At 37.6% G+C, this 71749-nt stretch overlaps 4 protein-coding genes across 9 annotated transcripts in view; 1 reads left to right on the forward strand and 3 right to left on the reverse strand.

Moving 5' to 3' along the window:
* Positions 1–161: 161 nt before the first annotated feature.
* Positions 162–17435, reverse strand: LOC106938661 (paraspeckle component 1-like). Of its 4 annotated transcripts, XM_015020788.1 has the most exons (10): positions 16924–17429; positions 15933–16082; positions 15683–15834; positions 14773–14868; positions 14493–14689; positions 14325–14409; positions 13963–14083; positions 11040–11097; positions 8451–8587; positions 5011–7050 (listed from the first exon to the last, which is right to left on the reverse strand). In XM_015020788.1, the coding sequence occupies exons 1-10, from the start codon at positions 17305–17307 to the stop codon at positions 6877–6879; spliced, it is 1554 nt and encodes a 517-aa protein (XP_014876274.1). In that variant the 5' UTR covers positions 17308–17429; the 3' UTR covers positions 5011–6876. The 4 variants fall into 4 exon arrangements, with proteins under 4 accessions (XP_014876276.1, XP_014876277.1, XP_014876275.1 ...); XM_015020790.1 differs by lacking the exons at positions 5011–7050; positions 8451–8587; positions 11040–11097 and adding exons at positions 162–378; positions 3344–3386 and having other exon boundaries at positions 16924–17435; XM_015020791.1 differs by lacking the exons at positions 5011–7050; positions 8451–8587; positions 11040–11097 and adding exons at positions 1632–2272; positions 3344–3386 and having other exon boundaries at positions 16924–17435.
* A 1932-nt stretch (positions 17436–19367) lies between these two features.
* On the forward strand, positions 19368–26203 carry LOC106938663 (ly6/PLAUR domain-containing protein 6-like). Of its 3 annotated transcripts, none has more exons than XM_015020794.1 (5): positions 19368–19489; positions 23941–24095; positions 24754–24876; positions 25011–25141; positions 25670–26203. In XM_015020794.1, exons 2-5 carry the CDS (start codon positions 23975–23977, stop codon positions 25856–25858), a joined length of 564 nt encoding a protein of 187 aa, XP_014876280.1. In that variant the 5' UTR covers positions 19368–19489; positions 23941–23974; the 3' UTR covers positions 25859–26203. The 3 variants fall into 3 exon arrangements, with proteins under 3 accessions (XP_014876280.1, XP_014876282.1, XP_014876281.1); XM_015020796.1 differs by having other exon boundaries at positions 19374–19489; positions 24778–24876; XM_015020795.1 differs by lacking the exon at positions 19368–19489 and having other exon boundaries at positions 23518–24095.
* Positions 26204–26648: 445 nt separating this feature from the next.
* mmadhca (metabolism of cobalamin associated Da) lies at positions 26649–30310 on the reverse strand. Its single transcript, XM_015020793.1, has 8 exons — positions 30224–30310; positions 29746–29784; positions 29405–29546; positions 29115–29332; positions 28193–28298; positions 27786–27907; positions 27626–27712; positions 26649–27204 (listed from the first exon to the last, which is right to left on the reverse strand). Exons 2-8 carry the CDS (start codon positions 29755–29757, stop codon positions 26986–26988), a joined length of 906 nt encoding a protein of 301 aa, XP_014876279.1. The 5' UTR covers positions 29758–29784; positions 30224–30310; the 3' UTR covers positions 26649–26985.
* A 34646-nt stretch (positions 30311–64956) lies between these two features.
* The window catches only part of LOC106938659 (rho-related GTP-binding protein RhoE), a 12868-nt gene continuing 6075 nt past the window's right edge, over positions 64957–71749 (reverse strand). The window contains exons 3-5 of the mRNA XM_015020787.1: positions 68850–68959; positions 67602–67736; positions 64957–67287 (exon numbers count right to left, since the gene is read on the reverse strand). Of these exons, the coding sequence (XP_014876273.1) occupies positions 67039–67287; positions 67602–67736; positions 68850–68959 (494 nt within the window). The 3' untranslated portion in view covers positions 64957–67038. The remainder of the gene's footprint in view (positions 67288–67601; positions 67737–68849; positions 68960–71749) is intronic.

A 71749-nucleotide genomic window follows, 5' to 3' on the forward strand; every position in this document is an offset into this window, starting at 1 on the left:
CCCCCCCAGGTCGACCCTAACGCAATTCCTAGAAGATGCCGGTATCACTTTAGTGAAAGTCCTGAACTCTAACCTACCTTCTGTCCCAACACACAGATACAACTCATTCATGTGGAAGCCAAGTGGCGCCACAACCAACAATATCAAACACAACATTTCAATTTTAAACTCCCCAGGCTGGAAATCTCACCCGTTTGTTGTCCTGCTGTCCGGCGCAGCTCAGGCCGTCCTGCTGCTGCTGCTGCTGCTGCGGAGACATGTTATCCATTCAGTCCCAACGCCTCAGTGTCCAGCTGTCCATAGGTGACGCAGCGGGGAGAGAAATCCCATTAATAACCTCCGTGTCGTCAACACGCGAGACATTTCAGCAAAAACCAACTGAAACAAAAAAAAAAAAAAAAAAGACAAAAACAAAAACGTGGCGTCAGGAGAGAATCTGATCAACTTTATAAATAAAGTTAAAGGCAAAAGCAACACAGCTGACGTCCTTTCTCCCAGAGCGCCATCAGTGAGAGGCTGAGCTGTAACCACAAGCAACTGCTGTTTGGATTAACAGCCGCTGTGCCAATTCTTAATGCGTCTTTACGCACGGCGCGGAGGCGGCGCCGTGGCGCTGCAAAAAATAGGTCTCCACTATTTTTACCTAAACCGGCCCATTCAAATAGCCGATAATCAGATTGGAGCTACTGGGTCTGGACATCTTTACGAACAACGGTCTAAATCTGCACTGGTACATGAAAAAACTATTAAAGTAATGAGGAAAAGTCGCGAACATGTCATTAAAACGACCCAAGATGTTCCCATTGCGTCACTTTACCACTGTAAACTTCAATGTTTTTATTTTGATTTCATGTGAAACAAACACAAAATATAGACACGGAACAAAGATCAGGCGTTTTTCCAACATTTTTACAAATAAAAACGGAAAAATTAGGGATAACTGTAGGGACTCTGGTGCTCATAGACCGGTCAGGGAAAACGTTGTGGAGAAATTTAAAGCAGGTTAAAACAATTTCTCAAACATTAAACATCTTAAAGCTTAAAGTTTCAATTTCTGTCGTCCGGGGGAAAAAAAGTACAAACCTACAGACAAGGCAGTTCACCTAATCAGAAGTAGCCAAAAGGCCAGAAGAGACCCGGGACAAGAATAAACAAGAATAACACAAATATTTTTTATACCATGGCGCATTATAGAAGATAGAAAAAAAGAGTTAACCTCCATAAAAGTCAAAAATGTTTAGATTAATCTCAGACATTTACAGAAAAAAACTTGGAAATTTCTGAGTTTCATTTCTACTTTTGAAACTCATATTTTTTGGCAATTTTTTCTAAGGTCATACATTTGCAAGTTTTTTAAGAACATTTCTCAAATTTAAAATTTTTTTCTCAACAATCTCCATTTTTTTCCCCCAGAGATTAATCTCAAAGTTTCTGAGTTTCTTCTGGCAAATTTTCAACTTTTAAACCTCAGAAATGTCCTGGTTTTTCTTTTCTGAGATTAATCTAAAAATGTATTTTTTGCCATATACAATGGCTCTACTACGCCGTTATCTTTTCATTTCACTTTACAACCTTTCCTATATTTCATGTTGCTCATTTACACAAAAAGCGTTAAAAAAAACTCAAGAATAATTCTTTAAGTCACTTTAATGTCAATCATATTAATAATCGATTATCTTATGTTGCCGATATATACGAGCAGAGCAGCATTTTAATCTCTGGGATTATATTTATCAATGTCTTGTAGCGCTGGTTTGATACGGGAAATGTACAGACGACAAAAAATCCCCTGGACTGAGAACTGAATGATAAAATATGACAAAATGTGAAATTTCTGGGAACTGTTATGAACAGCACTAATTAGGAAGTAGGCTATAGTCGTTTAATGTAGGCCACTCGATCAAGTCTGTAAAAAGGCAACATCAGAAAAGTTTCCATTTTAAAATGGCTAGAATATTCCGGAAAGCGTTTTAAAATAATACAAACAGCTGCTTTGCACTTTGGTTGAACAACAAAAACAAACCAATCTTCTTTCATAAACAGAAGTGGGCCAGAAAGTGGGCTAAAGAAGAACGAGGCCACAAAGTGAAGAACAGAGAAGTATTCATTCCCCACGTTAAACTGGATCACTTCAATGATTAGCTCCCCTCCTGTTGGTAATGAGCAGCCTTGGGCATGGCGAAGAAAAGTAACACGTCCCCCTTCATGTCTCCAAACATCCCTCCGTCTTCTTCTTCTTCTCCTTTGACGCATCAGTTTGACCCAAGAGGTTCTTTAAAGGTCAGAAGGAAATGTGATGTTTCACATGTAGCTGCTGCTTCGTAACATGAATTAGCCCTTTGTGTAAATAACCCAAAGATCGGCTAGAAATTTTTTTTAGATTTAATACAAAAAATAAGCAGTACAATAAATAATGTTTTAATCGATTTTATTCAGTAGAGAAACAATACAATTAATTTAATAAACTATTAAAGTGACAGCAAAACAGCTCAACATCGATGTCCCAAGTCCTGCTTGGTCCGGACGGCTTTCTGGTGTCAAATGAAACCAGTAAAAAATAAACCTTACCTGCATCTGGAGAAAAAAGCATTTCCCCCAAACTAATTTGTTCGTTTTTATTTGTTTTTATTTGTTTCTGCCACATTTAAATGTTTCAGATTAAATTAATTCTAATATTAAAGATATTATCAGCAGAAAATCACTTCATTTTTTACAGGATAAAAAATAAAAAAAATATCCCATCTTAGCTGCCAGATCTGTAGAAGTATTTTAACCAGAACCTGTCACACGACATGAAGTAGGCTAATAGAAGTTAAAATCAACACAACCATTTTCTTACAATTCTCATTATTATTACTATCCGTAGATTTTCTTGTCTTGTTATGAGTTAGTTTGTAACCATCTTGTCTGTGTAATAGACAGTATATTGAAAAGGCACATAAATATTAGAACATGGTTTTAACTACATATTTTTGATAATTAATGAGTCAGAAAGTGATATATTGAATTAAATCGAGATAAGCGATAGGATTAAATAAGTGTTCACTTCTTCCTACTCCTTTTTTAAACAGAAAAGTAAGCCAATTATTTTGTTCTTGGTTTTTAAAAACCAGTTCGAAATAAATAAAATAAAAAATAAACATTCTTTAACACTTGTATGTTTCCTTTTAGAAAATCTTTGTGGTTTTGATGATTACTGGAGCAACAGAAGTGCAACTAAACTCCTTAACCTTCTAAATTTGATGTTTATAGACTTGGAAGTTACAAACTTCAACATTAATGTTCTGTACTAGTAAAATCCAGTCTAAAAAAAAAATATAAATGTGTGTAAGCAAAAATTTACCAGTTCCATGGCTGGACTACTAGTGGCATCTGGCACACAGGACCTGCAGTAAACAAGGAAAATTATAACTTAATAAAAACCGATCACCAATTTAACAGAGCATTGGTATATGTGTGCAAAAACAAGTGAAAAGAAAACAGTGGGTGAAATCACAATGTTACATTCAAAACATGAAATAAAACAATCTCCTGTCACCAAGAAAAAACATATTTCAGAAAGTTCTGGTTCAGCTGAAATTAATGCTTTACAAAACACCAAATTATTTATTTTCCTTGGTAAGAAACTTTTAATATGTTCAGTAACTGAAACATTTCAGCTGAAATAGTTCAAAAATTTATACTTTAAACCCTAAACAAAGTCAAACAAAAGCTTAAAGTATGAATAAAACTGCTCACATACTCAAAATCCCCAAAATCTTGGTGCAAAACATTAAATAATAAATGTGTTTTAATATATGCAAATATCTGATTAAAAGGAGTCTGACTGGATGATCTTAATAATTTGAAATCCACACAATAATCTCTGGTGGCCAGTTAAACCAGTTCAAACGATAATATTCAATACTTTGATGGCAAAACCTCTTAAAGACGCAGAGCCAGTTTACAAATGAGAGCAACTAGAGAATTTGTATCATCAGGTGATTCAAAGCGATGATACAAAATGACCCAAAACACAGAGAAAGCTTTTTTTTTAAGAGCAGGAAAGAGAGATCCAGTCACCAGATGTTCAGATATATTTAAGCTGGATGGAAAAAATAAAAACGTTCCAGACATTAAAAAGCTAAATCCTCTTCCCGGTCTGGATGTTAATACACTAAAAACCAAAGCGGAGAGTCGGCCAACGTCCCGTTTTCAGTCTAAACAGCTTCATGTCCCGATGAGCAGGTGAGGGAACATCAAGTACTTTAAATTATTGGGTCTTCACTGATTTTCAGGTTTAATATCATGAATGTCAACAGAAAAAATAGAAAATATTTCAATAAGTTTGAAAGATTTATTAGCGATACTTCATATCATTGCAACCAGCATGTTAATGTTAAAATAAAGACTTTAAAAATGCATTTAGGTTCTTATTTTGTTACCTTTTGGAGATAAAACAATCAAATTGTTCAACAACACCTTCATGGCTGCTTCCACCAACTCAGTATTTCAGTTTTTAATACCCAACTTGTCTTTTTATTCACTTTTAAAGCTATCTAGTCGTGTTTAATTGCAATTTATGAAGTTAAGAATCGTTTTATCCTTCAAGTAAAAGTTTTGTCAACCGGTAAAATTAACTTTGACTTTAAGATCAGGGCTCACTCAAGATTTATCCACTAGCTTACCTAACTCGTTTAAATTAGGGGGCATTTCCTTCCTGCAGGCCCAAAACTGACATGTTCTGAACACTTTTGTCTTGAAACTTAGCAGATCTTCAACAAACTATGATTAGTTGAAAGAAGTTGCATTTAGAGGATGTTTGAATCTCACCCTTTGCTCAACTTTTCCAATTTTTCTAAACAAAAAATTTCCTTGACGTCCTCCCTCCCCCCAAAAAATAAATAACGAAACCAGGAAACCAAAGAAAATAGCTTTGCAGGAGTCTCGCTATCCATCCTCGCACTTCACTATAATACTTACACAAAACAAGATGAAAATACTAGAAGTGATGCTTTGTAATCAAACATGTAAAGGATGGATATGATATTTATTGTTCATCAGGTTTGAAAAACAAAAACAGTTTGTTTAAATAAAGACAAAAAAAACATTTTATTTCTCTTGACCATCAAATACAAGATGCACAAAACCTACAGAACATTTTCTGTAGTTCTGAGCAAAAAATGAGAAATAAAATCCCCAAAATGAATAAAAGGAGGATTTCACAGTACTCATTGTCATGGAAAAGTTTCAGAAAGAAAAAAAAACCAAAAAAAAAAAAAAAAAAAAAAAAATCTTTAAAACCTTTTAATTGCAAGATTTCGAACCCACAGCAACTTCTCTGATGAGTTCAAGATGTCGCAATCATTGCACTGGATAAACAAAATCACTGAAGGTAAATAAAGCCTGTGACGACTCAGTGACTGTAGGTGTGGCTTCTTTCATTCATAATGCAAATATGCTCTTGCTTTGTCATTGTACAACTGTACAATCCCCATAACAAAAGCACAATTGATTATTCGCATCTATAGTTAAGAATAATCACTTATTTTAAAAATCTATACAAACAGCAGGAAGTGTAAAGTTGACCGATAAAAGGATCTTGCAGACTCTACATTACACCAACACAAAAAAGCACCAAAATGAAAAACATGTTAATTCAAGTTTAAAAGTGTTGCTGTCCGAAAGCTGATAAGAAATGTTCATAAAATTAACTAAATAGGTTGTAACAGTATATTCTGAACATGGTAATAAATTCTTAAGGTACTGATTCACCTCTTTGCCAGATTGCTCATTCTACTTCCATTTTGCACTGTGGAAGCTGTTAATTTCTTTAAAGTTTTTTTTTTTAATCTGAATGCAAATACCGCTAAAATCCTTTAATTTTACTCATGATTTCATTTTACTTTTTTTTTTTTTTTTTAGATTTTGTAAATTATGCATAAAACTAGAAGGCAAAAAACTAATTTGTAAATCTGACACAGTAAAAGCTTCTTGGATAAAATTTATATTCCAAACATCAAGACAAGGATATGCACACATTTGCAAATTAAAATGGATGCTAAATATAGAAAAGTTCGTCTAAAAAACAAATCCACACTTAAGCCTAGTGCCAACATTCAAGGCAAAGTGTTGACATAGACTTCAAATGAAACCTATGGTCCATATTTTGAAATATAAACCTTTAAACATTGTTTTAATCAGTGCATATCGACTTGAGAGCAAATATATTTTTGCCAGGAAGTGAGACGAGGGCCAGAGACGATGTGGACATGGACAGACTTGCTAACGGGGCTTGGAAACATAATTTAGCTGCTTAATATTAGAAAAAATGGCAAAGGGGTGAAATGACCAGCACCTGGTTCTTCTAACCACTTTTTTCTTGGACCTCGTTTAGTTTCCTTTTTAATCACATGATCAAAGTTTACTAGCAGATGGGTCTGGACAAATATTGGCCAGACTTACAGGAGAAATTAGTAAAACACTCAAAAAGCAATAATGACCGTGAGTTAATCAACCTCCTATGTTTTTGCTTAGCAAACATCTATTTGACAGGTGGAGAACGATGGAGCAGAAAGTCTGAACCTTTAATATAATCCACCTTAGAAAGCAATGGAGGCTATATTCCGACCCAAACCTGTTTGCATATCCACAAAATGAAAAAAATATATTTTTTAATTTCCAATATGTGTGTTTGCAATGACAAGGTCGAAGACTTTAATCCAAATCTTCTAAAAACTGGTAGAACAATCCAAAAGTCAATCCACAAAAGGACAAAAACATGCCGCTCTGTTGTCCAGAAAATTGGAGTCATGATGGTGACGGGTAACCTCGAGGTCTTGTGTAGAAAAAGAAGAAATTGCACTGGCTGCTGATCCACATGAGAACCGTTAGACGTCAGTATCGGCGGCGTTTGCTATTTGGGCCGTCAAAGACTCCCGGACTTGGACTGCCTCTGCTATATCCTGGAGCTGGTCCACCCTGCGGCCCCAATGGCTGCTGCTGTTGCTTTGGGGACTCGACCTCCGATCGACCGCCCATTGATCCGCCCTGAGGGTACCTATCGTTACGCTGAGGGCAACAGGGGTTGGTTAACGAGAATCAAGGAGCAGTGGTAAGGAGTCATGGAGTGGTGAGGGTCGTAGAGGTATTTTATAAATCGAGGTCAAAGTTCAGTCAAGGTTGAGTTTGATCCAATTGTCACCATCCAAGTGAAAAGGGGGAAAAAGAAAGGTGACCCCCAAAGGAGAAAAGAAAAGGAAAAAAAAAACGACCATTAGTGAAAGAAACTTAACATTTCCTTCGAGACTTATTTTTGAAAAACAGCTTCTACTTTTTAATCAACAGTGCTTTGCAGAACTATATTTACCTCAAACATTTCACATTTACCAGCAGAAACTTTAGTGTAAGATGTTTTTTAAAAAAAGTAGCATGTAACTGCAAAGGTGATGGATTTATGTTCATCATATATAATTTATATTCAGTATTCTGACTAGGCCTGTCACAATAATCAATAAATTAATTAATGGCTTGATTAACAAACAAACTCAATAATTTCTCTTTTTTCTCTCTTTCTACCAAAAACTGGATGACAAAAGTCTTCAGTTTGGTGTTTTGGTCTCAACCAGCGCATATTTTGAAGGTCAATTTTGTTTACAAAGACTTCTTAATTTATTTTATTTGCCGTTTTATTTATTTTGGGTATTTAAAATGTCTTCCAGTTCCCATGTTAAATGTTCATGATCTTGGAGAATACGTTCTTGCATTATTTTGTCATTACCATTATATTACTTAAAAATGGTCTTAAAACAACAATATTAAAGGTATAGTTTATCGTGATAACTTCTGGAAAATTTGTAATGGTGTCAGGCCTAACTGACTCAAGTCTTCATCCAATCACAGTTTGCTGTAAGTCTTTTAGGATCTCCAAAAACTTTCCATTTTTACAGATGGAAGTTTTTGCAAAATATCTCAGACTGCGTGAGGTTTTTATATGGACACTTTCTGAATATCAGAAATTCTCCAACTAGATTTAGTTTTGGCTGAGCCATTCTAACAGGAAATGCTCCCGTAGCTCTGCCTGGATGTTTGGGATCATGGTGAGCCTCTGTCCCAGTTTCATGTCCTTTGCAGGTGTTTTTCAAGGTCTGCCCTGTTTTTAGCTCCATCCATCTTCCCACCAACTTTGGCCAGCTGTCACTTTTGGTCTCCTCTGGCCAGATCACCTTCTTCTACATGTTTGCTTTGTCCCCTATGTGGCTTTTTTAGCAATAGACTTCTTCTTGCATCTATTCCACAAAGGTTAGATTTGTGGATTATGAGAGAAAGTGGTAAAGATACTAATATCCGTTTTGGTTCCGATATTTGAGAGCTCCACTAAAGTTTTCTCAACACAATGCAAAGAAACCTCGTGCTGTTTTTGAACCCGATCATATTAATGAACAGACAAGCGGTTTTTTTAGATACGTTACCATGGCTCCATTCTCTGACATCATAGGTGTCCCCATATTTGATGTTCCCTCTGGGGCAATGGCTCCTCCCCTTCCACTCACGCCCATCATTTGCCCCTGGTTACCAGTGGGCCCTCCAGAGGCCTGGTTAAACCCATCTACACGCAAAACAACAGATTATTGGTTCATCAGTCTGTTTCGTCTGGAACTACTTCATGTATACTGCAAATTAAAACTAGTTTCTGTTACAATTTGATCAAACTAAAACGCTTTGTGCAGAGTAAAACTGTAAAAGATTATAGGTATTAAAAACTCTGCATCAAGTCAATCCTATAATTGGAAATAAAACATTTGATAAACTACGCTATATTGTTGACTTCAGCTACATTATTAAACAGAGTGAGAGTGAACTGTTCTTTAAAACAATAAAATGTGACGCCATGCACATGGATGCTGCATTTAACCGCTGGATTGCACATCACAGTAGCCACAGGGAATAGAGAAAAGGAGAGAAGTAACAAGAGGTGGCAAGACGAGTAACATCCGAGGAGGATTCAACGCAAGAGTAACAAAATGGTTTAAAGGTATCAAAGCAAACCAACAGTAAGATAAAGAAGCAAATGTAATATAATTACTCTACTACAGTGGAGCAGTGATGTTATTGATATACTTTCACCAACGGTTTTCAAAAGCTGATTTGGTTCATTTTGGCAGCACCAACCAGAAGGCTTTCTTTCTTCAATGGCAGTTTGTGACAAAATCCAAAAATGCTCCTCAAAAACAACTCACTGAACCCCTTAAAAATGGCCTCCTGTTGTACTACAGTCCAATGAAGATTTCTCTCATCCATGAAGAGCATTAGCAGGTTACGTCAACCCTGTATGGAAGTTCATTTTAGCCACTTTTGGTTTCTAGATTGGACCAAAACAATACAATGTGACGCCATGCACATGGATGCTGCATTTAACCGCTGATGAAGTCCCCATCTGCCAATCCACCTCCTGCTTCATTTTACGTATCAAAACATTGGAAAGAAACTTTTAACAAGCTCATCTTTGGACAAGTACACAGCCCATGCTTTCTTCATACAAGGACCAGACAACTCTTGAAATAATCTCCAAACACAATAAGTAGACTTGACAATTAAGTCCCACGACCAACTCTGGATTCCTTTGATGGTTAATAGTTGGTGTACTGTTTCAAAACAACGCTGCTCCTCCTGAATCAGATTTAAATCTTCTCCCACCCAGAAAAAAATTCTCAGAGGATGAGAGGTGGATCCCTCCTGTGTCGGGAGACACAAACCTGCATTATTTTTTTATATATTAGAACCACTGCCCAGGCCTGACACTCTGCAGTTCATCACACCAAAAACAAAGCTGCGCAGTTCCTCCCTTTTGTTGGCCAAGAAGGGCATTGCACACAAGCGATTTGATTTTCAAAATACCCCATTTGATCAATCATCCATCAGTGGATGAACAAAAGCGGTACTTGTAGACTCCTCAAACATCTTAAGTACCATTTTCAATCGATGATGAGATCAAAGCACTTGGCGGGATGGAAGCTGAGATTTCTATGGTCAAACCTTGAGGTCCAATCTTTTCACCAATTGTGGGAGAAGAGAGCAGACAACGTCAACTGGACAGGGAAATCCACAACTAAACTAGCTGCCCAAGGTTAATGCAAATATCTGGCTCAAGGCCCAGGAACACACAGCCAACAGAGATGTACCCAACTTCCCCAGAATCGAACCGGACAAGAACCACTTGATAGTGGAGAAGAGGTTTTCCAAAACCCAATGAAACGATGATTCTCTTTATGCATAAGTTCGGTAACAAAACAGCACAGATTTAAAACAGGAATGCGATTCATTTTCATTACAAATATGAAAGGAGAAAATGTCAACCAGGCTTATGTCTTTAATGTAGTAATTTAGTAGAGTTAGTATAATTATATCAGTTTCATAGCCAGAGCTGATACTGTAGATGTGAAACCGCAGCTTTTTCAGTCCCAACTCGTCAATTAAAGGAGCTGCTAATCACTCTTAAACATACAAACATCCATTTTCTTGTATTGAAACAATAAGAAACCCTTTTCTATACATGTGAAGGTTTTAGGTGATGTGTAAAAATATGCTGACAGATGAAGATGTGTCAAACAATAAAAGCATAAAAATGTGAAGCACAGAATGACAAGAAAATGACAAACACATTTCAAACAAGATAAACCTCGATGCGCCCGTAGACTTTGATAAAAAAAAAAGTATTTATAAAGGTGATGTGCAATCCTGCGTTTTTATGTCATCTTTTGACTAATTTATTTAAAAAATAAAATAAAAAAAGATTATACTTGGTCTCTGTCCTTCATTCTCCACTTAGCAAGATGTTATTGTGCATCTAATTAATCCAAAACCAATTAAATGCAAAGATGTCTTAAGCTTTTATTTCACTGGAATTATGACTGTCCACATCTTTGCTAATAACTTTGCTTTCTAATCTTTTGCTCCCTCATTTACAAAGTATATCAAATACTGTACATTCATGTTCCTGCTATAACTCTGAAGAAAAATTGAAACACAAAGATATTTTCTCTGCACAGTCATGCCCGTACCTCCCATATTACCGGCTCCACGAGGGCCCAGCTCACCCACTCTCATTTCCTGTTCCCTCTGAAAGAAGTGAAGAAAAGTCTTCAGAATAAAACTGAAGCATTACTGAACAAACTCCTGCAAATTAATCTTGGCTGTAGCATTTCTTTTAATGCATAACTGACAAAAAGCATGAAGTTTTTGAAGAACCAAACTGGTCAAATAAATGTAGAAACTTTATCAAAGAAATTCAGTCACTATGCAGTTAAAACTTCTTTCTCTTCTAGAGGAAATCTTAATTTTCATGTTCAAACTAATTAGGCAGATAATTAAATAATAAGACAAACAGTAGCCGCATTCTGTTCTGATGCAAAAAATAACCAACTAGATGATGGTGAGAAAAACAAAGAGGAGAAAACAGAAAGTGTTGGGCGACTTTTGTTGGTGACAAACTGTTCAGCTGGTCAGCAGGTTTGGAAACATCACAGGAGGGATTTTGTTTTGTTCCTTCGTAGCTCAAATCCTCAGCTGATAATTTTCTTTAAGACTCAGCAGGTCTGATCTTCTGCTCATCTGGCTGATTGAAGAACGCCCAATACGATGATTTGAAGCCGTCACCCACCGAAAGCAGACGAACTGGGGTCCAGCTCTTGCATGCAGTTCCAGATAGAGGGCATCTTATACTCATAGTTCTTCCATTTCTAAATGCAGCATTTTTCGGCTTCTCATCAAATTTCTTACTGATGGTCTTGCAACCAGTCCAGGATGTGCAGATTGTAAAGTCAGAAATATCTGGGAGCCACAACACCGGCTGTTACTTTGAGAAAATAATCTAAAATCTGTTTTTTACCTGGTGTCATGTATTTATCTGGTTTTATTAGTGTAAAGAGACTTATACATTAGTCTCTTTACACTAATGTATAAGAAATATAAAAACTAAGGAGGGTTTACATATCTACAGCTTAGGAGACTTATCCAATCAGCAGGGGATTCAATATTTTTTCCCCAGCTGGAACGCAGAATTGTCAATAATGTCTGATTTTAGAGGAAGCTTCTAAATGCAAAAATAAGAGATTTTATAACTGAAAATAACTTGATAATTAATCTCTTACAACAACTTGAGAATATCTTTAATTCATACCTTACCTAATGCAGTCAACAGTGAAGCAAAATGAAGAAATAAGACAGCAGCAACACTTTCTGATAGCAATGTCAAAGTATTAATATTAGAAAGTTAGGGAGCTATAAGAAAATTCTTAACAAAACCAAGTATTCTCCAGTTCAAATTGTTAAAATTATGAAAAACTACACCTAGTAATTAGAGTAATTTAACTACATAACTTGTATTTCACACATTCAAGTGTAAAGTATCAGTATAGTTAGTTAGATGTGTTTTAAAATTAACTAAAAAAAGCTAGAGTTAAAGATATAAAATGAATTTTATCACTTATATGTGTGAATGAAATGCTCAGAATAACTCATGTACAAAAATCACACAAATAATATCTGAGTCGGAAGAAAAACTTTAATACCAAAACAAAAAAATCTAGTGGAAAATCAAATTAAACCCTGATGAAAAGTTACATAAGGATAAATACACAGAGTATAAATCAAGAATTAGAAACCCAGAGAAACAAAATCTAATGTTAAGAAGCAGGAAATATGAGCAGATTATTATTTATTTTACATAACTCCAATGCTTAAGCATGTTTACCTTGTCAAAGAGTCAGAGGACGAGCAAAAATGGAAAGTTTCTGGTCGCCACTTACGCCCTCTAGTGGTTGTTCTAGACATTACCGCTAATTACTACTGAGATTTACACACTGAATTAAATGGACTTGTTGCTTTACTCTCTTATGGAGAAAGGGTGATGTGCAACAAACAAAAGTGTTTGAAAAGTGCTACAAAGACATAAAAGAACAGCAAAAATCATCAGAGTTTTTACACTGTTCAGAGATGTTCAAGAGTTGTGAATTCATTTCCTCATAGACATTGAGACAAAAAGTAACAACAGAACACAAACACAGACAGGAAGTGGTCAGCGTCTCCACTGGAGTAATAAGTGCTCATTTAGGTGTTTTTATTTGTCCAACCAGAACAGTTTGTTCAAGATCTGCCTTTCAGCAAATGATACCAGACTCATTTCTGTTTAAATTAAAGACAAAGTAGGAAACAAACTCCTCTTTCCTACATTTTATGAAAAATAGATAAATACTCTGAATATGTGTGGGAAAGCTGTGCACCGCCACACAACTGATCCGACAGAAGCTGGGTCACAAACTATTGCCTCTTTCATCAAAGGCAAAAGAGAAAATAAATCTGATAATCTTTGTTCTAAGAATGTGTTCAAGAATGTGCTTCATTACCAGATGAAATTATGCACAGTTCATACAGCAGGAACCCAAACTTTACAAATAACATTATGGGTCAAATAACATTAATAAATTATATTTTATTAAAGACATTTGGTCATGTTAAACATTTTTACTTCCAAATTTTGCAGCACTATTGTGATAACGATGAAGATAAATAAACACTGTTACTTATTTTAAGGTAATAAATAGTTTTGCAGGACAGTGTCTGCATGGCAGAGCATTCATGCGTCACAATCATAAATATTCACTTTAAAAAATGCGACATATTACTAAATTGCACAGAGTATCTGCATTTAGTTATATTTTTGAATTTATTGATACTTATTTATGCTCTGAAGGAACAATAAGTGGAGAAAATAGTAAAAAAATAAAAAAATTCTGATCATATTCGGTCAGTTTTTTTATTTAACATCAATAACTGACTCAACAAAAATAAACAAACCAAATAAAAAGTGTTTTTGTTGTGCAGTATAACCAACTCAGGTCATAATAAAAAAAAAATACGACACTGACTTTGTCTTCGTTTCATCTCTTCTGAATGAGTTGGTGAAGACCAAACGTTTGTACTCACGTTTTCATGGTAGTTTGGAACGAAGCCGCTGCCACCGCCGCCGTCAGGCTGGCGTCTCAGCTCGTCCTGCTCCCTGTGCCTCATCATCTCCTCCTCTCTCCTCCGTCGCTCCTCCTCATGCCTAACGACACACAGCGTTCAGACGGAAGCCAAACTAATCCGATAAAAACAACGCAGCAGCATGAGAATCCCCTCACTAGGTTCGTTTTCCTAATATAGCTTTCTATCACCAGCTGATCTAAAACATCGCTAATAGAAAGACTTTTCTGCAGCATTAGCTTTAACTAAATTTATATTCAATTAAATAATGGGATTATCCAGTAGGATTAGATGCCAATTTCTTCCTCGAGATTCTTCTTCACCTCATTTCTATCTGCTTTCGTCTTTGCAGCTCCTGGTTGCGCAGCTCCTCCAGCCGCCGCAGTTCCTCCTGACGTCTCATTAGATCTAATGAGAAGAAGAAGAAAAGGGGGGACGTTTTAAAACGTTACACCCTACAGAGAAACAGACGAACACCCATCGCTTCGCACCTTGTCTCATCAACATGAGCTGATGTTCGTTCTTGGCGGCCTCCAGCTCCGCCTCCAGTTTCTCTCTGGCCTCCTTGATGTTTCGGTCGACCTGCTCTCGCTGCTGCTTCTCCATCTCGTCCAGCGCTTTCCAGCGAGACGCGTATTCGAACTCGAACGTGCCGGGCTGGGCGAATCGGGGCGGCTGCTCCCGCTCTCTGGCGGAATAAGAAAGTGATGTAATCGCAGACGCAACATAAACCAAAAGAAATCAATAAATAGATGAATAAATATTGCTTACTTGTAATACTTTGGAGTTTTTGGCAGAATCTTTTCAGGGAGACCATCTTCATCGTCCAGATGCTCCATTGGCTCCACGATGGTGGGACATGGAGTACTGAGATCGTCAACATGACATATTTTAGCCTCCATTTTCACTTTTCCCACAGTAAAATTCAAGCACTTTTCAAGCATTTTCAAGATTAGTTTTCAAACTTTTCACGCACCACACTTTGGAGATAAAAACACCACCAAAGAACTAAAAAAAGACCATTTCCATTCACCATAACATATAATTTATTACTGTTATTAATAATGTCTTGTGACATTATTCTACATTATAAAGCAGGGGCAAAGCAAACTAAAATATAACTACATTTTTATGTTTTGAAATGTTTCTCTCACCACACCTTGTACCAAGAACAAAACATTTATCAAATTCAATAATAGATCATCATTATTACATTTGAACAACCCAAACAAATCGTGTTAAGGAAAATTATCTTCCTGCTCAAATTAAACACAAACACACAGGAGGAAAGAAAGGTACAAAATAAGCTTCTAAAAAATTTTCATGCTAAGTTTTTTCACATTATGCAAAAAGAAATGATTTTGGTGATTCTAACTGACCTAAAACAAGAAAAGTTGAATCTGATTAACTTCAAACAGTGAGAAATAAAAGGTTTTATTAGGGGTATCAAAATATCTGGTTTCAACTGCAAATAAGGTTTTCCAGATTTAAGCTTTTAATCAAACATTAGCTTGTACTTTGTTTCAAAACTGAGCTGTTTCCAAACCTTTAAGACACCTAATAGATATTCAAGCACCCGTACAAATCCTGCGTTTTATTTCTCTAAAGTTCATCCATTTATACGCTGTGCGAATCTGAAACTGAAAGAGACATAAAGAGTTTTCATTCTGTTAACGCTTACGTCGTCAGCAGCATCGCTCCCTCGTTGCAGCGCTCCAGGGCTTTACGGGCGGCGACTTTGCTTGCAAACTCAACGATGCCTCTCCCAGTGGAACGGCCGCGGTCGTCCGTCACAACGACGGCCCGCTCCACAGGTCCAAACTGAGAAAACGCCTGAGGATACACACAGGTTTTTGGCGTTTCTTTTTTAATCAACTATGGTTGCATAGAGGTCCGCCCTTATTTAGTGTTCAGTTTCACCTCAAACCTACTTCTTCAAGTAGTTCGTTTGTCACTACTGGCAGCAGATTGCGGACTTTGAGTGCAGCTCCATGTGTCGCAAAGCGGACCTTTAGTGCTCTGTTGTTCAGAACCGACCCGTCCAGCTCGACTTTAGCGATCTCCGCCAGAGTTCGGGTTTCCTGCAAAACAATGGTGGATTAGCATTCAGGGTAACCAATAATAAACTGAACCTCCAACTCAACTTTTTAAAGCTGCAATCAACTATTCATAACAGATGTTTTTAACTACAACCAAAAATAATGTCTAACAGTTTTTGAATATTTTTAAAACAAGTTTGTTTTTACGAGTGACTTCACTTTAATAAATGTCTGCTACTTATAATAATACATAATTTATTTTCAAATTATTGTGGAAGACCAACACAAATAAATTGTGAAATTAAAGTGATATATGGATTCAACATTTAAAAATCTTGTTTAAAACTCAAAAATATTTTGTAAAAATTGTAACATATAATAACTATCATTTAAAAAGTTATACATTTAGCAACAACATAGCTAAATAATATGCATTAACCATAAAATGAATGTTCAATAATAAATACTAAAATACACAGTTCTCATGTGATCTCACTCTTCTGTGAACTTCGTAACCGGCAGCCATTTTGGCAGACAGTAGCGATGGAGTTGCTATGACAGCAACAAACTAGCCACAAGCTTATAACTAGCTCTGGCCTGGTTCCCATCAAAACATTATTTTTGACATCTTTTGTTCGTTGAAACTTATGGGTCTGCTATGTATGGCACATGCACTTGCCTACTAAGATGGCGCGGATCACTTCCGGGTCAAACTTGTGGGAACTAAATTCATACTGGATAGTGAATAATATTCTCCTGGTATTTTGAGATCAAATCCCAATAACCCATAAAAGGCTGAGAAACGCATACAAATTAATTTAAACAAAAATACTTATTAAAAACAAAGGCAAATTGAAACACCTAGGTGCAGTTATGAACATACCAAGCAAACGAATCCAAATCCCCGCTCCCTGTTGATGAACACCTCGTTAATGTTCCCATATTTAGCGAACAGGTTTTTGAACTCCTCCTCCGTGATATCCAGCGGCAAACTGCCGACAAAGAGGCGGGAGCGCTGGGTGAACGTCTTCTCTCCGGGCTTCCGAAAACTTGCTATATCCAGAGTCATTTTCGACGGGCCTTCCCCCGTTTCCTCCGCGGCTCCTTCGCTCTGCTCGGCCGCGGGAGACTGTTGCTGCGGCGGGGCCGGGCTGCCTTTGTTCGCCGGCGTCGGCTCCGACGAGGCCGGGGAGTCCGTCCCTCGCCTCCCCGGCTGAGGAGAGTTGGCACCAAGCATCCTCGCTTGGTGCATATTTCGGCTGGCCATGCAGCTTATTTCACTGTTATGTAAATTAAACCAGACTTAATTCAAATATTGCGCTGCAACAAACCTGCTGCGAATTTCAAAGATGGCGACCTTCTTCTGCTTTGTTCTTGGGAGATTTGCGGTCGATGTTGGGCAGGGAACGGGAGCTGCTGCCCTCTACAGGCCATGTGTTGAATTCAACAGAAAATTACGATTAGACGATTTTGCACATAAAAAAAATACATAAACACTTTCAGGCGACTTTTATGACGCTGCACGGAAAGTCTTAACCTTCAAAATATAATTATAGACATAATTTTTTTGTGACAGTCATAATTATGAGAGTAATCAAACCAATAGCTTTGATTTTTAATATCGGAATTATGAGATATGAAGGCACAAACATAACATTACGACTTATAATTTCAAAGTCAAAATTTAAATTTTTAAGAACTTTAACTAATTATGACGTGGGTTGGGAGATTTGTCAGCCTAATTAATCTGAAATACATCCCCTCAAATCAATTGCATTCAAGAAACTTAATGAAAAGCAACATCACAAAAACCATAGACAAGCAAGAGATAAAACAAACCCAAACACACAACCTGAGTTAAAATAAAAAGCATTTTTATGCGTTAATATAATTTGTCCAACAGCTTTATACTGTGGAGATTCTTTTCTACTACAGTTTCTGTAATTGCAAAGAACTGGTTCAAGTGAGGTGAATACAAAAGTACACCACATGTTTCAGTTTTCATCTTACAGAAAAATTAAACAAAACAAAACAAAAAAAACATTTATCATTAAACTTCCACTTGAAAGTTCTGAATCATTTTGTGTTGGTGTGTCACATAAAATCCTGACAAAATACATTGAAGTTTGGGATTAGAATGTGGAAAAAAACATTAAAAAGTGGACAAACTTTATGTAAACCACAAAAACAAACATTTTATCTCCTTGAATCAGGTTTCACAAGCCCTTTTAGCTCAAATATTCTGCAAAAGTTGCAGTTAGATTTTTAAATGTCATAGCTGAAATCTTCTCTCAGTAGAAGGTTTTTGTTTGTGTATCATGTTTGCAGCATAGTTAAAGTGTTTCCGCCCAGGTCAGACCATATGTCTGTATATTAATGCACATCTGTGCGGTCAGCCCACTGACGTTCCTCTGTCTGACTCGACTTGGAGGACCTTGCAGTCTTCTTCCTTGTCTTTCCTGCGAAGGATCGCATATCCAGCAGGGTCAGAGGGCTGCAGCCTGTCACTGATGACTTCTTGTATGGCCCCTTTCAGACATGCACTCCTTCACATTTATCTGATGGGAGCTGAACATGATGACTTGGCTTCGTGTGTTTCAGCCAAGGAATGCGAATAAGCGAGCAACACAGGGTGTGTCTTCTTCTATTTGCTTTAACAGATGATGTGAAGCTTTATTTTGAAACAGACAAACTCTTGTTTAAGATATCTATATCTTAGATATATTTCCACATCATGAACTTTTGTTATTTCTTGAAAAGTACTTTTATTTTGGGGAACAGACAACAAAGATGCTGGAAAAAAAATATACAATTTTACCTTCCTTCAAATCCTGTCATTATGTAATGGAAAATGATACTTTTAACAAAATGCAACAAAAATACTGTTACGATATTTAACCAAAATTAAACTTTTTTCATATTATAAAGTATTGTGTTAGGTTATGTATTTGTTGCATGTGTCTAATTGTATGTATAAACAATAGAAAAGATGCAGAAATTTACTTTAAAAAGTAAAATATTCCTAAATACTTAGTGTTTACACATTTTTATTTTTATTGTAATTGTTTTCATATTGTATGGCTGCATGAAAGACTTTTTTTTCCTTTTTTGTAAATATACCTTTTTCTCTTTAAAAACAACGTCCATTTATTTGTCATTATGGGCCCCTATTAACATTCGCCCGCAGTTATCAGTTTCCGTCTATACAAATATAATACTGCTGCACTAAGGACATAAAGAGGCTCTTTATTTCGCTAAAAACGCAGCGAAAAAACAGACAAAGCAGCAGCATTAGCTCCCCTTGACAGGGGGGAGTTAACATCTTTTACGTTTCCGTGACGCCGCAGCCCTCCCAACCCAAAAAGCTCCAACATCCACACAGAGCGGCAGTTTCTATCCCCCATCTCCGTCCCGTTGAATCTGCTGTAGGTTCAGAGGAACTGAAGCTGGTAAGTTTCATCTCCAAATCTAGTTTGTTCCTGTTCTAAACCATCAGGCACTGTAAAGGTCGTGTTTTTTTCGATAAACTTCGCGTAAATCCAATCTGCGATGGGTTAGGACGCATTTACGTGAGTGAACTGAAACGAGCGCTGCTGCTATTGTCAACATTGAATGGAGTGCGTTTATTTTAGATATTCACAATCCGCATTCATTTTTTTTGTTTTTGTTTAAATAGACTAGTGGAGGTAAGTTACGTTCAATCGTAAAGCGTGAAGTTAGTTTAAAAACGTAAGAAAAGAAGGAAAAAACGGCCAGCTTTCAACTTTTCTCGCAAATTAGTAACAGCGGATTTGTATAAAGTCGTCTTGAATTTAAACTTGCTAAATTGTTCACATCCTCTTTTGTGTTGCAGACTTTAACAATGTATATTATTGAGATTTTAGGTAATAAATAATAATTACAAATAATTACTCTTATACAAGTAAACAAAGCCTTTCCGTCATAAACTCTCCATTCCGTCAGTGATGCATGGTGGTGGCAGCATCATGGTGTGGGGATGCTTTTCTTTCTTGAAATGGAAACCAGTTAGAAACATTGTGACCCAGACATTCCCAGCATGCGTTCGAGCCAGGCTCTTCCAGGAGCTTTTGTTCCCGTTCTCATAACCCTTCAGCTGAGGTTACCTTACCGTTTACTGATCCAGCTTCCAACAGGATGTGATTCATCCACTGGTTTGCTGTTACTATTTCATTAAGATGTGGAACATTTTAAGAGGCACAGAGCCTCCTGAGGATCCCATAAAAAGTGTTACAGTCGAGAAATGAGTCAGCAATGCCCACACAAAGCAGCCGAGGCAACAAATCTCACTTCTGTGTGTTCTTTTGCACAAGAATTTGCTCGACGCACTAACCTTTTTCCTTCTCGATGCTGGGCTGAGATCAAAAAGCAAACAAAAGCAGCAGTATGGGTGGAGTGTTAAGCTCGTGCCATGTGTGTCTGGTCTGCAGAGCAAAGCCGGCGTGCTTCAAAGCCAGACCCGGTGGTCGAGGTTTTGATGGAGTTTACTCCTGACACAAATCACCGAGCCTTCATCTAACGAATTTGTTCGTTCACACTTGACACACGGGTCGATGTCAGCTTCAGCGACGGACCGTGTTGACTGGCTGTATTGGGTCAGTGAAGCAGGAAGACGGGCATTTGGGTCTCAATCCTTTAACTAAATACACACAAAATTATTATTTATTGTTAAAAAGTTAAGGAAGAATGAAAATCTGCACCGATTCTTCTGCAGGAGTAGTTAAATGTTGCAAATAAAAACCACAAAAGGACAAAAATGTGTTTCTTGATGGAGGTTACAGTTTTAAATACCATGTGAAATTAAGGAACTACAATTATTTTTAACCAACATTTGATCTAGGAATCTTTTTTGCATCCACTTCTAGATTATTTAAATGATTTTCCAAACAAAATGAAAGGTTCAAATGGAGAAATAAATTGTATATTTTTGTAAAAAAAAAATCACTAGAATAAATGTGAAACTAGTATCTATTTTATTTTGTTGTGAAAAGATCACAAAACTTTCAGTAGGAAGAAAATTCATTAACATTCATCCTAAAACATATAGAGACAGTGAATGCATCATATCCTCTGGGTATTTAGTCAGTCCTTTTTTTATTAAACATCTTCTGCTCCACATATTAATCTCATTTTCAACACATTCCTCTGCAAGCTTCAACATTTGATAATATTACAAATTAATACACAGATTTCAGAGTCCAATTTCCACTTTAAACCCTTAAAATTCCTCCAGATTTTGTAACATTTTAACCAAAAATTGGAGAACAGATACACGTTTTCCAACATTTTTCCCCCCAGTGTCAATACTTTGCTGCAGTTACGGCTTTTTGACAATTAGAGACTTACCTGTTTCTCCAAACTTAAATTAGACTGGATGGAGATCACCTCAGATCAACACTTTTCATCTTGTCATAAATTCCTTATAGGATTTAAGTCTGGACTTTGACTAGGCCATTCTAACATCTCAAATCTTGTAGTCAAACAGGATTTGTATAAAATCCCTATGAAGCAGAACTTTGTGGTTATTGACGTAAGAAAGCGTGAAAACAGTTTGGATGGATACTTTTGTAAGACACAGATTGTCCACTAAGTGTGAATTGGTGGGATTTTAATAATTATATTTTAGTACAAAAGCTGTTAACTCCTTATAAAACACATTGCAACATTCATGTTTGAAGATAAATGCAGCAAATCACAGTATAATTTGACTTAAAGGCGACAGCTTGGCTTTACTAACTCTGCATTTACACACATCTTTATTACCTGATGTAAAAATTCATCAATTCATTCAGCGGCTGATTCTTGGTCGATATTATTGATCTTCTGCTCTGTTCGCTGCAACTTAAACCAGATTTCTGGCACCGACCATGGCGCTCAAAGCTGGAGACCGAGTCTTCAGCAGTAAAGCATCTCGTTATGAGCCGTACTGTAACACTGTGGCCTGAGGAGCGTGACAAATGAATGGAAGCACTTAGAGCAGGAGACCTCAAATAAAACTTTCAAGTAATTATTTAATTAATCCTGGTTTCTAGGGCTCAACTTTAAAAGGACAGAGGTGAAGCTACTCTGCAGCCAAGCATGCCTTTGGTTGGTTACACGTGGAAAAGCAGGAGTAATTATAGGAAGATGTGATAATAAAAGAGCAGCTAGAGCTTCCTAAAATATTACTAAAATAAAGCAGTTTAATTGTAGGCTGTGTGTCCGGTCTGGCAGCAAACAACATGGTGGATCTGTTTGCTTTATCGGGTTAGCATTACTAGCATTAGCTTATTAAAAAAACAATGCTGAACTAAACTAAGAAACTTATTTTCTACAATATTCTACAAAAATCCAATAACAAGAATTAAAAAATATATTATTTCTGAATTCCCGATGGAGCTAGCTAGCTAGCATGCTAATATTAGCTTGTACGTTGACATAAAGTGGCAATACACTTTAATTAGTTTCATTTTTACTTCTCTCCTCTTCTATACATTTTTTTGCATATTTTTTATATTAAAAAGTAGAATTGTGTTTGTTGAATATTTATATTTTATTGTGAAAAGTTTATGTAAACATCCTTTAGCAGATGTCAAGGAAGTAAAAAAGAAAGAAGCTACTGTTTAATACCGTTGGTGACAAAATTACAGATTTTCAGATCCAGTTGTGCTGCCATTTATGTTTTAGGATGTAATTATTATGCAAGAAATATTATCCGTATTGCATAATTTGTTTATTTGGCTTTAAAATGAGTACATCGGTGGTTAAAGTGGATCAGATATGAATAAATGTGTGCAGGATAGAACAGCGTTCAGCTAAAGCGTGGATCAGTCTTACTGGGGCATGTTTAATGCAAAGAAAACAAGCATTTATAACCACCCAGCCTGGCACAGAGCCTGGGGATAAAGAACAAAGTGGAGTTAGAGGCATCTGAGCTCAGAGCTGATCTTACACAAATCTGCTAATCTGAGTAAAAGGGGGTAAAACCAGGTCAGCTGGTGTTTAATTCAGTGACTGACGTCTCAGAGGATCCTTGGAGAGCCGCTTTGGGTAAAGCTGAAAGAAAACTGTAATTCTTTTAAATGTTACTGTGAAAAAATAAATAAAAATGAACATATTTATCTGGTAGTTTTAAATGTTACTGTGAAAAAAAAATAAAAATGAACATATTTATCTGGTAATTTTCCCCCCAGTATTATTCAGGTACATTTTTAAAAATGTTTTCAACCAGTCAGTTCATGGTTGAAACCAGTAGAGGGTCTCCTGCAGTAAAAATATCTGAATCTTATTACTCTATCCTTTTTTCTGCTTGGAGAAGAGTTTTTAAATTAGAGTTGTACCTCATTTAAATCTCAACAGTTGTTTGAAATGAGAATTCACTCTGGAACTAAATTTAGTGTTTTTTCTATATTCTTTTGCTTACATCGGTGTATCATAAGCTGTTATTTTATTATGGCAGCAGAAGGGATTACAGTTTTTAAATTTTAATAAATGCATTTATTTCATGTTGCACATTTGTGAATTTTTCTTTTTAAAACATACCACTGAATTATAAATACATACTGCTAACACAAGAGGTTGAATTATTCAAATAAAAAAAATATTTTACTGATCCCAGAGATAAATGAATTAATATGGTGTTTTAATCAGGCACATTAATTATGATGCGCTTTTTTCAGTAAATGTTTTGCAAAATATCTCTAAATTCCCTTTATTATCCTCACAAAGCCTCTTGTTTTGGATCAGATGTTATTAAATGTAGCATTTTATGAAAATCTAAAGCAAATATTTAAAGGTTTTGTCACAATATGGGTGGAAATCCATCATTTAGCTACGAAGGCTAATAAAATCAAGGCATTGAACTCATGTGGCTGCTGCTTAATGACACGTTTCTCTGTTGTAGCGTTTGACACGGTGTGTAGCGTTGATGTAGACCCATGATGGATGCCTGGCCAGCTGTGGCCTGGATCCTGATGCTGGTGTCAGTTTCTGAGTGGACGGAAACCGCAGAGTCACGGGATTTCACCATGAAGGACATAATTCAGCTGCATCCTTCCAGTACGACCGCGGCGTTGAATCCTGCAGATCAGCTGCAGTTACATCACTTATCCAAGCTTCCTATTTACTCAGATACTCTTAACAATTATAACTTTATTTTTGCTTAGGTGGTTTTTTTAGCTCACGTGGTAAATGTTACAGTTCAGTTTGTGCAGAGTTGTGATGTTACCTATCTTGAAAACATTTTTTTTTTTTACTTGCTAGCAGTTTTTGTAACTAGAAATCTGTTAATTAGTTGCAAGAAATCTATTATTTAAAGTTTTTAATTTTTTTAAAGCTACACATGTTTCAATCCCACATTATGACTAAATTCATGACTGATTTTTGCTCATTTTTCAGTATGAAAATGGTTGTGTACAGTCTGCATAATCATGTTTAAATTAGCAGCAGGAATGTTGCAGAAACCGCAGAAGAGCTGAAATGCAACTTCTTAAAGTACTTAAATTCCTTTTTCATGTTTTGTAACAAAACTACAAACAGTTTAAGTGTTGCTTTCCTTTGTTTTCAGCTAATTTTACCACGCTACCCCTAAATAAAATCCACCTTACCAACCATCTTCAGTCATTCAGGGCTTTAAATATTTCTATTATAGTACTAAAATAGTTTTTTTTAATATGAATGCAAGTATAGAATGCAGTATTTTCTTCCTGATAAATAGATTTTGTCTGCCTGTCCTCTGCAGCCACACCTCATCCAGGTGGTTTCAAATGTTTCACATGTCAGGACGCTGCAGATAACTACGACTGTAACCGCTGGGCTCCAGATGTTTACTGTCCAAAAGGTAAATCAGCTTCTTCTTTTAATATTCGTAAAATAAGCCAACAGGAAGTTAACCTGAAGCTGACCAGCTAAACTAAGTTTATTTTCTGTATTTATTAAGTACTACTTGTAATAATCAGAAGAGTTTTCTTCTAGATACAAGTTATTGCTACACGCTCCACATGATGGATAACCATGGCGACAGCGTTTCTGTGACGAAGCGCTGCGCAACCTGGGAGCACTGCCGCTTCGCCGGCTGTGTCAACATCACCCACAACGGCTTCCAGGTGAAATACGGACCCAGTTACAGGCACAGGACCCAAAAATGTACTCAAGTAAAAGTAAAAAGTAGCTGTCGAAGAAGTTACTTGAGAGTAAAAAATATTTGGTAAAAAGTGCTGACTGATCAAGTTATCATTTAATATTTAAAAATTACATCAGCCGGACCAAATTATAAAGNTAAGTGGAAATTTTGGTATTTTAAGAATGAAAATGACAAAAATCTTTTTAAAAAATCAGGCAAGAGAAATTCTTTCAAATCAGTCAATAAAAAACTTTAAAAACTGCAGGTGTGTGTCTTGAGTCTGGTGAATTTTTAGCTAAAACATGTTTGTTTTTCATCCAGTGGGCAGAGAATCCAGAAATTTTACTCAAGTAAGAGCAGAAATACATCATAATAAAATAACTCAAAGTACAGCATAGGAAAAATACTCCTAAAAGTACATTATTTTCAAAATAAGTTATTCAGGTAAATGCAACTCTGGTTACCAGTTACAGCTTTGTGGATGATCCAACTCTCCTCTCACCTGCTGCAGGTGTGCACGTCCTGTTGCCACGGAAACATCTGCAACATGCTGGTGCCGATAAACGACAGCGGCGCCGTGTTCTCCTCGACCGGGCCTCTGGTCGGCACGGGCTGCAGGCTGCGTCCTGCTGCACTACGTTACATCACCCTCATCACTGCCAGCAGCTGCTGGACACATCTAAGAAGTCGAATCGCTTAACACACAAAACTTCCTTCCTTTTATCAAGCTTACAGACGACTATGTAGTGTTTTTTTAACCGTTATTTATTTTCTATGCAGGTTTTTATTTTTAAATAAAATAAACTGTAAACGTGATTTGGATGTTTTACCCAGTGGAGAAGCTCTACGGGATTTTCTGATAGATCAACACAAAATATTGTATAAATGTTTCAGGTAAATTTGTACTTTGCTATTTTTATTTATAAATTAAATTTGAGTAAAGTGTGGAATACATTTGCTTTTCAGGCAGGAGCGAAAAAATTTTATGATTTTCTACTTTTGTTCATAGCATGAAATCTCTAAAACATTAATTTTAAAGTGTTTTTGTAAAACAAAATTTAATAAAAAAAAAATGATTGAAAGGGGTTTGAATTATTTTCCAAGGCAACATGTATTATCAGAAATCAAAACAAAGCTTGTGAGTAAAATCTTGAACCATTAAAGTCGTTCAACTTTAATCTAATTCCAGGACAATTTAGGAAAAGATCATCTTCACTCACATGCCTCATTTTACAAATTTACAAATCATATTGATCAACAGATATGAGGAAGCCAGAACTAAGTGCTTTTTTAGATCTGTGACTGAAAATATTAACATATTTAAGACGTTTTGATTAACTAAAATCACTGTGCAGGAAGGAAACAAGAACAGCGGTGGAAGCATTATTCTGAAACTCTTAATTAAATTTTGACTCATTTCTCTGTGAGTAAACTTATAAAACCAGCAGTGGATTAAACAGTTGCTTCCTGGAAATAAAGTGAGTCCAGCCTGAAAGGAAAACATTTTATTAGCAGTGCGTTACGACCCGATGTCGTTCCGGCGAACGTGTTCATGTCGTTTCGAGGCTTGTTGTCGTTCCTCACCTGGTAATTTCATAAATACAAATATTCTCTAAAAATATCAACACTTTCTACAGATTGAACATATTGCAAAGTTGACGTTTTGAGCGCGGGTTTGCCCCGGATGTAGTGAAGAGTGTGGAGTCGTTAACACCAACATGTCCTTACAGAGTTTTGTCACACAACCGAGCCAAAATCAAAACATCTCACACCACGATTAGAGGCATTCTTGTGCAAATCTCCTGGTGTTTAATTTTAAAAACAAGCCTACTCTTCTTCATCAAATCCATTCGATAGTCCTTGAAGTCTCGTTACAGCATCGCTGTTGGCAGGTGCGTCGGTGAAAACGGTCCCCACGAACAAAGGCGTTCCCCTGAGGATGTGGCGAATGACGGTGCAGGAGCCCGACACTTCGATGTGAAAACCCAAATGTCTGAGCTGCTCCTCCGGCCGCAGAGCCGACGCAGCCAATGGAGACGCAAAGAACTGTGGGAGAACGCATTTAGAAGATCATAGTCAGTTCATTTTGGTAAATTATCAACATGTATACATCAACAGTTTCATGCCAAAAACTGAAACGCATCTAGACTTTACCTGGCTCAAATTAGACTTATTCTCTCTTAACTAAAATAATTTCTGAATTTCAGAAGGAAAACTTTTGTTCAATCCTTTATACATTTTATATGTACAATATCTTTAAAGTATTGCTTTGAATAAAGAGTTTATTAGTTGGTTCACGATATCAACTTTATTGATAAGCCTAATAGCTTTTTTTTGTTGCAACTTTAATATATCAATGGTTGTTTACTTGCATTTCCCAGATTTCTGAACAAAATAACCAAAAGGCATAGCCAAAGAGGAATATATAATATATAATATGCAAGCCTTTGTGTGATTCAGTACTTACAGCTTCTCCTGTTGTCGGGTTGATAAAGTCGGCCCAGTATCCCGCCGTCCACAGGGCGAAGCACATCTCCTTCGCCCCGCTCACAAACTGCAGTGACGACATATTCTCAGTCTACAGCCACTTCCTCAATTTCCCAAAACAAAGCGAAACAAAGACTCACTTTATGAAGCAGCTGGTCTCTGTCTGGTTCTGCTGCTCCGTCGTCTTGACGACCTCTTCTCTGGGTTACCGTCACGACTGTGATGGAGGCCGTTGGTGCCGAGGGGAACATCAGCTCCAGTTCTGAGACAGACGGATTAGTTACTGAAATTCAAAGGCAGCTGTAGGCCTGTCAAAATAAATAATTATATTGTAATTTTGAGACCATTTTCAACAAATATAGTAATAATTGATTCAAGTACAGCCCCTCAGACTTTAATTTCTGAAGAATATTTAACACTGGAACTGGAAAACATTTTAAATATCCAAAATAAATGATGAAAAAGGATTATGAAGTCTCTGTAACCAAAAACTATCATGCGATTAATTGATTTATTGCTTGTTGTGACCAGCTTAATGTTCTCTTACCTTTCTTTAGCAGCTCAGGGCAGGAGCTCACAGAGCAGTCAGTGTCTGTCTGGTTGAAGTACTGCTCGGCTTTGTGGACTCTTATGTTTTCAGGGCCCAATTTTTCCTGAAAACAAACAAAGTGTACAAAATATCAGAGCTGAATGTAAAGACATTAATGTCTAAAAAGTTACAGCTAATGGAATTTTATGTGTTTTTACAAATAAAAATATTAAAAATGTGGCTTCCATCTTTATTCAGACCTCCTGAGTCAATTCTTTGTAACATCGACTTTTCCTGCAGTCAAATCTGCATTTGTAGACGTGAAAACTTTTAACTAAAGTAAAGTTTGTAGATTGAGGAAAAACAGAACTACAATTATTTTACATAATACTTATTATGCTAATTATTTCTGATGTTCACTCTTTATATGAAGCAGCATATTTAGCAGCGGTTGGCACTCTTTCACTAATTGCTAATAGCAGAGCTAACTTTTCGCTTAGCACTTTAGTATTTTGCTAACTTTGAAGACATTTAGCAAACTTAACTTCATCTAATTAAAATTTTGCAAATAAATTCTAAAGCGTTAATTTACTTAGCCGTTAAATAAATTTCCAGTTGAATAAAGTTCAACATTTGTGTTGAAGTTTTGGTTATCGACTTAAAATTTCTACAAATAGTTAGACATTTATATTCACGCTCTTATTGTGAAGGGGTGAAGACTATTTAAAGAGAAGTTCCATTTCCTCTCAGTAACGTTTCTTTTTGCACAAGAAACTTTATTGAGCAAATGGCAAGCACACAACAAACAAATTAAACAAACCAGGAAGCAAAAATGTAGGTTTGAGTAAAGCTCTAGGGTTAGCATGACTACCTTTTCAGTCATAGACCACCCTGACTGTGTTGTCAGTGCAAGAGGCACAACGATTACTAAACTACTCACATGAAACTCGTTGACAAACTGGGCCAGAATAAACTGGTGTCTGTCCATGCTGTTTGGAGTCGTGAGAACGTCAGGCACCGTCTTGTGAACCGGAACCTTCTTTTGGTTCCCCATGCCTTCCAGGTGGGAGTCAAACCCGACATTACCGGGCAGCTGAAATCGCTGGTCCTGAGGTCCAAATGGTCCCATGCTCTCATCAGGCCACACAGTCCTGGGCCCTGCAATCACAGACAGAATTGTTCAGAAACCAACTCACGGACCCACTTCCTATTTGACTCACCATGTCTCACCTGAGTGTGTGGGTGACACGGCGATGTACGGCTCGTCAGAGCTGGCGGCTGAGAACGTCCTGCTTCTTCCAACTCTGAGAGAAGTCAAAGCATGTCGGCCGGCGGTCTGAGACAGGATCAACCTGCTTCGACCACACAGCACCTGCAACAGAACAACATCGTCTAAAGGCAAATAATCTGAAATATTTTCTGAAATAAACACGCTGCTATGTCCTGGAATTATTTCAAATATATTTAATCTTTTTATTTTATTCTTTGCAGATCTCTTGATATCACTCATAACTCTGTAATACACAGTTAAGATATTTAAGACATAATTAAGATGCAAGTAAGTTACTTACATTGCTTGACATTCTGGCTCGCCGCCTTCACCTTTCAACCTGTTATACAGTTAACAAAAAAAAAAATATATATACATAAAACAGACCTTCAGATGGGATGAGATTGCCATCACCTTCAACGTGCTAACATGGCTAACTAGCAACCATAGCGAAGTCTGATGCAATAAGAGTCTGTTAGCCAAAAGACAGGTTAACAGCAAACATAATGCCACTACTTACTATGAATTTGATCACGAACATATTTAAGATTGTTTTAATATTTTAAAATAAAATCAGTCAGCCTCGAAAAACAGCCAAGAGAAGTAGCTAAGACCGACACGACTAGCTGTTAGCTGCGGTTAGCTGACAGGCTGCTAATTTGTTCTGTCAGTTTCCTGTTTTTATGCTCAAAACATCAACACAAAACCTCGTTGTTATGTACAACAAACACTTCATAACGTTAGTTATGCAAACTAAACGCGATTAAAGGAGTACATACTTCTTAGGATTCCCTATCAACTTGAGCGACTGCTTTGACAAAACAACGACGGAAGCTGCCAAGGGTCAAAACCAACTTACGTTTGTGTAACCAAAACAGTGGTCGTCAAAGAGCGCGTGACGGGGTTCATACGTCAACGTTGTCGCCATATTGTGAATGGCACATGAACACAACGCAGACGAACGTATAGATACTTTTGAAAAACCCCTTTTTTTTTGGACAAAATGGTCAGATTTTTTTTCAGGCTACACACTTAAATCTTCATCAAATTATTTGTAAATTTTTGTATTCTCTACAAAGGTGAAAAGTACCTTTTAGTTTAAGTCTAAAAATAAGCTATATTGACACGCTATCTTCCCTCAATAAAAAGAGGAAGATAGCATGTCAAATTTAACAAATTAATAAATAGCTCTATATTGTTTTCTTCTCGTCTAAAATATCTTGTGTTCAATTCAACTCATAACTATAAATTGATTCTTTTTTATAATCCTTGGGTTATAGACCATCCAAAAAGTAAGAAAAAAAAATCAATCCTAAAAATAAATAGAATTAAATAGGCACATTAAATGCAAATAAAAAACATTTTATGTTAATATTTACTGTTATCCTGCAGTTATATTTGTCTCTGTAATCCCAGAGTTCATCCTAAATCTGATTACAAACGGTAGTGATAATGAATAAATAACGTTAAACTCAAATCTCGCCACAAGATGGCAGCAAATTATTATTTAATATCGATGAGGACATCATCTGAGCTGCAGCTTTGACCAGAAAACAGGAAGTATTTTCATCCCCTTTTAATTAAGTGCAATTATATTCAAACAGAAAGGTCATTTTGAGAAAAGTCATACTAAATATGCACTTTTGTAACACTAGTAAACTTTAAATTGTAGGTATTCGTATATTACTGCCACATTTGACTTACTGGGAAACTATAATAATGAAGGAATCATCCTGACAAACAGAACAAAAACAGAAAAAGAAACATCCCTCTTGTTTTCTGTCAGGGCCGCTGAAGGACAAGCAAAGCTAGTTAGTTGCTGGCGTCAACAGAAGCCTTTAACTGACCCAGACAGACTGATTGACACTTTCTCTCAGCTAACAGGATATGCATTTGGAGCTCACCCCAAACCAAAATGCTTCACTCACATGGTAGCAAACCGTATGAGTGGAGAACTTGGCTGTCAGTAAGACTCCCACAGGATCATTTGTTAAAGCATCCACCCTGGATGGAGCCCCTGTGGGACGTACATAACACACACACACACACACACACACACACACACACACTGGGATGGATGTGTGCCAGCAGCAATAAGGAGCTGGAAAATCATCTCTTTACCTCAGGCTGTGGGCTAATTTGAAGGTAGAGACTTAAGAGTTTAAGGTGAGATTTGACAAGTTGGTTTTGCCATAAAAAGTCCCGTCATCCAAACAACCAAATGTGAAATCTGTGCAACAGTGTTGGTTCATGGTCCACCTTTTACTAACCAGATCAGGAGGAGAGAGAGGATGTAGTTCAATCGATGTGTGCCAGCCAGCTGGGGCTCAAGAAAGAGACGTTTGGAGGCAGACTGGCTTTTCTGGTGGGTGAATAAAACCTTTACCACAAAGGTTAATGTGTTTTATTGGGATTTTATGAGCTCAACAAACAAGGAAATGTGTAATTTTGAAGTGAAAGGAAGTGGAAATTTTGATATTTTAAGGATGAAAATGACAATAATTTATATAAGCAACAAAAAATAAAATCAGGCAAAAGAAAGTTTTTCTAAATCTATAAAAACTTATAAAACTAACAAAAACTGCAGGTGTGTGTCTATGTCTGGTGTATTTTAGGTTTAAACATGTTTGTTTTTCATTCAGAGGGAAGAAATTCCAGAAATTTTACTCAAGTAAAAGTAGAAATACTTCATGATAAAATTACTCAAGTAAAAAGTAAAAAGTACAATGTAATAAAGATACTCCTGAAAGTAAATTTTTTCAAAAAACCTACTCAAGTACATGTAACTTCTCTGCTATTTCACATGGAGTCTGGTGTAAAATATGGCCCAGTCTCTGGTTCTGATTGTGTCTGTGAAGCCCGGCTCCCTGGACAGCAGAGTCGGGTTTATTGTGAGAGACCTCCAGACAAAACCACGAGTCAGTTGAGGTCTTTTTATTGCTGCCCTGTCAGCTCGTACAGACTCTTGGCCGGGAATCAGCAATTTTCTTTTGCCATTTTAACCTCTGTCAGAAAAACCAACCTCACATCTCACACATTTTGAACCACAAGCGCACCGTTAACAGCTCTCCAGTCCCGACCAGTGGCAGTCTGAAGGCTATTAGGGGTCTGTTTTCCATCCACTCAACCGGTGTGGGGATTTTACTCACCCCTCACCACATCACACCACATCTGGGTTATCCAAGAGACCATTCTTACCAGATTTTTATGTTTACAAAGCCATGCATCCTCTCAACCTGGGACAAAACAAAGACGATGCTAAACTTTTCCTTAATTTGTTTTTATTGATGTTGGAGATTTATCATTTTGCCCAAGTGGAGAAGTTTGGAGGCTGCCACAATGCAAAAACAAAAAACAAAAGAAAGATCATTTTAGAGCCATTTGGAGTGCAAGCAAAAGTATTTTATTTTGCCATTGAGGTTGGTAAAAATAAAAAAAACTTACTCTGAAATGTAACTTGCAAGTACAAATGCAACATACCTTCAGTCTTGGTTGTACTTTTTGAGACAAAAAAGTAACCAACTGGATTTAGTCACAAGTATGTGGCTAAATCCAGTTGGTTACTTTTTTGTCTCTGTATTGAAGTAAACAAACTTTTAGCAATAAGTATCATATGCTAATCAGTTTGTTTGCACAGTAAGTCATTAAAAAACCTGCAGCAGCATCATTCTCTAATACTTCCTGTCGTCTTCTTTGTCATTTCTGCCAGTAGTAACATCCAGTTGTAGATCACATTACACATGTGATGCGAAAAATGTGTTTCTGTTGCAGTTTTGTGAAATACACTAATTTATACAGTCAGAAAACCAACTCAACCTAATGCAAAAAAATGATCATAAAACATGTTTTTTCTATAAGGTAAATTTATTGCTGTAGTTCCAATTTGCACAATTACATGATCAATGGAAACACACCTATAGATTATTTACAAGAGCAATGTCAGGAGATAATCAGTCAGTATGATTTTTACACTATCTAAACTTGTTCATCACCCCAATCAGAAATGTTTGCATGAACACACAGACACAACCTTCTACTTGCATTTTCTTGTGTAAGTAATTATTGACTTCTGTCAAAATAACTTCCCAACGCAAAGATGACGGTCTAAAAATTTAGAAAAAACATTTCATATGAGGCGATAACATTTTTGAGACTGGAGTTCACTTTGGTTGTGGCGATTCACCGACTAGTCAGTAGCTTTAGCCTCTGGGACCAACAAATCAGGATTTATACAAAGTGAGGAGATATAAACTACTTTTTAAAGAAACACCTAAAATTTACCATCTGCTAACCATGGAGTCAACAGCAGTCCCAGGGAGGGTCAGAAACGACAGAAAACCAGTGTAGGTGTTTGCACCTGATGCTCATTTGTTGATGTCTTTTCCAAAACGCTCCCAACGCTGTTGGTGCTGCTGAGCTGTGCAATTAGGCCTTTCCCCATCCGCCAGCCTCAGGGCTGCAGCCTCTAATGAGGTAGCAGTTGATGTGTGTGTGTGAGGGAGCGTGCTGATGCGCTCAGCGCATTAAATTCTGCAGAACGCCCCGGGAATCGGGCCGCAGCACCAACCGATGCTCTGCCGGCGATTGGTGGTTAAGTCTAACATTTAGTCTCCATTTGATCAGACCGACGTCAGAGCTGGAAAAACTGCAACTTTTTTTAAATTCAAGAGAGATGTAATTATGAGGCGGATAATTACCACATTGTTAGAAGAAGAGAATACTCCAACACGTGGAGTCCCCATCATTTCACACATCATGAGAACAATGTGCTCTAAAAGCATTCTTCTTTGGAAATTATTCTCATTGCTGTTTGTCCTGGAACAGCAACTATAAATAAACATATAATTACACATCCACTCCTCACAATACCAGCAAGAGATTTAAAAAAATCAGCATGCTTTCTGGGAGAGACAATTTTTCCTTTGCTTTCTCCTCTTAATTGCCTGCTCATCCGAAGAAACTTTATAGCCTAGAAGAAAACCAGGACCACTGAGACAAATCCTTACTATTAAATAAGGAGAAAACACTAAAGAAAACCAGCTAAAACTACTTAAATGTTCTTCTAAAACTTTTTTTATTATTTGCAATCAATTTCAACATTACAGAAGTTGGGTTGAAGGCTTTTGTAATGTCTCAGAACAAGTAGCTAAGCTTCTAAAATGCCTTTACAAACCATCAAACTTGTATTTTATTTAGTTTTTCAGGATTTCACCCAGTGTATTATAAGCCTGGCGGGCCACCAGGCTTTACTTGTGCCCCACCAGGCTAAGCATTGCTTATTAATTAAAGTTTTTTTTTTTTAATGTTTGCATTTTTAAGACTTTTTAGTTGGTATTCAGATATTAATCTTCTAATATTCAAATACAACATAATTTTCAGGTGATAATTTCAAATTTTTAAACTCAAAAACACGATGAGCCACTGGCCTTAGCAAGTTTTCTGGGGGAAACCAATGATTTACGGAAATGTAAACAATTCTTAAGAGGAATTGTTTGCAATTTTTCTCCAAATATAAATCTTGAATTTCAACTCCTCTCTTAAAAAAAAAAGAGGCAATATATGTAACATAAATAACAGTAAACCAATTATTAGGCTACCATAGAGATAGAAAATGAACTACAGTCAAAGTAAAAAAGCAAAAATTAGCTTTTTTTGTCTCACCAGATGAAATTCTGAAGGTCAGGGAAGCAAAACAAGAAGGTCGTTTATAACCTATTTTGCTCTGTAAGGGAATATTTGCCTTTTCCAGGATTAGGCTTAACATTTAAAAAACACCAACATCACTCCTGTCTGCTGACAGATTGCTGCAGTAAACCTATAAAAATATTCGTGCCATTAAAATCTGTGTCATCTTGTACGTTCATATGGCAGCCCTGGAAGGACATTTTTGTGTATGTGAGTCAGCATTCATCACTTCTGAGCCACCAGAGGGAAGTTAGAGTGACATTTCTGAGTTCAGGCAAAACGTTGCCAAAGTTTGCAGCTGCACAATGTGCAGCTTAGTCAAGGACAGCTCTCCGAAAACCTAAAAAATGTTTAATACTCTGTTTTCATGATTTTCTTGCTTCATTACTTTGACGTTTCAAATCAAACACATTTTAATATCAAAGAAAACTTAAGCTGCAAAACCACACCTTTTGAATTAGCAACAGAAAACAATAACTTGTTTTACATAACATTAAAATATCAGTATAAAAAAACATTTTTGATTTTCACAGATATTTCTTATATATATTTTTAGGTGGAATAGTTACAATAGAACCTTATTATCCAAAAACTTAAAGATGATAAGAAATGCTAGAAAATGATTAGAGAATATTTGATTATGAGTTACTTTTTAATTTATTCAAACTAATATTTTGTCTTGAAATGTTACTTTGTTACCCAAAATATTTTACAAAATATTTCTTATTACACCAAATAATTTGTAGTTAAAAAAAAAAACTATTTTGTTTTTAAACTTTTTTAGAAACCAAATATTCATCTAAAAATTAAGACAATAAGGTTCTTCAAATGTAACTAAAATTATATTTCAGTTATTTCATGCTCTAAATACACCAGGTTTAAAAAATAACTTTATACAGAAAAAAATATTCACTCTTGTAAAATAATAAATTTTTAAGGCATATTTTAAAATGTCAATCAAATAAGACAATATTTAGTCATGTTATTAAATACTTTAAAGATTTACTCCCACAAGAGAGATTAATTTGACAGAAGAAAATGCCTTTCTAATTGAGCAAACTTAATCCACGTCTGGCTTTGTCTTACTGAGGAAAAAACATAAATAGCATCATATTCTATTAAACAGAAATATGTTGTGTTCAGATATGGACTGGAACCGGCCGAAAGACAGTAGATAACCTGGAAAATATACAAGAAGGGGACGAATCTAATTAGCATATATTTGCATAATAACGTGTCAGGGAATAAAGGAGTGGAATTAGAAATCTGCACCCCCTGCTATGTGAAAATAAAGACAGACATCTTGGAAACATGGACACAGAAAAGTGTCTGTCAAAAGGAGAATGTGCACCATTGTTTCAGCCAGATGCAACAAGATGATCTCCTCCCAGTTTCCCACAGCCTCGGGCCGAACGACACGCGGCGGCGCGGTGACAGCTGTGTGGCGCAGAGATTGCGATGCCACGGCTCTTAATGCCCCGCTAACCTGTGCTTTCATTTTCCATTTCTCCTCTGGAAAACTGGGGAAAATTATAGGGAGTGTCACATCTAAGAGGTTTTTTTTTTGGTTTTTTTACACTCAAAGCCTGAAGGTAATGTGTTGGCTAATCTCAGTGGACAATGCCGCTGTGGAATGAAACATGAATCTCACTTAAAGTTCTCCAATAAAACCCATTTTCTGGGGGAAACAACAGGGAGCTCAAGGCAGGTTGAGCCTAACTGGTATCGATTTGTTCATGAAGCTGCCTCTTCGGCTTTGTGACCTACTTTAACAATCAAAGCTGTCATGCTAAAGTTTTCACACCTCTTGGACTTTATTTTTTTTTTTACATTACAAGCTAAAACATTACAAGTTTTTGCTTGTAAAACAAAACATATTTTGATTTAATTTTATGTGATGGGCTAACACAAACTAACACATGCTAGTTTGTGTTAGTCCACACAAACTAGCATGTGTTTGTGATGCTAACACATGCTAACACAAACTAGCACCAGCATGTGCTAGTGTGTTAGCACACACAAACTAACATCTTTTCACTAGCAATTCTGCATTTTTTAGGTCAAAATAGATAATGCAATTAATCTGCACTATGGAATGTCAAACATTTTGAAATAATAAACTAATGAATGTTTTATAAAAAAGCGTAACAGACAGACCACTTTGGTCAAGAGGCAGTTTCCCACTAATTTATGCTAAATAATGTGGCTAGCATGTTAGCATCCAGATTTTATCGATGTATAACATCTGAGGTTTCCCTACCACAAATGTCCACTCACACCAAGCTGGTAGTGTTAAAACTATTAACATTTTGGATGACCCTCCCAGTAAATGTGCCCACCATCCTTAAACAAGAAAGCAGATTATCTGAACAGACATGTGGAGGTATTTCTGTGACTTACACACACACATCAGGAAGCCGAGGGCAGATTTGGCTTGATGCCGCCGTCCAAAATACAGAACCAAAAGGGCAAGATTTGTCTCAAAGGACAAGGTTGCTGCTTAAAAAACGTCTTTGCAATTTCAAGTCAAAGGAAACATCTAATGGATATTTATCTTTACATTTTATCTCATTTTGTTGTAAATATAGCACATGGTAAGACAGAAATATGTTTATATTTTCTCTTTAATTTGACTTTTTTTCTTTCAAACCTGACATGAAGGGCCTCCTTTATCAGTAACCATGTTAGGAAAAAGAAATAAACAGCTTAAAACTAATTATCAGGTTAGGAGATGTAGCTGTTCAGCATCCAGCTGCAGGCTAGTTGCCAAAGCAGACTGATTAAATCACCAGTTTTATGTTTTTCTGCTACTTTTAAAAGAAGAAATATTCTTCAGAATAATTATATATAAGTAGTAGAATAGTATATATTATTTTTGCAGAAGCAGTAATAATTGTATATTTCTGTTTAAACAAAAAGCATTAGGTAACAGCATTTATGTGCAAACTTTGACTTTTGTATAGATCTTTCTCCATCTTAGTGCAATTAAAATTAAGAGTTTTGTTAAAAAATATTACAAATTTTCCTTCACAAAACATTTTTCACCAGAATGATTAAGTCCAATCATGTATTTTTTTTTAATTTGTCTGATGACTTGTTCTACAAACCAAAACACGGCCACACTTCACTGAGTTTGGTGTTTTCCATAAAACCTGCAGCTCTTCCCCTCTGGTGTCGCCTGGTTTCATTTCCTGGCTGGGTGCCGGCGTAGCGAACAGAATTGTTTCTATATCGTTTGCGCCGGACAAGGTGAGCGCGCTGGCCTCGTTCAATCAGACGTGGGCGATGATCCGACCAGGACTGACCTAATTTGGTGGGTTATCCCTGATCTGGTCATGTTACTGTCAGCAAAGCATGCTTCCGTTTAAAATCCCTGCAGCTGTTAGCCATGCAGAGGTAAGGAAGGTCGTCTGGTTTGATCATGGGTTGCATACGATTCAGAAATGTTCTGGTAAGTCCACATAAAGCTAACGTAGAGGTGTTTTTTCCCTAGGCTAATTAATACAAACGGAGATGCACTATATCCTTTACCGTATTGATTCACCCACCATTTCAAAGGTCAGAATAATCCATAGGCACTGTGTCCCAATCACCAAATAAAATAAAGGTGTACTGGTAAAAGGAAGGAGAGCCAATAAAAACAATCTGCATCTGTAGCAGCTCCTCTCCATTACTGAAACATGTTTTCATCTTTTACAGTTAAAAAATCTACAAAACTCAAAACCAGCGAACATAAATAAATCACTATTGACCTTTTCACCGTGTTTTAAAGCAGATAGCTGCCTCTGACACTTTGGAGCATTTCTAAAATGAAAAACCGCAACAAATACAGCTCTGACAAAAATGAGAGATTTTCCACCAAATATTGATTCTGAACTCTTCCTGAGTTAAAACATTAGTATTGTTGTTTCTAAATATAAACTTGTTTTCTTTGCATTATTTGAGCCCTGAAAGCGCTTCACCTTTTTCGTTATTTTGACCAAATAAATAACATTTTAGCTTGGAATTTCAGAAACATGCTGTCAGTAGTTCAAAGAATAAAAGAACAATGTTCATTTTACTCAAACATGTACTTATATATACATATACATCCAGGATGTGTGGGGTCTGCAGATATGATCCTCTCTGCAAAACTTATGGTTTGCTGAAACAGTTTCCTTAAAAGAAATCACATTTCTACCTGGAATGTGTCAAATGTAGCTCTACTTTCACACAATATAAGGATGTGGAGAGGATTCTTACTCCACCAAGATCCTCGTATATCAGAAGAGGGTGAAAGTTGCTAAATTAAATAGGAGAAGAAAAAGATTTAGCAACACAAATCAAAAACAGAAGGAAACAATCAAGGTTGAGGAATGAGTTTATGTTTGCAACAAAGGTTTAGGTTTGCAACTGTATTAAATGTATTGTTTTACAGTGATTTTTACATTTACAGATGATTTTCTCTCAGTTTTTGTGCCTTTGTTAAAAAAAATATAAACTATCCCAAACAATAAGAAAAAGTTTTAAAAATATTTATGGACTTCAAACACAGACACATCTAATCTATAAAAAAGAAAAATTTGGAGTTATAATTTAAATATCTTATATCTCTCAATGGATTACAGCTATTGATCCACTGGTCAATCTACCTCTAGGTCAGAAATCGGCTGTTTGCTCAATCAATCGCCACCTCACCACTGCCTATCTGCCAATCAATACCTTTAATCTTTCCTCACCAATCTCTTCCATCCTCTGCTTTCTCTCAAGCTGCAAAAATCTCATAGCTGAGTCCAAATTGGACAGGAAGATCCAAATCGTTACCGTGAAAAGGCGCCAGCTGATCGTAATCTCAAGGTGGATGCAGTCATCGCCCTGATAAAATCTATTTTATCATAGAAAAGCAGGAAAGTGCAGAACTCTGAACATTCGGTTAAGAGATGCAGCGAACTGCTTAATCACGCTTTATTGTTTCATATCTGCCATAAAAGGACCAAATAAGTGAATAGAGACGACTGAACCATGGTGACCTGAAGGTCTGTTGGGCTTTTTTCAATTCCCAAGGGAAGCAAAAATCCTTGAAGGGTGAGGAAGGTAAACAACCTCTTCCCTGTAAGAGCTGCTAACTTGTAAATTAACCCATTGAAATCCTGGTGGTTTAATTTAAGTTTAATTTTACGTCTTCCCTTCTGTTTCAGCGACGCACTGCTGTGTCACGTAAAATCTCATTTGGAGTTTCCACTCAACAAATCCAGGTTTTTCTCATCTTTGAGAGTTTTGTGTTTGAACAAAAGCTGAGATTAAATATCCATCTCTTCATTCAGTAATATGCTCCACAGACAGTCCTGCTTTTGTATCCTGGTTTCTTTTGTTGCCGTTGGGAACGCAGACCTATTTGGTTGCAAAAGGGAAGTAGGTCAAAGGTTAACCTCCAATGGCATTTTTACATTTTCTGGGAGGATTGTGATGTAGATTTAGAAACAGGCTGCAACACATGTTTTCTGGAAATGAAGAAAATATATATATATATATATATATATATATATATATATATTTGTTGAATTTCACTCACTACAAGCTTATGTTTGAGATTGCAGTTTCTTAACTCAAGAATATTTTTTCTTGCATCTGTAAAGATGTTTTATGGAATATTTATATCTACTTTTACTTTTAAAAAACACCTTCTGGATCTTGGCAGAAGGTCAACAAATTTTTCAATATAAATGAAAAATATGCAAGACAAAACACAATTCAAGAAGAAGGATGGAGGAAATCAAGTCGAACAGAACCAAACCCAGCCGTCTTTATGTGCGCTGATGCTGCAGGAGTGGGGGGCATCTTGACAAAGATGAATAGGTTCTGACAGCACATTACAAAGCCTTTAGGCCGGGCCGGGCTCTGGGTGCTGAAGGGTGGAGAGGGTGAAGGACAAAAACGCAACACAAGCCTTCAGGTTTCCTTTATTATCCACATGTGAGGCAAAGCTTTCTGCAAGGCAGCCAGCTTTTCAAACTGTTCAAAATATCCAATGAAACCAGTCAAATCTGGTCTGCTTTACTTTTTTGTCACTCATTAATGTGTCAGTGTGCTTAAATATTATGTTTTCAATCAAATCACTGCAGTTTTTATCTGTTTACTGCCAAATTACATCGTTCAGTCCCTTCAGTTATTCAGTTCAATTATGGTGGAAATTAACCCGAAATCAACAAATTTTTTATGCTAATACATAATTGGGAGTAAAAATTGTCAAAAACTTTCTTACTTGTACTAAACAGCTGCCTCAGCCATGTCAGATTATAATCCATAATCTATATAAAAAGTTGCATTAATCGTCATAAATAAGCGCAAATATTTCCAAATTAGTACCACAAACACTTTGATTTTTATTGCAAAAAATCCCAAAATCCTGGAGGGACTGAAAAGATGTTCAATAATATTATTTAATTTTAAGGATTCATTGATAGTTAAATAGTTTGTGAACAGATTTGATCAATACATCCTTGAACAACTGGCCCTTTAAGAGGATTCATGATCTTGATTTGACCCAAAACAAAAATGAGTTTTGACGCCCCTGATTCAGATAACACAACCACCTTTAATATTAGGCAAAAATAACTTAAGAGTATATTTTTAAAAAGCAGTTTAAAATGTTTTCATGGAGAAAACGTTGACCAGCAAAGTCACTTAGAGCATTAAAGCTAAAAGAATAAATATTTGTGAATGTGTGTGTACAGCATTTAGAAAAACATCATAAATCAGACAAGGAAGGAAACATAAATCATGTTTTCTATCAAAACAGCCTGAAGGAGAACGTCTGACCGTCAGTCAGTGACCTTAAGCCTTAAAGGGCACACAGGTTAACGAGCAGATTAATGATCCAAAAGACATTAGCATGTCCCCCCAAAAGGTTTAAAGAAATTAATAAAACATTTGAAGTTTATAGCAATTGTCACCTAACCTTATAAAACAATGTTTGTATATTTAGCCAATAAGCCTAATTAGGGTTTGAATAATTTTGACCACAACTATTTTCATTTTAAATGGGATCTTTTGACTTTTTTGCCTGCCTTAAACGAATTTAAAATTGTGTACTTGGCAAAAATTAAATAAAAGTGATTGATATCAGCTGTCCTGTCTCAAAATAAACTATTCAAATAATAATTTAGCGAATACTAAGATTTTCCTCCAACTGGCAGAAAGAAAACTAAACAGAAACCAGACATTTTCTCTTTTTCTTCCCTCTGGAGATGTTTGCTTTATTAGAGACAGTGAATACCTCCCCTCCTCTGAGTAAAGCAACCCAAGCTTCTCGATGTGACGAATCTGTGCAATTATCTGAGAAACCTTGAATGATTGTTGCCACAAATGTAGGAATTCACTCCACCGCTCCTTCATCCTCTGAAGTTGCTCCCAGCCAACCAGAACTCAGCTGCTTTCTTCCAGAGCTTAGTAAAGCTAATAAAAAACCAACTAACCTTTTACTCTGAACGCACAAAGTCACCCCTAGTAGCTTGTTCACATGCGTACACAACGCATCAGCAGCTGGAAATGAGGGTCAAGGACGCACGGGACTAACAAGACAGTCGAGAGCCAATGGCTTTTTGAAAACAAACCAATGCGCAGAGACAGAAATGAAAGAAAGCTATCAGAAGAAGCAGCTGGATTGGCCGTGACAAGGCACTGATGGAATTGAAAGGCTCCACCAGAGTAGAAAGGCCTGCCATCAGCAGTTCTGTGCCTTCAGGTAACGAGCAAATAACGTGAATTCATTTTCCTGCAGATGCACTTAGTGCGACAGCGAAGGCGCTGTGATTCCTGCGAGAGTGCTTTCCTTTGTAGCCTGGCAGGGCAACGAGGGTAAGTGAGAGAAGCAGCTGCATCTGGTCGCACCGTCCCTCACAGCAGATAACTTCCATTTGTGTCGCCCCGCTGTTGGCATGTGTGTTTTTGCTGAGCGCCCAAAATAAGGGGTGAGAAAAGTAGGACTGTTCCCTGCTAACTAAACCCAGCACAGATATAAAATAGCTCTGAGTCACTGTCCCCTCGCCAGATGGAGGTGAAGCTCCTTTTCCAGACGGGCTTCACTCAATTACCCAGTGGCATTTTGGTGACCTTGCACAAGACAGTAATGACCTCTCCATGCTGCTGAGCTCTTGTATTTATTTTTTTCCTCCTCTCTTTTAAAGGGTATGGCAAGCTTATATCACAGCAGAAGCTGATTGATGCCTTGGGTGGATGACCTCATTTCAACTATATAAGGACAACAACAAATCCATTCCTAAGTCTCCATTTCAGCACCTACTGGGTTAGCCTGTGTTGGGAGAAATGTTGTATTTCTAATTTTAAATGTTTTTATGTGTTCTTTCTGTTTCAGAGAGAAGGTATTCAGAATCTCAAAACCTAAGATATTGTTCTAGGTGTTGGGATTAGCCCTGGGGATTGGGCTAGAGATATCCCTCGGGATTGAGATTAGCACCAGAACTTGACATAGCCCCACAGATTGGGATTAGCCCTAGGAATTGGACTAGAGATAGCCCTGGGGATTAGAATTAGCCTTAGTATGAGAGATAGCCCTAGAGATTGGACTAGAGATAGCCCAATCCCTTAACCTCATACACCAGCTCCTGTTATTTTGCCACCAGTTCCAGTGATAAATTAGTGACTATGATGCAATGAATTGTCTGGTTCAAAATTTCACTTGACATTTGTGATATTGCAGGTGGTTAATCCAACTGGAGAAGACTGCGTTGCTTTTTTTTTGCATTGATTTTTGAGCCAAGGCTCAAACACCAGGCGTCCACTGATGAGTCTCTCCACTCAGGCAGGCAACGTCTGCCTACATCTGTATGATGTCAAGATCCTTAAATCACTCTACTGCTATAAGTTTGTTGTAGATTGACAGAAAGAGTTAATTTGTTTGAAGCAAATTAATTATATTTCTATCCATTTGCATCTTGTTCAACAACAGTTTCTTTTTTTTATGAAAATGATGTTCCTACATCTTTGATGATTACAGTTTTGTTCATTATCACTTGCCAAATGGGTTTTCTCAGTCAGACCTCATTAGCGCTGTGCATTGCTCCTTGGCCTCTTCCTCATATTGCAGTGCCTCAAATAGCTTCAGGCATCGCTGACATTAAACCATAATGCGTTGATTAGTGACGACAGTGACCAGAAATTGTCTTTCTTAAACACACCTGCTTGACACACTCCTATAGAAACCGCTGACTGGTAGTGGCATGAACACTGGGATTCATTGCTACAAACTACCTAATTAGTGCAGATTGGTTCAATATCTAACATGTCGGCTCAGAGTTTGTCATTGTGAGTTTGATTTTTTGAGATGTCGCTTAACACAGTGGCTACAGCTATTTTGTTGACAGTGCTATGGTGACACCCTGAGGCCTTTGTGCAACTCCTGCATAGAGTGACAACAGAGCAGCAAATTTACCTTACCAATGCAAATGAAACGCCATTAATTAATTTATAAACCAATAACATAAAAGGGATTGCTTCAGGTTCTTGTGGTGCAATAAACCAGCATGTTTCCCTAAATTATATCTGAACTGATGAAATTAATTTAGAGAAAAAGAAGCCCTATCGGGGTTTTACAGAGTCTGCAGAGCGGCTCAGTGAGATATCATTTTCAGCTTCCTGGGGGAATATGCCACTGTTCATTTAATCTCTGGCTCCCTGCGACACTTCTCCTTAAAGGGGCGGAAACAAAGGAGGCTGAGAGAGAGAAACACAACTCATGTTTCATTAAATCAGTGGGAAGCCAAAAAGCAATCAATTGCTCAAGGCGACTTTGCCATTTTCTTATCCACAGACATAGAAATCGAAGAAGACATGGTAAATTAAAAGCATTATACGACATATGAGTGAAAGCCATTGTCGGGGTTCTTTATGCACATATGAATCCAGTCAGTCATGAATATTCAGTGTCATTTTGTACATATTCAGTCTTATTGCTTAAAAGCCACACGGGGCTAAAAAGCAGCTCTGTAAACAGTACTGTAATTTTTTGAAAGGAACTAGATAGCAGCTAACAAATGTGTAGAAATTTGCAAGAATGTAAAAAAAATATTTGACATAAAAAAGATTATATTTCAACTTCTTGGACATTTTTACAGTGTTGTGTGAAACTCTGAGTTCACCTTAATCTTCACACCCAGAAATAAGTGTTAGAAGTTGCCCTCAGAAGTCATTTAAATAGTAAAGAGTCCACTTGCTCTACATTCAGTCTAACTGAAATTGAACAATTATGCAGAGAAAAGTGGGCAGAATATAATTTAGTAGACACAACAAACTAGAAGAATACATGCTCAAAAGACTAAAGAGTGTTCTACAATGAATGAGGAGGCTAACTAAAATAATTTGGCACATTTCTCAAATTTTGATAGCGTTGAAAACTATTTCCTTATATCTCACAATTCAGCACTATTTTGTGTTGCTCTATCTGATTAAATGCCTCTAAATTCATTTATGGTTGTGAATACTGCACTGTAAACAATAAATAATCGATCATCCTTCTGCTAACTTTGGGCGCTAGCTTCACTGGGAGGAAATACTGCTATGCTATGCATGTTGTTTTCACAATCTCTCAAAGACATCTCTGCTTTGCAGCGTGAGTGTCACAGGATGTGACAGCAGGCTGTAGAGACCACAGTGCCTTGCAGTGACACTCTGTCCACTCGCATCAACAGTATCGGCCCCTACTGGGGCCTGTCACCGCGCTGCCTTCAACCACCTGCTCGGGGGGGAAATAAACAGCCATGGCAACACCTGTCCACATCTGGCACCTTCGCAGCTACCCAGTCACTGCTTTATGGGTCACCAGAGGGTGGCTGCTTATTTTTCTGATGGTTACATTCAGATAGCTCACAGGCTACTGGTGGTACAGCAATATCGCTTTGCAAAAGGTGTTAATTCACGTCGTTGAGTCGTGTCTGGGAAAAAAATAAATGCTGTATTTCATATAAAAGGCTAACAAATTCTTGCCTTTAGAGTTTAAAAAAAGATAATTTATATAAGAAACACTTGCTTAACTCTGGTATTGATGTAAAATTAAATAAAAACAAACATCTGCATAAATCTTACAAAAGAGTCACCAAACTTTCGACTAGTACGGTTAAGCTAGGCTAAGCTAATGCAAGCTAAGCTAACTCTGGCATCACATTTGGCATTTTTCTGCATTCCTGGTCCAAAAAAATTAAGTTTGTGCTCTCTTAAAATGTTGAACCACTCATTTTCCCAAATATGTTTGCCTATGCATTGCTAAGCATTGCTTATTTTTAAGAAATGTTTGCTTTTTTTAATACTTTATAGTTGGTGTTTTAATGACACCCAGTTATCAAGTGATAGTTTCAAATTTCCTGTCAACTTGAAACATTTTTTAACTCAAAAATACGATGGGCCGCTGGATGAGTGACTGCCCTGGTGCCCAAACACCAAACACTGGACACTTTCCATTCAATCTGATTGTGCTTGAGTACAAATAGTTAAAACTTTCACTCAGAAGTGGAAAGCTGATGCACCACAGCAAACTTGCAGTGTTAACTGGTGGAAAAGGTCGCTCCAATTTTTTCTTATTTGTAAAACTTCCTGAAAACTATTTCCCCGTAAAAACTCTTGTAAGCCAATTAAAAGACCTGTGTTTCATCGACGTATTGGGTTTACATAAAGCAGAGCAGTGCATTAATAAAGAGCTGCAGATGTCTAAACTCTGGAAGTAAAAACCATCGTAATGTAAAACGATCCACTCCTCCACAGCACCTGTTCCACCGGTGACTCAGCCAATCTGCTGGCTCAGTTACATTAGCTGACATGCTCTATGTCAGGATCCATAAAGGTGCTTAAGGCTGACACACACACACACGCACACACACGCACACACACGCACACACACTGAGGCAAACCCTGCTCTCTGATTTAATCCAGACAATTCTGCATTTGAGAGATATGCAGCTTGCCTTTGTTAAGCCACTACTCTTTGCCTGGAACAAGAAAAGCTGATTTCCTTTTTGACAGCCTGGAAGTAAATAACGAAACCACAAAGAGCCAGAAGCGTCAATCTGTTTGCTTTTATCATGAACAGAAAGAGAGTGAAGCCAGAGGATCATGTTCAATTTGGATATTATATTAAATGACAAGTTTTTGTTATTGTCTTCATTGATCTCCAAAGTGAATTTTGGAGTTGTCAAGGACAAATGGTTTTTAAAGAGCTTATAAAAAGTATTCGCCATTTTGTTTTCTAGAACAGCAACTATTGCATTAATATTCACCCTTTCCAGGATGTGGGAAGATCTAGACCAAACATATCGGCAGCGACAAGTTTTACAAGCCAAATTTGCAGTACCGTAACTCTGCCACACTTTGCGCTTTCCACCCAATATCGGGTTATTACGGTAATTTCACTGGCGCCATTGCAGGGAGCATGTGTTTCTTTGGTTTAATCTGATGAAACACTCTTAATAGATGGTAAATTGTGAAAATAACTGCTAGATATTACAGGTTCCAGTAGTTATGGAGAAATTGGCAAATATATATTTACTCACAGAACATTTAACGAACTGCGTACAATTAAAATAAACAAAAATATCCAAGATTTGAAACTTAGGGCTCTGGGGGTTTAAACCGTTTCTGGTGATTTTCTTTTGAAAGGTGGATCGTGTGAGAAAATAAATTGTCAATTTATGTTTCTACATTTGCTCTTTCCATTTTCCTCAACCTTGACATCCATTTTCTAATCCTACAGTCTAAAAATGGGCCCCAACATCCTTCCTTGCCCTGGTTATTCACACAAACATAAATGCATCAGAATATGCGGCTCCAAACATGTTTTTCACTGTCATCCAGTGTCACGTGAAGAAAAACAGTTCATCTTCTCACACATACAAACACATACACAAACACCTCGGGTCCTTGCAGTGACATTGCCTGCAACAACCAGAGGGCAAAGTGTGCGTGTGTGTTTCCACGTGTGCAGAGTGCAAACAAGACTGCGTGTGCATCGCTGTCTCTGTTCGCGGAGAGGAGCACGTCATGTTTACACAATGTGACAAGCAAATCTATATTGTAGTGGAAGAAAAAGAAAAAAAAAACCAACCACTGAAGTCGTCAGCCTCGGTATTTGAAAAGATAAGTCGTCTATAAACCCCGTCCCAGATGTGACATTTCTGGGTCTCTACCAGCGTGGAAAAATTGTCTTACACTCGAAAACGTGAAGCCGCAGCAACTCGCAGTGATTTTTGCGTTTTGTGCTACTGTCAGTGAGTCACTTGTGTTAAGGATTTCAGGTTTAAATCAGCCAGTTTGCTCAAGTTGTATGGGATTCTTCCTCAAATACACATTCTGACTATTTGTAGGCCTTTATTGTTGCTCTTCATTATACAAGCGCCACTGACATTCCTGCAACACATTGTATGCAGAAGGTTTGAGAATAAAAATGTTGACATATTTGGGTTGTTTGGGTTTTAATAGAGCTGCAAAAAGAGAGATTTTTTTTTAAATCTCTGAAAAGTTATGAAGTGCTTTTACTAAAAAGTATTTAAAGAGACTGCATAAAAACATCACACCAGGAGAAAGACAACAAACTTTGCATCCTGAATAGTTCAACTGAAATTATGACAAACTTCACTGCCTTGTGCAGCTGAACTGTGAAGTAAGCAGCTGTTTAAAGTGCATGCGATATTAACATTGATTTTCTTTCATGGTTGTGAGAACAGAGTATTATATTTTATGTGCTGAGTAAGAACAATTCTGGTCAGCGGTCCAAAGCAGACTCCGGCTTATTGCATCGCTTCATAGCTGCTGATTCCATCAGAGTGACCTCTGGCAGTCAACATTAAGGCAGAGGCGTAATTTATGAACAGTAAGAACAATACTGGGTTATTCTTAGCCCAGTATACCTAACCTATGAAAGCTGGGTATAGATGATGCAAATAAAAGCAGTGTAATAAGAAGCAGCTTCACACAAGTTCATAAACACATGAAACGCATGAACTCAAGCCAAACTTGTGACGTTTCGCTTATTCATCCCTGCTATAGCACACTTTTCCCAACATGTCAGCGAGTTTGCACGCTGCCATTCCATCGGGAATCACTTGAAAGAAGCATCTGACTGCCGCTGTGCTTGCTGCAAGCCTCTAAATAGACTCCCGATGCTGTCCCCCGGCTTTCAGAGCGAGTAGGAAGCCAGTAGAAAGAAAACACAGGAGATAATAACCAACGCATCAAGCTGGACTGATATCAAAGCATCCAAGCTGACAAGGAGGCTTCTTAACCAGGAGATGAATTAAAATGTTACATAAGGCAGCTGCCATCTTGTTTGTGCTCTAAATGTTCACAAGGAAATGCTTAAGTTGGATTTAACTTGATTATCCTAAAATCATCTTCAAGTAAAAATGGCATGCTTCAATATCTTCTGGTACGATGGCATATTAAAGCCGTGCTAAGGAAATAAAATTACAAAAATAAAATCATAGTGTTACGAGAATAAAGTTGAAATATTACTTTTTTTATTTCCCTAGCTTGACTCTATAAATCTGTCGCATGTTGGTAACATTATACAGTAATTTCTTTTTTTATTGTTTTAAATCAAGTGACAGCGTTAAATAATTTTTAAAAAAGGTTGATTTGTGTCAAGACAAATCAAATTGTTTTTGTTTGGAGTCTTGAAGTAAATAAGCTAACAAATCTTATTCATTTCTGCATTTATGTCACCCAAAGAAAACCAGAGTGAATAAAAATGTTGCTTTAAATTATGATTTCATTAACTGAGAAAAGAAACAGATTCCTAAACCAGCCTAGTTTTGTGAAAATGTAACTTATTGTTCAACAGGTGTAAACTATTTGCCAAATTTTTTAAAAATTACTTTGTTGAAATTGTATAATTGTGCGTTTATCCCTAGGAGTTTTTAAACTCTGTCCTAGTCATTACCTTTCAAACTGAGGCTTCAATTCTCACTGTAAAAAAGATGAAAAGGAGAAGAAATGAAAAGCTAATATTGATCGGCGTTCTGCCTGTCAAATCTAAGCATATAGCATTATTCTTTTATCTCCAGACTCAACCCACCTGATCAATACTTCATGATCCGACTGGGATATATACTCTGGGTTTCATTATTTCTTCTTTTTTTTTTAAATAAACAGAGATATAACCACTAATAAAAAGCATTGTTCAGCCTCAGTGAGGAAAGTGCTTTAACGTGTCCCAAGGTGCATTAAATATCTTGAAATCTGAGATTGTGAAGCAGATGTCAACTGAATCCTGAAAGGAAACTGGTTTCCAGGATGTTTAGAGAGCTCAGCCCTCCTCTTGCCCCCAGTAAGTATCTCTTGTATTTCCTTACTTCTTCCTCTTCCTCTGCTTCTCTTTTGAACCCCAGCAGCGTCACGCCAAGCTGAGAGGAAAGACGTACGGAAAGAGAGGAGCGGAACAGGACTTCCTGCGTCCAGCTGTTCCAGCTCAGTTCACAACTCTGCAGCATAATTCCCTAATAGGATCATGCTATATGACATACATTCCAGCAGTCATTGAATCCATAAATTAACTTCTTGTAAAAGCGTACATTTTGCAAATAAAGCCATGAGTTTAATTAAGACTTAAATATATTTTGTGATTGGCCAGGAGCAGACTTAAATATTAAATTTAACTTTTATGCTTTAAATCTCTTAGTTTTTTTTTTTTTTTGGATAAAGATGAGAAACAATGATCATCCTAGAATTATCAGTTTATTCTTGCAGAACTTAGTTATCAATACAGCTCTGCAAAAAATTAAGATTAGTTTCTCTGATTTTACTTTTTATAGGTTTATGTTTGAATAAAATGAACATCGTTCTTTTATTCTATGAACTACTGACAACATGTCTCCGAAATTCAAAGCAAAAATGTAGTATTTGCAGAAAATGAGAAATGGTCAAAATAATAAGGAAGCAGATATAATGATTTCATACCTCAAACAAGTTCATATTTATTTAGAAAGAACAATACTAACATTTTAACTCAGGAAGAGTTCAGAAATCAATATTTGGTGGAATAACCATCAGATTTTCAAAGGGATTCAGTGCAGATGTCTCATCTTTTGCTGTGATATTTCAATTAATGCAAACCTTTCCTGTGCCTTAATGTCTCCTAAGCCGATTAATTTGCCTTGCCGTCCAATGTGACCTCTTGGTTTTATCTTCACCTGTTTGTTGGACTCTGTTGTTGACATGAATCAATTACAGGTGAGATGTAACCATTAAAATCCATCCATCCCTGTCCAACACAACAGAGCGAGCGGCTGAAAGAGATTTTATTTTGTTTGATCCCAACTCAAGGTCATGAGTCAGTGCTCCTCTTGTACACAATGTCAGCAGAGATCAATGTGGAGCCAACATGGATGGCTGCCGGGTTACATGGTACACTTTGATCCATTATTAATTATCTAGAGGTGCAGCTTTTTGGTGTTTTATGCAGTTGGACCTGTGAAAAGGTTTTTTTTTTTCTGTGCACAAAGAATAGTGAAGCAATACAAATTTGCCCTTGACAAATCTCTTAGGAAAATATTTCTTGTTTGAATGTTTGTCATCTTGAATATTGCCGGTTATTAAGTCTTTGTCATTTATCTATTGATGTCTCACCGATACAGACAAAAAGGAAAAGCAGGTAAACACATTTCAGTGAATCAATCATTTTAGTAAACAATGCCCAAGGTATTGCTCTCCGTCTATAGCCACAAGCTTTTGTGTTGCCTAGATACAAAAACAAAAGGTGTCAGCAAACCTTTTGTATTCTGAGGGAATATTTTAAACATGTGAGCAAACAAAACTGCTAGATTTTACAAAAGAGTGTTAAAACGCAAAAACAAAGACTAGTGTTGGGTTGCAGACACGTGACCTGGATGACGCGCGAAATTCAGATGGAGATCCGGAAGTAGATTTCTCCGGGTCAAAATGGATCACAGTGACTAGCTAATGCTCTACATGGGCTGGAACAAACAATTTATCTAAAAAGAAATGTGCGCATATTTATGATCCATATTGTCTCAGTAAGAAAAGACTTGTCATAAAATCTTGAGGATTTACCAGGCGTCGAGGTGATCGACATAACTAACTATCTGGAGCTGCAGACCTCATATTGTAGGACGAACCAGAAGAAAGTTTTCAAAATTATTTAGTTTCAGGTTGGGTCAACGATTTAGGGTCCAAAGAAGCATTAGTTTATTTCTTCCTCTGCCCAAAATGCAAATTTTACAAATGCTGATGGGTTTTCCCAATGGTAATTTTCCAAGTAAAGTCATACTGGTTGCAAATTAAAGTCAACTTAAACAGTCAGTAAGTAACTTATGGCTTGCTCCACTACTTTCTTTGCATTATGCCCTGCCAGAGCACTTCAACCGCATGATTATTTGCTAATAAAAGCAGGTTACTTTATGTTCATGCGTTTCTACTTCACTGGCACTAGACCAAGAAGCTCTTCAGGGGCCTTTTTACTGTGTGACAATATAACACCATTAAAATGCTGGCAGCCACAAATGGAACAGAGAAATAACTACTTAAATTTTAATGAGTGCAGTCGCAAGAAATGTAGGAATTAAGGCAAATTCTGTGTACAGAGTGACTCAAGAGCTGGAAATGGCATTCTCCTTCCCCTGTATTTCTGTCAGACTCAGCGTGGCTTCAAAATCCGAGAAATTTAAGATTAAACGCCCAAATGTAAGCTTTCAAACCTGAAATGTACTTTTCAGTTGCCATCCAATGTTTGTGGAAGATCTTTTTTTAGTGCTACATTTTTGCTTTAGAAGAAAAACCTGATTAAATGATGTTGGCTGAAGCATTTTAAAATTTTCCAGATGGTTGGGGAAATCCCGGGAGATTGGCAGTGGGGGTAAGTCTCCCCCTCTCGTTCAATTTAGTTTCACTTTTTGGGCCCCCACCTCGTTGGGACTTTGAGTTGTTCGTAACCTCATTGAGATTTAATTGCTTTTGGCTGCGGAGCCCTTTAGGGAGAAAACTGGCGGCTGTGTAGGATTCCTGCGCTAGGCGGGACTCAGACTCACTTTTTCACAGTTTTAGAACTTCATTCCCTCATAAATAAAGACCAAGGTTTCTAAGCAAACTCGGTTTTCTCCTGTATATTTCTACAATTTAATGGCAAGGATTTCTGCTCATAAAATAAATTACGTTTTAAAAGCTGTAAAGCCATTCGACTGGCTTTAAAGTAAAGAAATCTTTTCACGCTGCTGCTGCGGCGGCTTCGCTCCTTTGTGTTGCCACTTAAAAGAAGAACCTTGTTTCTTTCCCCTCCCAGTGGCTTTTACACTTTTGTCTCTGTACATCGACTGAGGCGTACGCTCGCACTCAGGAAGGAGTGCAGCATTCTTGTGATTTCACCTTGAAATGAATAAATCCTTTCACAGCAGACTGATTTTATCGGGTCTGGGGGAAGCTAAGGTAAAACATGCACTCTGAACTCAGCACGCTGCTGGCTGCTCTCTAGTGAATGTTTCCGAGGAGGCTTCTAATAATAGTGCTGCTGCGCCGTCTTCCATCTGTGATCCGTCCTCGATCTGTGGCATTGCTCGGAGATGACTGATAGGTAAAGAGCATGCAGGCTGCATGCAGCTGATAAGACAAGTCTGCACAACCTGATGAACCCAACTCTCATCTTTACACTGGAAAAATGGGGGATTTTTAAGATTTTTGTCTGCAGCTTGCCACCAACAATGACCTTTATTTAGTTTAAGTAGCGAGTCTGAGACAGCCATTTGCTCCAGATGTTCAATTACATTTTATTCACCATCATGTCCAATTATAAAGTAAACAGTTATTCTTCATTTACTAAGATGTTTTTAATCAAATAGTGTGCTAAATCTAACCCTAACCCTACAATCCATGATTACAGATTAGATTATTTAAAGGTGTTCTTATCTAGTGTTAAAACCGTTAAATATATTTTGTCTGGCTAAATAGTGATGCAAATTATAAGACCTATATATGAATAAAATATTTTTCTTTCCCGTATCCTTTTTAAACAGAAAAATCTGTTGAACATTGGTACATTTTCTATTATCTTTATTCTTTTTGAGTCAATCTCACATCAAAAAAAGCCAATCTCACCACTGTCACTCTTTTTATCAAGACTAAGATGAAGGCAAATGCAATGATGTCATCCAATATTTACACATCAACTCTGCTTTGCTCCTCCCCTTGTGCCTGTTCTCCGTCTCACCAATGAAGGAGTTTTATTAGTTAAATGTTTATTGCAGAACAAATACAGATGAAAACAAGTGGAAAAATCCACTGTTATTATTAATAAGGAATAATATAATCAAAGCTGCTACATCTTTCAAACACTGGCAGCACGATCTGATTACAAATATTTATAGAAGCTCTAAACAATATAATAATTATTAGGGTTGACTTAGTAGAGCAGACGTGGAAACAAGTCAAAACTTTAACATTCAACTGGTTTCATTTCTCCTCCAGTATTGTGGATAAATGTTGATGTTACAGCAGCAGAGCTGCAACATTATAAAGGTAAAAAAATTATTATTTCATGTTGATTTGACTTTTTCTAAGCTTTTAAATGTACTGGAAGGACAATAATTGTGTATTTGACCATTGTAAGCAGTAATTACTGTAATAAGAAGATATTACCCATCATAAAACAACCTTACTACATTAGTCATTATTTCTTGCAGCTAAAATCATACATGATCGTCTCTTGGCAGTGATGTTAACAGCTGACTTTTCTTCTTTGGTGGTGGCTCAGAGTTCAATGAAAGGTCAAGATTTGGCTACATGGGTTTTTATTTTTGCTTAAATTTGGATTTTTCAATCGCCATTTTGATTTTTCATCTGATGGAAACCAGACCTCTGATCGCAGTAAAAAGGCAGTTTCACCTTGGGGCATGTTCACCACAGACTTACTGAAGTTAGTAGAGTTTTAATTATTTTTGAAATAAGGCAATCCCAAATTTAAAAACAAAAGTTTCCAAATTTTCACACAATCTCACAAAATCGATGTAAAATAAGACAAAGTGAGCATATTAAGATTTATTAGTAACAAGCCAGTGAAATTATACTAATATATGCTTCTAAGTCTGCTCAGTTTTGATTAAAAAAGATTTATCCTTCACTTCTTTGCTCCTCCACCTTCACACACAATCAATCTTTGGAAGACTCTCTGCTGAGCTAATTTCTCTGAATGCATCACAGTCCATTACCAGACAGGCACTGCAGGGTTGTAATTGCAGTTTAATTGCTTGAAACAGGAGAGGTACCAAATGAAAGTTTGGTTAAGGAGGTAATTATTAGGTGTGAGAAACCTTATAAATGTGCATTTATAAGACGATGCTGTGACAAAAACATTAACTCAGTTTATTTTATCCAATATGATCAACAGAAACAACAGATTTTGAAATGGATGAACTGATTAATGACTAGTGAATCAATGGAAAAACTAATGGATAGAAAGATAAGAAAGGTGAATAAATTGGTTAATAAATAGAAAATAAAAGTGATGGAAGGACCAACAGATGGAAGGAAGTTTTGGTAAATAGTTACAGGAATCAGAAAGAATGAAGCCCGGTTTTATACCGTTTTCCTTTTCCCTTTTTATCCAGACTTGAAAAAACTGAGAAATTCCTTACATTTCCAAATAACTTTCATTCCTCCGGAGGAAAATCCAACTCTTTGGAGGACAACAATGCAAACGGTTCAAAGTACTATCTTTTAATTAATTTCAATGCAAATGAAGTTGTGGTTTAGCAAAACAAATGCGCCACGGCGGCGGCTGGTAAGTGATAAGAGTGTTTGGCTCATCGCAGCATCAATGCCACGGTGGGAGGGATGCCAGGCTCATCCAGAGCTGATTCATGATAATCAGGGCAGGTGGGAGTCCTGGGTGCTTTTTTGTTACTGGTGAAGTAAACACACTCAGCAGGAGGGGGAGTCGCATTTTGTGTCTCCTTCTCACACAAACACACATAAAGAGAAATGATTTTTTTGGGTGCTCTAGTTTCTCTTGTGTTTTGCATTCAGTGGGCTCCGCTGTGTAGATTTTGCTAAGATTGGGTGGAATTTGGATTAGCTGTGACCCAAGTGTGTGTGCCAGAGCCAAGTCTGGGGCTGGCTGACAGGAAGCAGTGATGACTGAGGTTAATGAGGGTAAAGCCTGGAGGAGAAACTGCTGTTAAAAGACGGTCAGATGAGGGGAAAGCGGTGGTGAGTCAAACACCACAAATTGGTCCTGCTGTGCCAAATTTGCATCTTTTAGTTTCTCCAATTGGCCATTCAGTCAGTGCTGCATGTTTAGATGCCACCGTATGGTTTTCTTAAGTCTTACCGTCATCATGAGAGATTCACAAAACTGAGACAGGAAGATTTTCTACAGTATTCGAGGAAAAACAAAAGCTCTGCCCAAACTGATACAAGTTTTATGAATCTAAATGCATTTTAAGTTATTTTTTAGTTAAGTTTAATGCAACAACCAAGCAAATTCAAGGAAAGAGTTTGTACTGCAGCTGGGAGTGACTTTTCTTCCAGGACTGGGCATCCTGTGAGTACTTAAGGATGAGTCAGAGGCCAACAGCAGCACTCTGCTAGTTAAGAATAGCGAACATTATGTGCTTTTACATCCATTATCTCCTCTAATAGCAGATACCTAACTACCCATAGCAACAGAGTTGGCAAAATTGGCCCACTTGAAAGCAGCATTTTAATTTAAAGCCCTTGAAGCTCTAAAGCGGAGGCCAATTGTAGCATTGTTAGCGGCTATTGGTTAGTTAATTGTTAACATCTTGATACCTTCACTGTTTTTTCTACACCAAAGTCGGCAGACTATTGATTCAAACGTTTTATTGGCAACTCAAGAATTACCTTTTTTCATATTTTATGGTAACACATAGAGCTACATTGTTAACTGTAACCTTACCTCACCTTAGCATTCATGGTTAGTGAAGGCTCTCTGATCCAGACAAAGTCAATGTACCAGTCCACCAAGACTTCACCTAATTGAGAAATATAGTTGCATTTAATATTAATTTCATAACCTTATATAACATTTTATTTGAAGTGAACAGAGCCCCCTAGAGGACACGGTGATTTTGCATTACCTCTTAATAACGTACTAGTCAGTTCAAGCTGCATAATTGAGAACTGAAAGTCTTCCTGCTACAACATAAGGTTTTTCCATGTATGTTAATATCTCATTTGTGAGATATCTGAAGTTTTATATCTTTTTCTTTGGAATCACAAACTTATGTGCAAAATACAAAAGCAAAACATAGCCTTTCCATCCCGTCTAAGCCATAAGGAAAGAAAGAAAAGAAATAAATACATTAAAACTATTTGGATTATTTCTGACTTATTCTCACAGGGTAATAAAGTTACGACAGCTTTGATTGTGATTTTTTGTGTGTTGGTAGTCTGGTTAATGAAGCATCGTTTTAATGCTGACTGAATAAGTGTGCTCTCGAATAATGGCAGAAAAATTCCCCCACAAATAAACAGCTCTGTTAAATTACCCACCGAGTGCAGCGCGAAGGCTGCGGTTTCCAGTTCAGGGATCTCTCGGTAGACGCTACTTTCCTCCATCCTATTCTTCTTCTTTGATGTTTTATGGCTGTTGACAAAAAAAATAAAAAATAAAAAATGGTGCATTACTGCCACCAGCTGGTGTGGAGTGTGGACCAGTTCCTCTACTCTGTCTTTCTCTGTATCACCCAGCAGCTCCACAGGTGAAGCTCATTAGCCTAATTAAGGCAACACCTGAGGCATTCACTGCTTCAGGACATTTAAGCACTAATAGACTACAGAGTTGTGTAGTAACTAGTTGCATTTACTCAATTACATTTACTTGAGTAACTTTTTTGAAAAAAATACGTTTTACTTTTACCTGCATCATTTTATTAAGAAGTATCTCTACTCTCATAAAATTATGGATTTTCTACCTACTGAATGAAGAACAAACATGTTTTAACCAAAACATTCACCAGACACAGACACAAATCTGCAATTTTTGTTGAAGTTTTAAAAGCTTTTTAGTGAAAGAAACTGATTTGGAAAAAATACTATCATTCTCAAAGGGTGTTTTTTTATCCTACCAAGTTGGCCTATTTTATTAATTATTATTATTATCAAAGGAGATTATTCTTACAGGGTGTCCTCGATCTGTCCATCACCATGCTTAAAAGTTTTTTTTGTTTGTTTTTTTACTTAATTGGGCTAGATGTCCCTATATTGGGATAGTTTAGTATTTTTGATAGACATTTTAATAGACATTTGCATTTCTGCAGCTCCAACTGGAGCTCTCACTCTTCACTGTGTCAAAACAGAAAATCATGAAAAATCTTCACACGGTTATATATTTCTGTCATGAGAAAGAGATGTTGTTGTTACAACTTGTCCATGTCAGCCTAACATATATTACGTCTTTCAATGAACTGTCATATTTTGCTTTAGCGCACTGCGCAAGTCAAACACAGGAATAAAAAATATCTTTGTAATTGTAAGCATTAGATTTATTCACAATCAAAAAGTATAAATAAACTCTTCTTTTGGTTCCAGCCACATCTGTTGGAGGGTAACTGACAAGCTTATTTACAGTCGACGGACCACAAAAATGAACTCATCCGTGTTTCCCGAAGACCATTGCAAAATGTGGCTGCTATTAAGCAGATGTAGCTGAAGCAGGCGACTGGGACTCTCCTGACATGTTAAAACATATGCCAAATCAGTCAACGTTAGGCCCCATACTAACAAGAGCAAGGCAGGGAGCAGATGGAAAGGTGAGGAGAAATGCTGGAGGTCGGGGGTCTGGAAAGGCCATATGGCAAACCAGAACAGAAAGAAAGTGGAAATAACCAAACAAACTAAAGGAATCTCGCTTCCCTGAAATGTAAAAGAAATTCAAAATGATTGTGATAGAAAAGTCGAAGCTGCAAAAGCAGAAACCCTGGCGCTCTTCATCTCGTTGGCTAACTCTGCACCCATTAAAACATGAGTCAGGAACTTTCACCACAGAAAAATTCCACCAAGGAGCGAAATGAAAAGCGCTTTTTTCTGCTCTCACACTCCCGCTCCAAACACAATACCCAATGGAGTGAGGCACCGGACCAACAAGTTTACGGTTTTGTTGAAATATGAGCTGACGGCAGTGGAAGGAGCCAAGCCTTACTGAATTAACCCCCCACCCACCAAAAACAAAAAAATATAAGGCTTAATGACCTAGAATAGACTACAAAGTCCTGCATGTAAATGCATTTCTATGAGAAAAATCTTATTGATGTTCAGATTCCAGCTTCATTCAGCCATGAAAGGTTCAGGATGGAAAGTTTTAATAACTGCAAGATGGAGGAAAAAAAAGGAAGAACTGTCAGCCAGAGCTACTCAAATCTCTCTTAAGATTTCCACTTTTCAGATAATTACTTTTAGACAACACAATGTTCCCAAACTGAGTGGAATAGACTGCCTTCCCTTCCTCACAAATGCTTTATCCAGTCCAAAACTAGCTTGGATGTGTTCGGGATCACAGTTGGAGCATCCATTTGATTCGAGGTCAAGCTAAAGAATCGACCGCCAGATTGACCAAGAAAGGGTTAAAATAACTCATGCTATCCGCATTAGCCTGCAATACATCTGCAGTGTTTGTGAGGATTCGAAGTCGGGCTCTCTCAGCTGATCCTGCATGTAAACATTTATTTACTCGTCATGAAAGATGGACTGGAAGAGCTTATCTAATTTGGCATCCAAAATAGTGTAGAAAAGTGTTTCAAAGTTTAGTTTTGAGCCAAAGAAAATCAGAAAATCAAAGCTGTTGCCAGTGGTAACCAAGTTTTATTTTGCATCATAGTGTCAGTTTAGCTGAAGTTCTCATTTCTTTAAAAATGGCATACTATCTGAGTAAGAGTTAGCACTAGTTCTCAAGATTTCCAAGCAAATTTCTGTTCAGTGTAGCATCATCTATCTAGATATTTAACTTTTTTTTGCCATGTGATACCCCCAAGGCCATGCCACCCTGGGCAGAATGCCATCATATCAAAAAGTGGCAATGCTACAGTTTTAATCTCTTCTGTGTTCTTTGTTTTGCATTTAACCTCTTTTATGTTCAAAATGAATTAAAACCAAGCCGTCCGCTCTCTTCATCCTCTTTTCTCAAGACCTTCGGCTTCAGTCCAACGCTGTTTTTTTCCCCAAAGACGAGAAAAAAACCCTCTATTGTTTCACATTGAGTCTGTTTGTATGTTACAGCTGAGCATGACTGATTGTCTGAGGCAGGAGGACAGAGGAGGAAACAATGAGCCACCAGCTTAGACCTATTGATCTTACACTCCCAGTTTATGTCCGTCCCAGCTGGTCATGCAGGAAGATTGGGGGGAAGGAAGGAAGGGAAGGAGGAGGTCGCCAGATTTAGACTCTGCTCCCTAAAAAGTGTGAGAATCTTCTGATTCATTGAGCTGAACTCACTTCCACCTCGACCTCTGCTTCACCCGGTCTAATATCGGAGAGTGGATTGCGCACATAAAAAGCAATATGCTGTTGATAGATTGTCATTCGGGCTACATGGAGTTGCTGGTTCTGCCTTAACGGTTCATTTAAAAAGAAATTTATTTCTTAAACAAGATGAAAAAAGCAACTTTGTTGCCCTGGAACGATGGTGATGGATAACGCCTTCCCTCTGTAAGCCGGTTACCGCTGACAGATTAGGAAATTTATTCTGCTTTGCAGTAGAAAATCTTTGGTTTAATATTAAAACTATTTATCAAAAACCAAAAACGGTTTAAAATGCTGTTAAATAAGGCTTCCAAATGACTAAAACTTGTGATTTTAGCAGCTTATAGTAAAAAAAATAAAGTTAAGAGCCTTCCAGCCACACTCTATAGCATCCACTTGTCAGATTACAGGCAGGCAGGTGAAAACAAAGAAAAATAAAAATGAGATTCCCTTCAAATTATTTCTGCATTATGGGGATGAGCTGCCAAAGCCTGAAGCTCCATGAAAACTCAACCTTTTCACGAGCCCCAAATGGGAGTGGCTTCTTGTCACATTTCTCACGCATAAATGTCACCGCTGTGTTCGTCTCTGAGTCATGACTGCAACACCCAGTTTCACACTTGGAGTTTAAATTAAACAACACCGAAAGTGCACAGCCATTCCAACAGCTCTGTGACGCTGTAATAAATTTATCCAGGCAGATGATTGCTATGGAGGAAGAAACAAGAGTGTTGCATAAGAGTTACTGTTTCAACTTTAATGTATTTTATCGGGATTTTGTGTATTAAACTTATACAAATCGGCGCATAAATGTGAATTAGGAGAACGATACGTTTGTAAAGCCTGTAAAACAATTTCCCAAGCTTTTAACAGTCCTGTTCAATCTACCGTGGATAACAATAGTTAGCTTTAAAAATTAAAACATCTATAAATAGCTTGATAGTAAATCCCAGGCTGCTGACTCTAGATGTGAGCTAATTAGGTTTTGAAGGTCAAAGGTTAATGAGACCTGTCCTTTTCTCCATGGCTGTCAGCAATGAGCAATGAGGGAGGATTTAATTACATTTTTACAAAAGTCTGTTGGAGCTGAATGAGTTTTTGTTGTGGTGACTTTTTAACTCGATCCTGATGACCAGTTTATGTCAAATATTCACCCTTTGCAGGTGATCTATGCTGTCAAAACAACCGATTTAAAGGAAATCTGTAACTTAATGTTTCTATTTAGTTGATTTCACTTTAAAAATAGTCATAGTTTCTGCAGTCGGCTCCATAAACAGACAAGGATGCAAACCAAACTTGTCTTTTTATTTTTGGAGAGATAATGGACAGCAGCAGTCAATCATAATGACTGCCAGCCCTCGGTGTAATCTAATGCTTTTTACAAGGTAAAAAGAATGACATACAGTTTATATGTAAGTATGATCAGAAAGATATCAAATATCGCATCATGGAGAAGAATCGCGCCATACCTCTAACCGTAACCATGGAGACAAGGCCGCACCGTGATGTAGCCTAGCATAAAATAGAAATAACTGGTTAGCATCTCGTCTTTTTAAGGCTGCTCTTGTGTAAGGGGAAACGCTGTTTATGACACAGTGACATAAATCATGTGGTGTGAATTCAGGCAAAGTCTGTAATTTGACAAACACGTCAGAGCAGGAATGGGTCGGTTGCTAAACTAGCTGTTTCCAACTTTGGTCAATACTGCCGTCTATGAGCCCCAACCAGGTGTGTTACGTTCACAGACAAATTATCTCGACTCGAACAAGTAGAAGTCATGAATAAACTGGCAAAAACAACTTTGGAAAACAATTTCAGTCGCTCTGTTCAGTACTCACCTCCCTCACTTCCAGCGTCCATCATGGCGCCTCGAATGATTCAGTGACGTAGTTGAAAAGTTGAAAATATTACAATAAAAAGTTCTACATTTTGCTTGCAACGGCAAAGAAGCATATCTAGTTAAAACTGCCTTCCAACGCTGTCATCTGCTGAAAAATACACCAAACACCTGCAATGCATTAAAGGACAACCTTAGGAGAACAGTTGAAATTACCCACAGCACATCTGCAGACGGAGCATTAGCTCATTTCACCCCCCTCTCATATGTATACGAAATGTCTGAGCAAAACGAGGAGTTATGGAACATATAGAGAACCGGACAGGGCGGACTGCAGAGTTGATATACGCTGATTTTCTGCCAGCCCCGTCCACCCGTGGGGAGTTTGTGGGATTAGAGCTGTGCTCAGGAACTGTGCTTTAGGAACATTCCTTACTTGTTACATTATCTGGATCAGGTTAAAGACTAATAAAGTCAGGGCAAAACTGAAGACTTTATTGCTGCATGGCTATTTTCCTTTGCAAGAATCACAAAAAGTCTATATATAGATGTGTAGGATAAAAACATTTCTTTAGGAAAGATAGGAAAACAAATCATCTGCATGAGTTGGTCGAAAAGTGTGATCCTTTCTTAAGGGTTTACCAAAATGGAAAACATTTTGACACATACAATTTTGAGCAAAGTCTTAAAATAACTAATTGAAACCCAGTGGAATGTGGCAAGAAAACCTCAAAAGTGTGGAGTCCAGGAGGCCCAAACGACATAAGCAGCTGCTCTTTTCTTCATTTTCCCATCCTGATCACGTCAAACTTGCTTCATGCCACACTGAAGGTCATGGGCTGAAGATACTAAAAGAATGACTATCATCCTTGACATTCATGAACTGTACATACCCAAGGGCAATCCAGACACTGATTGACACGCAACTCCAATGTTTTTCCTAGAGTTCATTGGTTATGCAAGAACTTAATAATCCTTACAGTAACCTTGGAACTGCAAATGCTTCAGGGGATCCAGTAGTAAACCTTCAGATTTACGAAACACTTGTAGGATAGACAACCAAACTTACTCTGCATTGAGATTAAGCAATCAATTGGAGCCTCTTCCAGCACCCAGGGAGGTTGAGACACTAGAAGACACTGACATTTCCAGGTAGTGGCTCACACACAGTCCCTCATATGTTACCAAAGAGTTAGCCAATACACCTCCTCTCCATTCGAATCCTGTTCATTTCTTACACTCTGCCATTGGGGAGTACCTTGGTTTGCTAATGGACTCCCATTCCCAGAATTTTCAGACTCTGCCTCCTTAACTGAGAATATGGGAGCAACTTAAGGATATCCAGAAAGTATTTCTTCTACTGCATGAGTCTGTAGTCCTGGCCATACAGACTCCATGTCTCCAAACTCCCTTGGTACATGAGGCAAACTCTCCTGGAGGTGTGAGTTGAAGATCCCTTGAACTGGGCCCTCTGCCAGATGTTTCTACTTCACCCTCACCCACACTTTATAGTGGTGAAAAGTATACTTTATTACCTTTCAACAAGTTTATGCTAATGGGCTTCATTTCAGTCAAGAAATATAGGAGTTTTGATTTGAAGGCATATTTTTCTTTAAGCTGTACCAAGATCAGTTCAGCGGAATGACATCACTTTGAAAAGTAGGGAAAACTTTGCCAACACGACTAGAATCTCAACCTAGTGCAAATTACCTGGATAAATGCTTCATGCTTGCCGTCATAAGGTGAAGAGTTGTGCGTCTTTTATTACCCACGTTTATTTTTCACCTGACAGACCTGTTTTCCTGCCACTGACAAGCCAATGCATCTCACTCCTTATGCATGTGATGAAGTCACTGAGTGATTTATAGGATTGCTGGGTGAGCAAAAGCAGTTTCCATGCTCGGTAGCCCCCGGGAATTTACCAGGACTTGTACAAAACCGTCTGCATCTAGTGATACTTTAGCCTTATAAGTAGACAAGACTATTCAGTCTCACTCACAGAGAACTATTTGTTCCAAGCAGCAGTGACAAAACCTGCTTTTCACAGTGACGTCTTGACCATCAAGGACTCAAGTTCAGCTTGTTTTTCTGAAAGGAAACAGTTGTCACTCTGAAGAGGTTTATGTTAACACTGACGAGCAAAATAGAGCGCTGTATAAACCAATTCAAGTACTTTGCTTCAGATTTGTTATGCCATCTGATTCACAGCCAATCTAGCTTTGCCATGAATTCAAGTCAAAGCTTGACGTTTAGTTTTCTTTCAGCTCACAAAACCGATAATTTTTAAACAGCTTGTTCTAAATGAAATCCTCTGAAATAAACAAAACAATAAAAAGAGACAGGCTTGTCTCTCTCAATGTCAAATCCACTGAATACAAATGCAATTTTTTCCCATTACACAACACTTTCTACTATGTACATACACAAGAAAAATCAATGTACTTTACATACATCTGTTGATATTAAAACACCATCAATCTAGACAAGTCCATTACCATTTCAGTTACTTCCAAATAAACAGAACAGAGAGCATTTTAATTCATTTTATTTATTCTAAAAGGGAAAATATATAATTCAATAAATATCGTGGCAACAACATTGGCAAAAGACATTTTGAAGGTGACAACATTCAAGAAAACATGAGCGTACACAGATAGGACAGGCTGGAACATGAGGATAAGAGTTTGGGCAAAGTGCTGCAGAATGAGACAGCACTGATGAGAAAAAGCTAATTTTTATGGCAGTGACTTCAATTAAAAGTGCATCAATGCCTTTAACAATAATTGACAGCAAATATTTCAGACCATCCAAACAAAAAAAGTACAAATTATCAAATTATTTGAGTCATGTTTGGGTAGGAAATTATTCCAGCTAATAAATGTTAGCTAGGCAGCTAACATCCCAACAGATTTGGCTGTACACTTACAGTGGAGAACTGCTGAAATGGACTAGTTAGCTAATGAGTGAGCCAACTAGCTAATTAGCTTAAAGGCTAACAGGTTGTTACTGCCTGGAAACAGTCTAGCCTTCCTAGTTCTAAATGAAACATATTGCAAAATATATTCAAAATAAAAAAACTTAACTCACAGTGGCTAATTGATGAATGTTGGCAGATGCTAGCTAACGGCTAACACTCCAAAATCCTATCAGTTGTAATCAGGAGCCATTATTTGCATTATGCCATTTAGAGGAATCCCTCAGGCACATGAACAGTTTGCTGAAATTCAATTGTAGCTAACAAGTTAGCTAACTAGCTAATTAACTCATTGGTAAACATGCTAATGGGCTTTTGCCACTCAAGAATTGTTGGGCTCACCTTTATATTTTTGGATTAAGGTTCAGCGGTTCAACACATCTACATGGCTACAACTCCTTCCTCCATTTTGGCTTGTAGTTTTTTTTTGTCTGAATTTGAGTTTGGAGTAAAATCAAATGAGCTAATTAGATAATGCAGTTCTAGATTCAAATATACAGACAAGAATATTTTATTTTTGAGCAATGGTCAAGTAGATTATACTGGGAAAACAATCTGAAATAAGATGCTAACCAACTCGGCAGACTGTTGGCTGCAGCACCCATATTGTCATGAAGTCTAAATTAGCTAATGAGTGAGTTAAAACACATTAGCTTAATGACTAAAAGGCTGAGAAAATTTTACTGCTTACAAATTTAAGCCTGGAATAAAATCCACAAAGAAATTCCTGTTTGGATTTTACAGTTTGAGATTTGCTGATTATGAACACTTTGAACCCATTAGCAATTTCAAAGTTTTGAACATGTAGAACCTGTGGGTTAAGCTAAACTCCAGGAAGTTGAGATTTTTGCACAATACTTTCAGTTTTCTCTTGCTACATAGTGGTGAACCTATGGTTCAAAGGTTTAAAATCTTCAGTCTTACTTCAGAAACTGTTGGTTGAGGTGACTGAATGCAACCATTGGAAGAGTGAGGATGAAACCAACAGAATCAGAATAGAAACAAAGATGCAGTTGCACACCAACAACTTCACATTTAACCAACAACAGTATCAGAAACAGGGACTCCTCTGCACACACACCGACAGTAACAGGAGCAGAGGTAAAAGTGAATCAGTTCCAAACCACAGTGATGAGTTGAAAGCCTTAAGTCTTTGAACCTGCACTTTTTTTTTTTTTACCTTCATAGGCCACAGCTTGCCGGAGCTTTGGCTCCCAGTCAAAAGACTGCATGTTCTAAAACCCTTTAAATGTGATGGTCTCTTAATGACATCACTCCTCCTGCTCATTTCCTGTTGGTGAGGAAAGCCTTGACTGCATCCGCTCTGTCCTCAGAGGAAGCGGGTCTCCTCCCAGAACTGATAGCCAGCTGACTGATAGCTTCCTCCTCTGGTGGGACTGGTGGTAGCTGAGGTGGGGGTACATCGACTGGGACGCAATTACTCAACGAGTTCTCATTGGAGCAGAATATTCCAGTAACACTTATACGAATTGAAGCTTATAAAAAACCCCTTTCCAGACAACTAGGGGTTTTTTAGCATGCAGGACAGGGCTTTGCCCCTAAGCTCCCTGCTTGCACTAATGCGCTGTCCTCATTTTCTTTAGTCTGATACCCCCCTCCCACCGCAGTCTGACAAGTCACATGACCGAGCAACTTTTGGCTTTGTCCTTCCGGAGATCCGTGGAGACGGCTGCCAGGTCAGGCCGACTGGGCATGTGTGAAATCCTCTTGTTGGCACGCACAGTCTTGCTTCGTTTGGCGTTTTTGCTGTTCTTGTTGATGCAGGCCAGCGTGGCTACGTGGAAAATGTCCCTGACGCTGTTTTCCGACTGCTGGGCCGAACACTCGATGTAAGGCGCTGAGATCTGCTTGGCCATGTTGGAGCCCTGGGAAGAAAAAAGGTTTCAGCATGACCTCTCCCAGCATGTGAAAGCTAAGCTACTTGCTAGCAATGCTAACCATGCTAAATGCTAGTAGTGTCAATTCTGAAATAATTTTGTCCGTCTTTTCAAATAACAGTAATATTCTGTTAAACTGCAGAGCTGTGTAACAGAGACTGTCTCTCTCTCACTGTGTGACATCACCTCTAATTATAGTATTATTAATATTTAACAATCAAATACGGCAGAAAGGCTGGTAAAAACTCCTGTATGGTTTTCATCTAGTGCAGGAATAGAAAAGATAATAAAACACTGAATACCTGGTCATAGGAAACTGGGGTTTGTCGATGGTTGGACAGCTCTACTAGGGTACCAAGGTCGGTGCGCAGGTCCGACTTGCAGCCAACTAACAGCATCTTCGTGTTGGGACAAAACTCCTGGATCTCCCCTTTCCACTGCAGAAGACAAACACTTTGAGATCACAGAGTATTTTAATCAATCTCCCCCCAGATCACTTGACCGATTTCCTCTGTAGTCTCAAGTTTAAAACTTGTGATTTAACCACAACTGTGGTCAACTTGAGTATAAAAACACCTTTGCTCATGCAGGTCAGAACGTCCTGACTAGAAATCCCATGAGTTCAAGCCCCACAGTCAGCTGGTCTCTCTGGTACGAAGGTTAAAACCGGCACTTCCTGGAGCCCCCAATGCTTTGAACCTGGGAATGGAGCTACAAGTAATCCCCACGTTTCCTCCTGAACAATAAATGCTCTGATCGGTTTGGGTCGTAATCTGGGGCTAATGTGCTTCAGGGCCGACTGACCAGAGGGTCAGAGGATCAAGTTCATTAACACGTGAAGAGGAAGTTGTTTTACACAATGCAATCATCACTTGACTAAATGCTAAAGTCTTGAGGTACAACATCTGACAAACAAGTCCCATAAATTGTTGTTGTTTTTTTGCTTTTTTTTAAAGCTATTTTATGTTGAGATAAGAGATTTTAATCTGCATTTTTAGACCCTAAACTAGCACTGAGAACTGAGGTTTTGCTTTTCGGTTTTCATCCCCTCAGGGGGGGATTACATTCCACATTCTTACTTTAAGCCAAATAAACAAGACGTGGAACACTGGCGGACCTTGACGCGTGACCTCAATTATTCAAAATGAGCTTGCCATCAGTGGAAGCGCACAGATGACTGGGAAGCATCAAGCTGTGTCTCGGTTTTGTCATGCAATGTTAACAATTTTAGAAAAATGTGACTGGCTTTGCACCAGACCAGACCGGACAAAGTTGCTTTCCAGAAGATCGGACCAGACGACACATGGTAGTCAGCAGGGAAAAGAGTCAAAGGTTGACCACTAAGCAACCTCTTGGGAGCTGCTGGTGTTTAAGCAACATTTGAGTCTCTTGAGAGACTTCACCTTGTCTTTATTTGTAGCCACATCTGATCTCATGATGTGAAGTAATGCCTTGTGAATGCAGACGCTTGGTTTTGTTGAGCCTCATCGTAAGACCGGTTTATTACACCCAGACTCTTCAGGTTAAGTTTGAGGAAAGCGGCGGCGTACCTTTTTTAATACGCTGTCGAGGGTTTCGGGACGGCTGATGTCGAAACAGATGAGGACTGCGTCCGAGTCTGGGTAAGACAGGGGCCTCACGTTGTCGTAGTACGGAGATCCTGAAACACAAGGACAAATCTGATTTGTCATTTCTCAAATACTCTTTAGATTATGAGTAGTTTAGATGTTGTGGTCTTAAAACACTTAAAGGCTTTAACAAAATCTGCAGATATGTGTACAAACAAGGCGAAATCTCTGCATAAAAACTTGACACTATGTCATAATTGCAATTCAGCCATAATCCATAGCAACAAGGAGAAAAACAAATAGTGCATTAGTAGAAAAATGTGCTGAGTACCAGATGAAAAGAAAAAAAGAGGTATAGAAACTGAGAAGTTTGGAGTGAGGAAATGTCTTTGTTAAATTAAAACCATGTGTAAGGAGACGCCCATCTCTCAGCCAGACTGAAACATTTCTGGCAAGGAAGAGCGAGGACGGGAGGAGGGACGACCGAGAAGTTAAGGTGGGTCAAGATCACATGACAACAAGAGATGACCACAGGCACCAAGCTGCCAAGAATCCTGGGAATTTTGTTTTTGGTAACTCAAGATTCCCCTGGGATATTTTTTTCTTCCTGAATATTGCTGTGAGGAAACGGCAGGAATGCTCCATCAAATGCAGAAAAACAAACTTCTGCATTCTGGGAGGGATACGGTCCCGAATCTAAACAGTGGGATAAGGGGAGACACCGTTTCAAACAACGCTTTCAAATAAAGCTGATGTGTGCAAAAACACGGATATTCTGTTTCTGCTTCCACTTCTTGTGTATAACCTGGACTTGACACTGATTTATTTATGTATGTCTTTACTGGACCTTTCTAAAGAACAGATTTTAAAAGGGCTAAGACTTGAGCGTTTTAGCCTTTCTAATATTACAAGCGCAATAAGCCCAAGGAAGAAAAACAAAACAGCAAACAAGAAATAAATCAACAAAAATCCATCTAGGCTTGCTAACTTTTTTGTCAACGCTAACCTGAAAGTTAGCAAATGCATCACAAATGTATCTAAAACAGATATTTAGCATTTCACCAAAACTCATTTGTGCTAGCTTCTGAACAACATTCACAATAAATAAAGTTATTATGTAGTCAATGAAGCAGTAATACTCTAGTTCTGGAGTCAGATTGTCAAATGAAGCATTAGCCTGTTTGCTAACAAACAGTTTGAACACTACAGATGCTAAAATGCATCATCAATGGCAAAAAGCAAGAACCAAACTCCAGGATAAAAATAGTTATTCTGCACCAGTTATGCAAACACAAAAACACTTCAGTTTATATACAGTATTTCACAAAATTACTGTTTTTAAAAGCTAGAAATGGGGAGTAGAAACAACAAGCTAACAGTTAAGTTTTACCAGCAGGTCAGTAGGGATATTCAAGATTTTTAAAATTTGTTATTCTGTTTGTAATGTTAAATGAAGGCATTCATAAACTCCAAAAGCAGACAGTGTGGTTGAGATTTTCAAATTTAAAGCTAAATTTCTTTCCACAGGTCCACACTTATTAGCAAACATTTGCCAATTGGCATTATGGATTAAAATTTACAAACAAGTTCTGTATTTTTTAGCAGCAATTGGGTACTAAAGACAAAAAAAACATATCTTTATTTTTCATTTTTCTTCATGAGAAACCTAAATTGTCCCAACTAGAACCCATCAGCCATCACTGACAATCAGAACCAGACTGCATTGAGTCTTTTTTTCTCTCAGTCTCGGACAAAATCAGTGGAAAAATAAAGACCTTCCAACCAAAGGGTAAGCTGTGGAGTCAGCTGACATTTTACAATGATTTGAATATTTCTCATCAGGCCACATAAAGGAGTCGCATATCAAAGCTGCCGGGTGCAGAGCGTGAGGTCCTGAGGCATCCGAATATGTCTGCACGTTAAACTCCAGATTACTCTATTAAAACATTTTAAGTGCAGCACAACATGAGCGGAAAAACATGTGGAATGCTGAAGTATGCAGCGCGGCATCATAAACTAGTTTGGGGTCATCTTTCTGCCAGCTGGGAAGATAAAAGGCAATTCCACTGACGACGCACCGCAACCTGGTGACCGTCGCAGCGTAATTAGCTCCTGTCATTGTTCTCCCACAGGATCTCTAAATCTGGAAGGGTGACGAGGACCCTAACCCTCTTCCCCCATTCGGTCCTTTTCCACACGTTTTCCTCACAGCAACGCAATCCTGTTGTGCACAACTAACCACACAAGAGAAAACAGATGCTAGGTGGCCAAACTTCCACTGTGGTCCTCATTAGGAGCCGACTGTTTTCCACAGCGGCGGGGACAAGAGGCTCCACCTAATGCTGCAAAGCAAACCAGAGTCTCTTCATGCAATATCCAAACTCACATGTTCTTTTCTTTTAAATACTCATCTTTCAGATTACATTTTTGCTTTATCTCACATACAGATGTGAAACAAGCCAGATGCATCAGACAGGCTGGAAGTCTGGCAGCAGGTCTGCCATTTTAGCGCATAGCTAACATAGCTGTGCAGAACTGACAGGATGGTGATTGGAAAAAGGCGCTGAGCCCTGTGGGGCCACCTGTGGAAACAACAAACAGCGGCCCGACTCGTATTGCTGCAGCGCGCACACGTAGCTCCTCGCTAACTAACACACCAAGGACAAGAAGCAAATTAAACTGGTGTAACCTCAGCCAATACCTTGTGCGGTTGCTGTGGTTACGGAGACATCTGCCGCCGTAAATGCAGCCATTGAGGGAGGTGCTCAGTGTGAGCAGGTATGGCTCTAATGCACAGCGTCTAAAAGCAACACTTGGGGATTTTAATGCATCTTTCATCAAGTTTAGTTCACTTGGTGCTTTCCAGAAGTATGTGCACCCCT

This window comes from Poecilia latipinna, unplaced genomic scaffold (genome assembly GCF_001443285.1).
Source record: "Poecilia latipinna isolate Pla-1442-1.1 unplaced genomic scaffold, P_latipinna-1.0 Scaffold2661, whole genome shotgun sequence".
Taxonomy (NCBI): domain Eukaryota; kingdom Metazoa; phylum Chordata; class Actinopteri; order Cyprinodontiformes; family Poeciliidae; genus Poecilia; species Poecilia latipinna.

Coding starts and splice junctions, on each gene's coding strand:
- LOC106938661 (XM_015020788.1), bottom strand. CDS start 17,307: ATGGCCAGCCGAAATATGCACCAAGCGAGGATGCTTGGTGCCAACTCT. Junction 14,869..15,682: donor GGAGCGATGCTGCTGACGAC/GTAAGCGTTAAC, acceptor TGACGATCTCAG/TACTCCATGTCCCACCATCG. Junction 8,588..11,039: donor TGGAGCCGGTAATATGGGAG/GTACGGGCATGA, acceptor TTTTGCGTGTAG/ATGGGTTTAACCAGGCCTCT.
- mmadhca (XM_015020793.1), bottom strand. Junction 29,333..29,404: donor CGTGTCACCCACACACTCAG/GTGAGACATGGT, acceptor CTGTGATTGCAG/GGCCCAGGACTGTGTGGCCT. Junction 28,299..29,114: donor AGTTTGTCAACGAGTTTCAT/GTGAGTAGTTTA, acceptor GTTTGTTTTCAG/GAAAAATTGGGCCCTGAAAA.
- LOC106938663 (XM_015020794.1), top strand. CDS start 23,975: ATGATGGATGCCTGGCCAGCTGTGGCCTGGATCCTGATGCTGGTGTCA. Junction 24,877..25,010: donor AGATGTTTACTGTCCAAAAG/GTAAATCAGCTT, acceptor GTTTTCTTCTAG/ATACAAGTTATTGCTACACG. Junction 25,142..25,669: donor TCACCCACAACGGCTTCCAG/GTGAAATACGGA, acceptor CACCTGCTGCAG/GTGTGCACGTCCTGTTGCCA.